This window comes from Colossoma macropomum, unplaced genomic scaffold (genome assembly GCF_904425465.1).
Source record: "Colossoma macropomum unplaced genomic scaffold, Colossoma_macropomum, whole genome shotgun sequence".
NCBI lineage: Eukaryota > Metazoa > Chordata > Actinopteri > Characiformes > Serrasalmidae > Colossoma > Colossoma macropomum.
In genome coordinates this window covers 27,083,505-27,144,452 of record NW_023494785.1, presented here as the reverse complement: position 1 = coordinate 27,144,452, position 60,948 = coordinate 27,083,505, and the positions used below count along the sequence as shown (strand labels likewise).

Genomic DNA, 60,948 nt, shown 5'->3' with positions numbered 1-60,948 from the left:
AAATGCACAAAAAACCATATAACAAAACCTCCTTTCTGCAAAATGGAAAGTTTACAGGAGAAACAAATGGTAATTTTGGGCCATTTCTGTTGGTCCATCCATCATGAAATTTCAATACAAAAACGGTACGTTACGAGTTCAAATTATGCAAAACAAGTTCACAAAAACGAGTCATTTGGGCGAAATAATATGTAAAAAAAAACGGTTATGTGACTTTTGTCAGCCTTGAATGACGTTGTTGTCGAGGGGCGTGGTCCTGTTGTTGCCAGGGGCGTGGTCACGTCTAGGCGATCGTAGCAACAGCCCTCGCTGAAACAGACAAGCTACAGCGCCAATTCAGTGAACCGTCATTACGTTTAAAAAACCTGCACGTTTGAGCGCAAAAATGTGGCCGTTTCCGTTGTAGAGAGCGATAAACAGAGTTAACGGAGAGACTGTGGCTGGTCCGCGGTGTTTGCCGCTCTCCTTCGCTCCTCACCCGCAGGGGTTAAACAGGGAGCGGGCCAAGCTCGGGGTGTGACGTAGCTGCTGCTCGGCGCTGGCTGCAGTGCGTGTGTGTATGGGAGTGTGTGTGTGTGTGTGACGGTGTGTGTACGGAGGCCGAACAGACAGAAACGCACAGAGAGAGATATCAGCTCACAGTCCGGCTCGGAGACACAGCGGAGACACCGCCGACTCTCTGAACGGAGATCATTTCGGAGGATTACTGGCTGTATTTCCGCTTTTTCAGTCAGCCCGCCTCAGGAGTGAGCTGTAGAGAGATACGGAGCTGTGAACGAGCGCGCGAGCAGCCCGTGTCATTCGCCTCAGAGAGAGAGAGAGGGAGAGAGAGATGCTGCTGCGGTTCCCTGTCCATCGTCTTTCGACCACGAGAGTCTGAAGCGGCCAGAGAAATGGCTCTGTAGGCCGGACAGCGCTGTTCGTGTTGGTGAAAATGCGAGGCAGCGGCTCGCTCTCTGCAGGTGGATGGCCGACCTGACCTGACGGGCGAGAGAGGGAGAGAGAGAGGAAGATAAAGGGGAAAGGAGAGAGAGAGGGAGAGGTGTGAGGCCATGCTGCCCGGGGTAGGCGTGTTCGGCACCAGCCTGACGGCCAGGGTCATCATCCCGCTGCTGAAGAACGAGGGCTTCTCCGTCAAGGCTCTGTGGGGACGGACCCAGGAGGAGGCCGAGGAACTCGCCAAGGAGATGAACGTCCCCTTCTACACGAACCGGATCGACGACGTGCTCCTCCATCAGGATGTGGACCTGGTCTGCATCAACCTGCCCCCGCCCCTCACCAGACAGATCGCCGTCAAGACGTTAGGTGAGTGATCCGCCTCCGTCAGCCTCCACCTGCGGGCCTGCTGCTCAGCTCTGGATGTTTTAGCCATGAGAAGACAGGGTGCACTTTATGGTGTGTTTGAGATTTATGTATTTATATTTAGTTTATATTTTACCCATTCTTGATGTTTTTAGTTAGGACAGGATATAGTGCAGTTTTTGTTATGTTTATAATTTCTTTCTTATTTATTTTTGTAGTTATGAAAAGATAACAGTGCTATTTTGGTGCGTTTATTTATAGCTGTGAGAAGACACTGTACCAGTTTTATGTTTCTGTAAGTTATTTATTTGCTTATTTATTTATAGATGTCAGAAGAAATGTTTGGTATTTTTGTAAGAATTTATTTAGTCGTACGTTTTCACTGTGGCTATGGTTCTGTTTAGTTTTGAGAAGACAGAGTGCTGCTTTTTTAGCGTTTATGAATTGATCTTCATTATATTTACTTCTTTATGTATTTTAGGTATGACAAAGTACAGTTTTTTGCTGTGTTTGTCACATTTTTCAAAGTTATGCGATGACAGTGAACCACTTTTGTTGAGAGAAGGTTTTAGATAGCTAGATAACTAGAGACAATAGAATGTGAGATGACCATAGACCCATTTAAGACTCATCTCAGGTTGTCTAGTAACTCAATAGCATTTAGTTGTTCACTTATATCCTGCCTGACAGAGGAATGCATGTTTGATCTTGTACTATTTGCCAGGTATTAGTCAATGTGGATTGGTTGCAGCTTAGGTGTGGCTCCAGGTCCTCTCTCACAACAGCAGTACAAAGGCCAAACCTTGTATAGCCATAAGAAACTGTAGAGGGTCTTCTCTTGTTGGAAAATCTGTTTTAAGTGTCTGAAAAGGAGAAGACTGATACAGTTCAGAGGCCTCCTCCCTCAGTTCCACCATGGACAGTTCAAGTGTGAATCAGTATCAGAGAGCTGTTTTGAAGACACTGCTGTCACGTGGCATATACAGCATTTCTAAAGACCCATGCTGGTTAAAGACACATGCTAATCTCACGGCCTCTTATGATTGGCGTGTGCGATTCTACATCCTGTGTGGTGAAACTCACCTACTCCTTCCGGTTTGTCGCTGTGGCTGATATGTTTGTAGTGCTGCAAGTCATGGCTCTTTGTCTAATGAATTACAGTTATGCGCCAGATTAATATACTGATCAGTTGTTATGGCAAAACCTCAGGTGTCCATTGCAGGCCAAACTTTATTCAGAAGTGAATTAATGCTTCTTCTCCATTTCTGAGCATCAGTTTTGGTGGGTTGAGGAGATACAATCTCCAGCAGCGAAGGGCTAACCAAGATAGATTAAATCGGTTTATCATTTATTTCAAAAAACGATTTAACCTTGGATAAGTGCTGGGCAGTATATTGCTTATACCATAATACTGATGTGCCATGATGTTACTTTAGGGATGTATTTGATAGATAATGAGTGTTATATTCATGATATTTTACCCACAATATAGTGGCGTCTCTGTTATGAAGCAGTTTGTTTTTAGTTTTTAATTCTGTTTTGTGCACTGTACTCTTGATATCCAGGATAAAACAGTTAACTGCAATAAATGTAGAGCTGGGCCTACATTCACTGTCACTGTATGCTTTTCTGAGCATGTTGTGGATATTGTCATGTTTGATTACAATGAGAGTGTAGTTAGTCCTGTTTTATTGGACTCATTGCAGCACGGCATGTGAAATGTTAAACTTTGTCTTTTTCAATTTATCAGGTATCAGAAAAATATATATTGTGATGTATCGTGTATCAGCAAAACAGTGCAAGGATATTACATTTTTGCCATTTCACCCAGCTGTAAATGAATGTGGCTTGTTGGGTGCTTCAGATTGTTTTAGGCTATTTTCACATGTGATTCATTTGCTAGTTCGTTTGCAAGTCTGGCCCAGAGTTTGGGTTTTTGTGACATTGTATCTTTTTCAGTTGGTTCAGTTGCACACCAAATTATGTACCCGGGTGTTGTTTGGCCAGAAATTTGGTGGAGATACAAGCACTTTGCTACTTTCATGTTTGCCTCCATTAGTGCCAAAAGGTATCAGTCTTGTTTTTAACTTTCACTAGACTATGATGCTATAAAATCCAAATCCATTCCTCAGATATACTCTTGATAAAATTTATAATTATATCAGTTGTGTTGCACGAAAATAGAGATGCTTAATTCAATATACATCTCAATAAGAGTAATGAAAATAAACTTCACTCAATCTCTACTTTATGATTGATTGGTTTCATTTTGCACCAGTTTGAATTTAACCAGTCAGGATAAAATCATGCTCTGTTGTCAGATTCCCTTATTAATGGACCATCATAATGCATTCCCACCAGCAGCAAACTGAACCAGGGTTTACTTGGAAGCAGACTGAGACCGTCAATTTTTGCTGGACCTTGGTTTATTTGTATAGTGCACACACAAGTATGGGTGGAGTATTCACACCCTGTCAAAACAAATTGATCTAAAAAGAAATTTTGATTGGTCTGCACCAAATAAGGTAGGTGTGAAAAAGCACCCTTAGAAAACAGTTTGGTGTTATTTTAAGAGAAGAAAACAAAACAAAACAGTTCAGTCAAAACAAGCTGTGTCAGTTTTGTAAGACATGCTTTTAGCACGGGTTAGCAGCACTTAGGAAGCAGGGGTTGCTGACTTTCTTAATGCTAGTTTAAAGAACGTTTGATATTGTGATATACTTGGAAAATGCTGTGATATTGAATTTTATTAGTTTTACCCACAATACATAGGATTATATATGCTAGATTGCTCATGGCAAAAATGCCCTTGCAGGCCGAGCTTTAACAGAATCTTTGCATTAGTTCAGGCTCCCTCTTTATGCCATGCACCTTTATGTTTTGTCTCACTAGTGTCCCTTCAGCAGTGTGTATGGACAGACAGACTGACACAGGTGTTCAGTAATGATTGAAAATAACTGTAGGATTCTGAGAATGGTTCATGTTTGAGGCTGAGATCATGCCTATCACCCAAAAATAACCCTTCTGGTACGAAGCCAATGAGTGGAAATGCATCAACATTCAAACTGATCACGACCCCCTCTCCCCTTGTGTTGACTATACAGGAGGCCTCTGCTTACAAATCTGGTGACTGCATATAACAGCATAGCATTTTGTTATAAATGGGATTATGTCATTTTACAATCTACATCATGGGGCATGTGATGAATTTGAACTTGAGGTTAATAAGGTATAAAACCGTTGTAATACTGGTCACAGTGCAAGGACTTTCAGTGTTTATCTGCGTAGGTAATCAAAGTTTGCTCTAGTCACGTTGTAAAATACTGTTGTCGATAAATGTGTCAGTTACAGGTCTGTGTCTACAAGTCTGAGCAAACATGGCCTTCACTGTGAAGCTAAGCTTCAGTCACGCTGAGGTGTAAGAGCAAATGGATTTAAAAATCTCTCAAAGAAAAAATGGATTTTTATTGTCCCAGTATTATGTTACTGCTTAGACTGAGGATTATGACTGTCTATTTATGGTGTGTTATTTTGCACATGCACACATATTCTCATACAAAACGGTTGTATCTAGAGAGCTGTTAGCTCATTTCACCATCATCATAGTTTGCTCAGGCTTTGGCAGTATAAAATCAAGGCTATAGAAGTCATTATATTGTTGTAACTGCAGTAACGCTGTAGAATGGCATCGTTGGTTTTTATTAACCTCCTCCAAAACACAAAACCATTGGTTTTTACACATTCTCAGGATGTGGGGTGATTTTTATATGTCCCATATAGCCTTGGGCTGGTAATTGATATTATTGAATAGCACAGAATTATCACTTGGCTTCGCCTTTATATAATCATTCCCTTTGTACAGTCATTCTAATGTAGGAATAGTATAAGAATGCATACAATAGAAAAGATTGCACCTAATTATAGGCTATAAAAACAGAACACCACCAACTAATTATCTACACACATATTATAATGCATTTAATGTTGATTTTCAGTTGGGTAAAGAATGGTGGGGAATATACAAATGTGAAAATAACAGACAAGCTTGTCCAGAAGAAGGGTGCCAGCATGCTGCTCTTGTTCTGTTTTGGTTTTCAACCAATGAAAAGCGGAGAGCCAGTGCATGTTAATAGTGTTACATGTCGTATCTGCAAAATGTAGTTATCATTATAAATTATAATATTCTAAAATTATAATATAATAAAATTATATTATATAAAAAAAATATAATATAAAGTAATATTAGAAGCAAGCCCAGTTGGTAATTATGTGATCATTATATTACCATCAGGGATATGCAAGCTATAGCACAAGGTTCTGTAATGCTAGCATGTGGCACACATCTGGTCAAAATACAAGTTTTATTGATTTTCTAAGTGAAAATAAGTTAACACATCCTCTACGGAGAACACACCTAAATATGACATTTTTCTGCAGATTTTAGTGCACAAATTCTGTTTATTTGCTGTGTTTAACAGATTGGAAAAAATAAACATACAGTTTAAAATAGGACATAACTTCTGCTCAGGTCACATTTTATGTATTATTTTTTCCGTTATGTTAAATTTGGTAAACAAGCAGTTGCTGTTCTTTAAAATGTGCAGAAGTGACCAGGGGTGCCCAAACGTTTGCATACCACTGTAACTGTTTTGGGAGCATAATTATACAAGTTGTTGCAATATATCTACAGGCAAGAATCTTTTGTCTAAATTTACATCATCATCCAAGCTTAGCCCAGTATGTATATTTGACCACCAATATGTAATAAAAATGTTCTAAGCTTTCCCTAAACCTAACCTTTCACTCAGTAAAGAAAAAAAAAATCAGTTTTAAAAAATTACACATGTAGATTTGTAGAAAGTACTTTAGAAATTCAGGACCATTTTGCTGGTCATGCCTTTGTAGTTCCCCACTGTTTTTCTGTTTTTCCTACAAAGTCAGGACTTTTTTGTTCTGAAAATGTTCAAAAAACAAACACCACCTCAGGCACATTAACACCAATTATTGCTGTAATATTTTTATGTGTTTATAGTTACCATTACCATCATCCTCGCTCGCATTACCTTATCTTGAAAGTCATTCTGTACTGACACTCAAAAGAGTGAATAGTAGCACCTCAATGGAAGGCATGACTTTGAAGTTCTGAAGCTCTGATGCAAATCAATTTCCCCTTTCCAGGGTGTGGGACAGTCATTATCTGCACACTGCTAGGCTGTTTGCTTTGTGCAGTGCGTCGATAAGCTGATCAGCTATCCCAAACCAGGAATGTGAGCATGGAAGGCATTGGCTGGTATGAACAGCACAGCAGGGCAGCCATGCTGCTGGACACTGTGTGAGGAAATTGGAAAAAAGTGGCCAATGAGTGCATTCAGCGTCCCTTAGTGGCAGCCATTATCATGTATTAATGGGGAGAGTTCACACAGTATGTGTTTTTTGGGGTTTTACACACTGTTTTTGCACAAACTTTTTGCTGGTTTTGCTCTGTTTTTGTGCTGCATCTGTTGAAGTGGTCTTGAAGCGGTCACAAGCATTTTCTGCACTGACCATGCAGATTAAGCCTAAGTAGTGGTTAGTGTTTGCTCTCCATCTTGAATCATGACCTAATGAGCAGCTTCCTTTTTAGTTTATCTTGTTTTGCCAGCAGCAGCACATATACTAGTTGATAGTAGTAGTACTTTTTGCCTATACACATGAAAACAATAGCTTACTACCATAGCTGATTGATGGTTATTACACTGTTGTTGCTTAGCAACAGGGAGGAAAAAAGCCTGTGCAGTGCTCTTCACATTTTTCTGCCACTTTATTACCCCACGTAAAAGAACCACGCGACACACGCTGCCATATTATGGCAGTGTAGTTGCTAACAGTTTGATGATTTCAATGCAGTACTGAAACAGAATCAAGAAAATGAACATTTGAAAGTGTATTATAATTTGTAAATCTGTATCACTAATGCGATTTCTGAGGCTCTTTTATTTGCCGTTTTATGTGGAAACCACTATCAGTGATCAAACCAGGCACCTGGGTGCTTTCTATCAGAGTGGGGGGGGGGTACTCTGTGCACACACCCACACTCAAATAACTGGGCTTTGGGTCTTGTTTTAGTTTGAAGGCTTGCGTGGCAAACTAATCTGAGCCAAACCAATGTGTGGAGTATATGAGCTCTGTACTGAGCTCAAGACTTTTTTTAAAATATCAAACATTTAATCAAATCTTGATCACAGAATCAAAAATTGTATCAAATCTGAGATATGCGTTTCAGTATCCTGGCCTACAGAAAGCACTGCTTTAAATGAAAGCAAGGAGTTCAATTACTCTTCATGTCATCCAATAGACTTAGATCACAGCTGATGTTCTGATGCAGCTGATGCTTCATCTACAGAATGAGGCAGCAGGTTTAGTGAAAAAAAATATTCCTTGTGGTGTGAGACTCCAGAACCTTCATAAGCACATTGCATTTCTTAAACAACTGCCTATCAAAGTGGTTCTAATGCAGTTCTTGCTTTAAAATCAGCTCTCTGGAGCACATGCCTTTTTACCAGAATACATTAACATGCACAAGGGCCCACAGGACCTGCCTCTGTGGTTGATTAGCCAGCTTATATAAGGACTCAGCATCTTTCTGAAGTTGTTCTCAAGTCATTATTAGTCATAACATCTTAGCATTTGTGCTGTTGGTAGGCCCCTCAGTGTAAGTTTCAGTCAGAGGGAATTTTTTTTTTTTTCTTCAAAATTAAGAGTAAAATTTCATCTCTCTCCTCTGTGTGGTGAATCTGGATCACCCAAATAAATCTTGTTATTTTCTAATTAATTTGCCCATCCCATCTCGGATCTAAATAGACTGTCTCCAGGCAGCCGTACAGGAGCACAGCAGGAGGGAGACTTCTATATTCGTATCAGCTGGTCTCTTTTTTTCCTTTGGCATGAGCGCAGATTCTCTTCACTGGATTCATAACAACTGTACAGCGAATAATAAACAGCTAAGCAATTATTTATTTATTTATTTATTTCAATTGGATTTATATATTATGTGAAGCTGCTTGTATATTGTTTTTTGAGTGTAGGTAAGGAGCAAATTTCCCAAAAGTATCATAATCTAAAATTCGTAATAATTAGAGAGAGCATTCAGTCAATGATCTTAGTGCTCCTGGGAAACGGTGTGTTTTGTTTCGTGCAAGAAAGAAATTTAAAGTGTATATTTTACAATTTTACACAAAAGTAAACAAACAAAACCAAGTATAAACAGTAGTATGAGTATAAAAATACCTATCAGGGACATGGAGACTTTGGGGAAAAAACATTGAGTTTATATACTTATTTATTAGTTCAGTTTTTAAGGGTGTAACTTTTTTTTAATACAGTTTAGAAAAAAATGACACTAACACTGATATGCCCCTCAGCCTCCTCCAGTGGGCTCTCATTTATTGTTATAGAAACGATGATATGTGAAACAGCAACTTATTCTTAGTTGTAGTTAATGCTTTGTGTCATACTCAACATAGGTCTTGCACATATTATAATTGTGCTTTTCTGCTTTTGTTCTGAAAATGTAGACATGCTACGTAAAGCAGTCCAGGTCTTTGTATTGTTTACAAATCAGCTGCACTGTTTTATGCAATCACTGTTTTGCATAAAGACAGGCAAAGTTTCTGATAGTGGGTCTGCAGTTATGTTTTGATTTCTGCAGTCTGATATGACTGGCTTTCTGTCTCCTAGCCTGGGCAGGTTGAGCTTTCATGCTGGCCAGTGGCCAATGCTGAAGGAACAGACACCAGCTCATACGGACTGGAGGGGGGATCTAAGAATAGATTGAGTCCCTGGTGGGCTGATCTGTGTGCTGCACCAAGAACTGTAATGTTTTCAAGTCAGGTTTTACCAACAACATGCGAAGACGCTGCTGCTGTAGTATTGATAAGCACTGTAGGACCATAATGGTGCTCTTCATGAGAAATGGACAATAGTCTAGTTAAATGCTTGGGGCTACTGACAGGCAATGAGATTTTTTTGGGTTTTGTTCCCAACTAACATACACAAGTGGACCATATACTGCAGGACTGCAGGCTGCTCCAGGAGGTTAATGCTGTCACCCTGCACTGCTTTCTCAATGGTGTGCTTGTTAATTAGAATATACACTCAGTTTAGTAGTAAAAATGTCAAAGTTATTTTTAGTCATGTGGGTTTGCCTCAAGATTGCTTTGACTTATACTGAAACCTTACACTCAGAGACACAAAGAGGGAAAGAGGCAGAGCTTAACCCTTTCTTATTTGACCTGTCATCTGTAATGCAGTGTTAGATTTTGGTGAAATCCCCTTTAGCTTGTTAAAATATGCTGCCAGAGTAATTAAAACATGTGAGTGTCCATGTTTGGCATAGTGAAATGGACCAGCATGTAGAGCTGGAGTACTGTGCGTATCATCGCTGCATAAAAGAAGCTACATCTGTTGTTGGATGCACTGTGATAGTTTCAGGTCACTAAGCACTTATTAATATTATTATTATTGTTATTATTATTATTTGCTTAACTAGAGTAAAAATAAAAGGTGACATGAGAAGTGTATTCCTATTCATAGTCATAAGCAAGTCAGATTATATGTTTTGTTGATTTTCTAAATGAAGACCAAACCTGGATATGGCATGTTATGCCAATTTTATTGTACAATTTTTATTTAACATATTGGGGAAAACACCATAAAACATGAAATGTGAATGAACTTTTGCACCTTTTATGTCTTAATTTTTTCCCAATATGTTGAATTCAGCAAATGTGCATAAGTGTGTTCTCTGTGGAGGATGAGTTGACTTATTTTCTCTTTGAAAATCAACAAAATATAATTTGACCTGGATGCCAAAACATTTCCGTATGACTGTATGTTTTCTTGCCCTGCAATGGACTAGCGACCTGTCCAGGGTGTATCCTGCCTTCCCCCCAGTGACAGCTGGGATAGGCTCCGGCACCCCCCGTGAACCAGAAGGATAAGCGGTTTAGATGATGTGTGTGTGTGTATGTTTTCTTGGTAGTTTTGACAAACATGAAAGAACATGTTCTTTACCCATCAAAGTAAATGTGACAACAGCATTGAAAAACTGTGTATTTGAATGAGAAGAGTAAATCCAGGAATGGACACTGTAGAAGGGTTAACAACTGTGGACCAGACAGGGAATACAGGCTAACCATTCAGACTAAAACTGTAACTGATCCTCAAACCCAAATCCTCAGTTTCTCTGTAACTCTGCCCAAAATCTTCATTCACCTCCTCTTGCCTAACAGTAGAGTGACCCACTCATCTAACTGGACATATTGAATCAGCGTATATGACACCATCAAGAGACCACCAGAGAGACAGAGAATGATGCTGCCATTCCCATGCTTTTAGTAAATGCTGCCATTTGTTTTAGAGTTCCCTCTGTCTTAAGCCTTCTGGACTGCTATTTATATGCTAATAGCTGAGAGAGTGAGTGAGAGAGAGAGAAAGTGCTGTAGTTTAAGTTTGTGTGAAAATGCCTTTGTTCGCTAAATGAATTGGCCGTAGTTCTTTCAGCCTACCTTCTCTAAAGCACTGACAAGTGAGCATTCCTGGGTTGGGTAGTGAAGCCTACGTGCTGGTGGGCCTAAGGAAAGGAGGGCTCTCACTAGGCAGTGGAAGCTAGTCTTCCTCCTTCGCTGTGCTGTTCTTTATACATTTTTCATTAGCTGCTCAAAAGGTTGAATGCCCTCATTTGACTTGGCATCAGAAAGGTGCAGTGCCTATTTGCATCTCATTTTAACGTAGCTTGCTAAATGCATAGCATTGTGTGATTATGCAAAGCTGTTTCCAGTAGAAACAGGAATGTTTCCTCTGCTTCATTTACAGAAAGTAGTAGGTCGTACTCCTGGAGTCACTGTGACTGGAGAAAATCTGAAGCAACAAGACTTTACTCGTTTCTCATTAGCTCTCCTTGGTGACCTGAGCTTAGCTTGCAAGAAGCTAAGATCACCATGCGCAATGCTAAGCATCAGCTAGAGGGGTATAAAGCCACCCCAGCACTGGGCTGAGGAGCAGTGGAACTGCACTTTTTGGAGTGATGGAGCTCCATTCAATACCTATAGAATGAGTTGGAATGGGGTTTGTGGTCTAATCATCCAACATCAGTACCACCTGACCTCACTAATGCTCTTGTGGCTGAATGCAGTCAAATCTTCACAGCAATGTTCCAACATCTAGTGTAAAAGCCTTCCCAGAAGAGTAGAGGCTGATACTGCAGCAAAGGGGCAGAAGGCTCCCTATTAATACCCTTGACTGCAGAAGGAACATTTGACGAGAAGGTGTCTGCTAACTTTTTGACATTGAGTGTTATTGACATTGAGGATTATCAGTTATTTTGTATTTATATTTTATTTTGAACAACATTTCACAAAAAAAATCCAAACTATGCTTTATGTCTGTTTTAGTGACCTCTTTATTGTAAATACAGGTCATCAAACAATACCCTGTCTGATTTTTACAAAAAAATGTCACACATACAGTTTTTTTTTGGTCCAAGGGTTCATTTAGATGAATTTATAACTACACTGAAAAACACATAAGCTCACACTTGGGAAAGAGGCCAAACAACCACTCCTCATACAAAAATTAGCCCATAATGGTATTATAAATCCAGCTGCTGCACAGGTATTAAGCGAGTGAGACCTGTCTTGTGAAAATGCTAAAACTGCAGTAATTAGTAAGAGACAATCCATATGGCATGCCATTCATACATCTCCTAATTGGCCTGCTGGGGATTTACCAGTGAAGCTGGCTGTCCAGTCAAAACTCATGAGAGCATAGGCAGGATGCCCAGCAGTCATGTACATTACATTATTTATCAGTTTGGTAAAGAGTTTCTTTGTTCTAGTAGTGAAATTGGTAGTCATTGTATTTATATAGAATGTATCAGTATCTATTGATCCCTAAGTTTTCAGTATGCAGTGTGTGCTTTCTCTTGAGGGAAAGCAGTAGCCAAAAGCTGGAGTCACAGAGGCCGAGCCATAACATTTTCACAAAGAGATGTTGATTGGACGCTTGAGTCATCTGCCTCTTGTTTAGCCTTAGCTGTCATCACAGGAAGTAAACAACTCATAATAATCAGATTATTTCCTATCCGCATAAGCTGGTCCACATATTAGAGATAAAAATAGTCTGCCATATTTTGAGCTGCTTTGTCTTATTGAATTTAATATTAATTGAGTTATGATTGGGAAACGCAGGGAAAAGCATGTAGCATGAGCAAGCAGATTTACATTTCCTGTGGCTCGTGTCAGTTTGCACTCTGAGATGTGAGTGATATTCTAAAGAATGCTGTCTGAAGTCTCTTGCATCGCTGCCTATGATGTCACATGGTGCAGGAAGTTGTCTGTGGTGGCAGCTCTAATGGTGAAGACGGGCACAATTCATAGCTGTACAGTCACTCTCTTTATAAGGCATGTTAGTCTAATCTTCCCCACCACACACGTCTCCATAACATCCTTCCGCTTCACTTCAGTTCTCCCTTATATAGAAGTTCAGTTAGAACTGAGCTAGAACTTCATGGTTTGTGAATTTCTGGCTTAACGTTGGTCAGCCCACTGACTCACTCAGTCATATATTTTAAAGGTTGTTCATGAGGAATATGACTAAATTAAGGGGAAGTAGGAATGAAGCATGAGCTAATCATCGTGCTCATAATGTCAAGTCAGCAGTCACACTATAGTATTTAATGAATTCAGTAATGTAGGTGATTGTAATTAGTATCACCTGTTTACCATTTGTTTATTTGTTTATTTATTGATAATTTAAGTGATTTTTTTTTAGTTTATGGTGTGAAGGAATTTATTGTTGTGAAATGTGCTGTGTTATGTGTGAATGTGCTGAAGTTGTATTTTAGGCTGCCTATTTTGTGTTTACCCTACATGTCACACCTGTTACTTGTCCTGTGTAAGCTGGGTCTAATCTTGGCATCAGTCCAGCTATAAAACTGTATCAGTCCAATGTCTTACGGGCTGGTTGGGTGTCTGGTACCTTCGCGTGCAACGAAATAAACTTCACTTCTCCAGACAACAGGCTGGGTCCCCTGGTTTCAAGAGGGTTTGGATTCATCAGGTGTGATATAGAGGTGTGCAACATGATGATATTTTAGTTTTATTGGATAACATTTCTGTCTTTTTGTTTTTTCATCACTGACCTGTTAAGGACAGTTAATATAAATTCCAAAATATCATCAGTTTTTTCCTGACTTTTTTGTTTTTATTCATTGTACCAAACAGGCACCAGCCTTGATTCCAGCTTTCATGGGTTCCACAATAGCAACCAAGCTTATCCTTCATATAAGTACCGAACCTAAAGGAGCAAAACAAACTAGAAGTGCTCAGTCATTCAAACGTGGCTGTGTCAGGCTTCTCACAGTGGCCTTTGACCAGCTCTCACACAGCTGCTAGAATGAAGATAAAGGAGACTGTAGGCTGGCCTAGGCAAACAATGTACTTTGCATACCCTGAAAACAGTCATGGAAATGAAACACACAGCTCTGTGAAACACCAGTGAGTGAGGGAGATAAAGACTATCTAATATGACAGTCTTTGAAGCATACATATCTAGAATTGACCTCTTAGGAGAGCAGTGCTGGGTAACTTGCTAGTGCTACAGAATAAGTACTATATATTTTTACTTTTTTTTATCTTGTTACACTGTCACACTGGTCATATTAAGCATAATTCATCATATCATATTATTTCAAAGATCAACTTGTTTCCATCATCTTGCATTCAAAATGTCATGACTTTTGCCCACCTCTAAAGCATCTTCTGATTTTTGATTGCATCATCATGCACCACAGGGAGGAGAAGAAAATATTAAACATCTCACCTTACATCCCATACGCCAGGGTACACAAGGTACACAAGTATAATGCATAATGATTTTCAATTTGTGCTGACTTTAAATAAAGTTCAATCAAGCTAGGCCTACTCAGTTCAAACGAAGAATCTGTCTGATTTGATGTGTACTGGGAAATTGAGGTAGTTTGATGTTTTTTTTCAAGGTGTTGTTGTATAGTGTCCTTTTTTATGCTGTGCTTTGTTGGGGGTGGAATAATCTCAGTGAATGCCAGGACAAATAAATCGATTGGAAAAGCTGGTGTTGCTATTGGCTTAACTTTAAACTGTTTAGAGGGCATATTGGAGAAGAGAACAAAGGCAAAACTGCATACATGCCTGGGGTTAGAACCTCATCCACTACACAGTGAGTTCACTGAGTGAGAAAATGTTGATGATATATTGTTCAAAAGAAAGAGGAGGTATTTGTTCCTTCAGTGGTCAACAGCTTTTTAGATGTTTGTGATTTTTTTTATTGGGGTGCTTTTCTACTGATAATTGGTGTCATGAATGGTCATATTATGATCTGCCTGTTTTGTATAGTCTGTATTGTTTTATATTTTAGTAATTCTGGATCTGATGGTCAGTGGCTTATGATTTTCCCTTAAAGCGATTAATAGATTTCTGTCTATCTGTCTAATTTTCTATGTAACATTTCACCCAACACATTTTTTCAGTGGTTACAGATACTTTTTAGAAATAAGGTCTTGCTGAGATTTCACTGTGTTTAGTGAATAACCCAACAAATATAATATCGGATATTGGGCTGTTATCACTCTCATTTACTCGTACTCATGAAAATTCACTGATACCAGCATTCCGATACCTGCTGTGTTGTAAGCCGAGTGTACACTGCTGCGCTAATGAAAAAAGTGAGTGAGACTGTGCTCACGCAGAGAAGAGTTACTGACTCCGCCACAGTCGGACACAAAGTTACTGGTCACTTTAAACATTCCGCCTTGGCAGATATCCACCAGGAATACACTGTGTGCCCATTTTTAAACGCACACACAGGCAGAATCACAGCTGCTTCCCCAATACGGTTGGAGATACGCAGGTCAACTAAATGGAGGAGAACAAAGTTGTCAATTTCTACCAGATTCCCACTATGCAGACTGTACTCTGTTTGACTGAATACAATTGTGAGGTATGAAATTGAAATTATATTGACTTGTATTGACTCCACACACCCCGTCTCGTCTACAGGCTTTTTATTTTATTGCTCTGTTTTAAACATTAGGTTATGAAAAGGTACAAACGCATATTTTCACCTGGAAAAACTTATTTAAGGTACACAACTGGACCTTAAAACTGTTGTACCTTTGAGGGAACATTTACATTGTTTGTACCTTGATGAACAAAAAATGTACCTGCATAGCACCTTTATTTCTAACAGAGTACTGTCCTACCATGGTCGCTGCCTGCTTTAGCTTCAGTGTTAGCTGCTCAGTTTCTCTTTGCTCTGTCCTCAGCGCAGCAGGTTATTTTGAATGAAACAGCTTTGCTTGAGTTGTCTGCAGTGGCTGCGTTTCACGTATAAATATTAGGCTTTTTCTGTACACGATGGTCTATTCAAATGTACAACACGAGTCACCAAAGAACAAGATTTCTAAAATCACACAGTGAATATCTGTCTTTAGAGGACATTCAACTACAGCTCAGTCAGCCAAACAAAATAAATCCCAACAAGACACAAAACTCAAAATGTGAGCTTTTTAGATGCTTTAGCATCTGATGTGATTCCTGCTGTCACTGTGTTACAGAGACTGTTGTTGAAAGAGAGAGGCGAGGAGCAAAACTATGACTTGTACTTTACTTACAGCTTACAGAAGCGCTTTTCTGCCCACTCTTCTCCACTGCAGCACTACCCCATCAAACGTAACTAATGCAGCATAGTTAACTAATGCACTTCATTTAAAGTCAGCTAGATTTTAATGATCTAACTGTTAAGGCACATTGCACTCATTTACACTAACACATACTTAATTCTAATTAGATTACTCAGTGTGGTATCGGACTCTGTGTCATCCAGTACTAAAAACTCACTGCTGTACTCGTACTCGGTCTGAAAAAAATGGTATCAGTGTATCCCTCGTAATAAGGTTGATGATTTTGTTACATTAATACTTTTTAAAGTGTAGTTTCAGATTTATTAACTAGGATTTAGACTTGTCATTCTAGTGTAACATATTGCTTTTTTCTCTATTGTAGTTAGGTAACTTAGTTAAAGAATGCAAGGCATTGCATAAGATATGCAAATTTACATGCATTTGTGTGTAACAGTCTCTCCTTAACCCTGTTGTATCCAACATATTGTCAGCAATACATCCAGAGGTTTTGACTTTGTCCATTTTAACACATTAAAATCTGCCTCCACAGTAGTTACGATGTGTGCATGCCCATGCTAGGCACAGTAACATGAATCAGCATGTGGTATTGAAGAGTTTTGTGTCATCATGTTTTATATCACTACATAAAAGAATCACAGTGCTTCCTTTATTGTTGGATGGGATAGTTTTGAGTGTGCACTTACATTCAGAACAGAATTCAGATTGCTAAGAGCCTATTATTGATTTGTTTTGTCTGACAAATCAATATCTGCCTTTGTTACTCCTTTACAAATCAAAACAAATGTGACAACAGCACTGCAGAGCCCTATTACCAAACAAGAAGAGTAGATTAAAGGCAGATTTTTTTGACCGTACCATTAAAGAATTAACAGCTGTTCTATTTCATAATACAATTATATGTATATAAAAAAAAATTATATATATATGAGACTTGTGGATGACTGTGGCTGTCTTAGGTTCCATGGTACAACATGTCTCATGGTTCTCATGGTTATTGGTCATTTTGGAAAGTCCCCATAAAGCAGTGTCACTGTCATATCATCATGTCTGTCAATGCCACAAGTTCAGATCACCCTCTGAATGAGTGTCACATCTTATTCTAAAAGGAGATGAGTGGGGCCTGTGGCCAAGATATCATCTCCCCCATACTTCCTCTTGCTTTCTTTCTCTCACTCACTCTGTTCAGTGACCCTGAATTCTATGATAGCCCCTTCCAGTCTGCCAGCTCCGTCTCTCTGCGTTCTTAGCCAAGCATGTTTTTGTTTTGGCTTGTTCTTTGTACATGCTCTGGGTAGAGGTAGTTTATCTCATCATGAATAAGCAAGAAGAGCGTTAGCCCTCGGCTGTTTTTGACTTTACACATCGTCGCTGTGAGTCAATGAAGGTGTCTGTCTTCATTACATCGGCTACTCTTCATTCACTCGTGCATGTACTGACAACACTCCGGATTACTGGCTCTGGCTCTCCTGCCATCACAGAGAGATTCTGCATTTCACAAGTGAGGCAAGTTTGGCCTAGCCAGAGTCAGATGATTTTACTGATGGTCTTTCTTTTCTGCGTGTAAGTCAAAACATAACTAAATATGTTTTCTGATCTGGGAGAGGAATCTGCCAGAAGTTTGACACTGTGTTGATCTTGAGGAAGAAAACACAAGTGTTGATTCATTCTGTGTCCCTAGAAAACGTAGAAAAAATGATTCAGTTGGCAGGTATTGAACTAATACACTAGAGTCGAGTGAGGGGTATAACACTAGGTTGGATAGACTGTTGTAGTGTGGAAATGTATGCTTGTTTATAATTATTGATGAGTGAACTCTTCATAATATTGCTAGATTTTCTTGCTTTTTTGCAGTATTAGGAGTAACCTTGTGCTGAATATTTATATTATTGAATGTCACGATCATTAAAAGTGAGTATGTAATTTATTGTTCCTTCTTTTACTCTTTCACGTGCCACATAATTTTATATTGCTTTACTTTTATTGAACCATTCCATTTGTTCAGTTATTCTTTTCAATGGCTGGTAAAATGTATACAATAGAGGCTGTACACACAGAACACTGGCAACTCAATAATTTCACACATACATACATTGAACGCTACTTGGAAAGAACATAGCACAGTTTCAGTCTGGCAAATAATGCTAGGATACATGCAAATGACACCTCTCCCTTTTTAGCTCATTGAGCTGGATGATGTATAGTATTTCCACTATTTGTTTTGTTGTTTTTTTTTCCACAGACAGCATATAACAAACACTGTTTATGTTTAGTGTTTCTCCATGTTCATTTGGTTGGAAACCAAAGTATTGCCAAACTACTACATTATAAATTGTTAAGTAATATTATAAAATACTAGAAGGCAAATGCAGGCTATAGCATAAGGCTCTGTAACACTCACATGTGGTACTTTGTCACTGAATGTGAGTCATGATTGTTTATTGTGAGAATTCTGAAGACAATAATCCTTTGTCTAAATTACATTATTGCCCAAGCTTATTAGGAACTATATATTATTATTTCATCCATTATAGCAATGAATGACAGTTGTTCACTGTGAAAGAAAAGCACATTACACTTTATTAGAATAATCATAACTTCATTCATGATATGACTTATAGTGTCATGCCATAGCCAAAACAATGTGAGAAAATTCACCATAGATATTCCTTATATTCCTTCTCCTGGAATCCACCCTACAGAACATATCTATGGCTGTCACTGTGTTCTGCTTTCTGCCGCATCATCACATCAGGAAAAAATGAGATTAGGATTGGAACGTGACTCACATGCTCGAGGCACGCAGTGAACTGAATTTGCCAGGGAGCGCGGAGGACAGCTGCGTTTGGGAACACTGTGTCTATATCATATTTAATCAGCACGAGATTTGTTGTGTTGCTACAGTTGACAGTGTTGTTGCAAGAACCGACCCTGAATCTGATATTCAGGATGTAAGTTTAGTAACTCTTAATAAGTATGTAAACCATCCTATTGTGTTTGGATCAGTATGGTGACATTTATCTGCTTCTGTCGGGAAGATTTCGGTTTGTCTTATTATGAGTGTAAAAATGGAATCATTTGAATCACTTTTTTGGAATGTAAACATGGCATAACGTAATAAAGTTTGTGCTTATTGTTGACCAACATAAAATTCTTAGACTGTTTTCAAAAGTAATAATCTGGGGAAAAAGCATGAAGTATTGTTTGATATTGTTTATATTCCACTACTGCGTAATTTCTTTAGTTCAGTGCATTTAGTTGAAAACAATTGTGAATCACACCAAAATAATCAAATTGCGGATAAATGCATTGAATCTTTTCCTAAGGAATCCAAATCGAATCGAATTGAGGTAAGAGATTTCCTCCCCTGCCTACATTTTCCAGTAGTTTCCATGTCTGTGTTATTATGTAATGTCATGTTGAGTAGGCCCGTGAAGCCAGTGGGCAGTCTGCAAACCTCAGAGTGCTGACGGAGCACTGCAAGTACTGCTCTGCGCCCGGTATCCTGGGACTGACCCTGTTCAGGTTTGTAGCTCAAAGGTACTTGGCTAGGATAGGACACAGTAATGAGGCATGTGCCACTAAACACTGTGCTTTTCTTTGTAAAGCAGAGAATGGAGACAAATCAGGTGCCCACTGGGACAACTTACTGGTGTCATATATACAGCTAGAGACTGACACTGGCATAACTGTTAATACATCAGCCGCAAATTACCATTAACTATAATTGTCTTGACATTCATGTATGGCATTAATTAGAGGGACCCGCTCGTGGCCCATGCTCATCATTGATTTATATAGTGCCTGTTCACTGCCCTCTCATTTGCATGAAAAAAGGTTGTGGTTCCTGGATAATGATGTATTCAGTTGTGATCATTTATACATTTTCGTTCTTTTACTGGTCTGTCTGATGTATTATTGCTTTGTACTCGTCGTGTTAATACACACCAGCCGTCGCTTTATGGTGTGTCCTACCATGGCGAGTGTAGGAGAGTGGGTAATTGGTCCCGAGAGGCAGGGTGGCTGCATAGTACATGTGCTACCTTGAGATGAAATCACTGCCTTTTGTTGTGCTTCAAAGAGGAGCGTGTAGGAGAATGACAGGCCATGGCAGTTTATTACAGAATGCAGGAGCAACAAAGAGAAGGACTGGTGACTGCTCTTCAATGACTGAGGTGAAAACTTGTAATGAAATTACCACATGTACATTAGCAGTGCGCAATAAGATATCATTATTAAGATCATTTTTGTAATTGTGACAATATGCTGTAGTGGGTGTTTTGTGGATATTGTACATACTTAAAGAACGCTGACCAACTGCATGTTTAATTAAAAGGAGAGCATGATTGTTTAATTGCATTTAGTGCAGCGCAATATGTAAAATGCTGAATAAAAATCATTGTACCCAGTACCAGTACCAGTTTTTGATGGCAGTTCTTAAATTTGCCTCTACTAGTGCATTGTGTCTGTATGTTCGAATATTGTGATATCTATCATGTATTGTGAAAATCTCTCGAAGTATTGTGAGATGATGCTTTTGCCATATCGCCCACCCTTAACATACATGTGCTGGAGAAATACAGTGTTGCAGTAGAACCACCAATCATTGTGTTACTGAATATACTGCATACTCTGGAAAATACACTGTAAATGTTGCTTCACTGTATGCCATAGGATTTTTAGAGGCTCTGTTGGGGGCATTAGTGAGCTAACAGACCCCACTAAGTGATGCTAATGGACATCGCCCTGACTAAGGGCTTCTCATTAAAACTAATGGAGTTTGAGGCATCCAGGCCTTTCATGAAGGCCAAATGCAAATGGATGCTCTCTCAGTCATCTGCCATTCAAATATGTCACGGAGCCTTCCAGAAGGTTAGAAACGTGGCTCCCAGGAGGAGCTCAGTGTTAGATATGTGAGTACCTGAGCTCTGGATAGAATGGTTGCTTTCTGGAATTGTTGTGTTTGTCAGAAAGAGGTGAAATGTTTTGTCCTCGTTGATCCTCTTTTCTATTGTAGCCCTTTGGCCCAGATTCACTCCAAAACCTTTGTAGAGTAAGCTTTGCCACTGTCGCTATTGGCTTGCTCATGGGGGCTTTGACTGCTTTGTGGCAACGCCTGTTGTAAAAGTGCTGTATAAATCAACTTTGACTTTAAAATATTACAAATTATACCAAATATTGAGTGTCACGTTAAACATTCATCAAAGTTTAAATAATAAAAAATAGAAATGAAATACGTTGAACAGGCCTGTCTGAGAGCTGTCTGGGCGTGGCTTAATATTCCCAACACATCCCACAGTCTAACAGTCCCAGCCTGCTATATGACTGAAGCATAACTAAACACAACAGCACAAGTGGGAGAAATGAAAGGAAGGTATATACAGGTGGTATTGTAGACCCCACTGTGTTCACAGCTCAATAAAAACATCTTTTACCTTTTATATGATGACATCTTAAAGAAGGTAAGTTTCCTAGTCACTTTACCTCTAGAAGTGCTTACAAAGAATGCATGCATATAGAATACTGGCATGGCTGATTGGATGGACAGGCGGGTGAATGAATGAACAAATAAATGAATGAACAGACAAAATACCGTCATGACCAGTTGCTCGAATGACTGAACCACCAATAGGCAGACAGACAGATGAGCTAGCTTGATAGCTCAGTTATGCTTGGTTGTTAGCTTTCACTTGCTCAGTTTTTCTGGCTGAATAGAGAGATACTGGGAGAACACAGTTTTTTAAAGAGACAGGCCACGTCAGCCTTGTGATGGATGAGGGTACTGCTTACTTAAGCGCTGCCCAAGATTAGGACTGCCCAGTTTACATCAAAAGAAGAGAATGTTGGTGAAATGCAGTGGTCATTTATTTGGGCATCAGAAAGTAATTCACAGGACAAACTTTGTACATGCATACTGTGTTCCCATAAGAGCATAACTGACCTACTTACTTGGATTTAGATTATTTTTTATGAAGCTGTTGCTAGCACTGCAATACACAACTCTTAGGTTGTCCCAGATGAGCCAGAGAGAAACCAACTTTTAACAAATGTTTTGCTTTTTTTTTCCTTTCCACACCACAGCAGACATGGCCTTTTGGTTTGGGTCCATCTGGGTCCTTCTTTTGGATCAGTTAAACAAACATTGCTGGAGCCTTAGTGATGAACTCATACATCACCATTGAGAGTGGCTACATTGGGATGCTAATTCTAATGACTTTTAGCTGGAGATGTCAGCAGCCAATAGCTAGTGTTTTCTTCATTGTCCTGTATTTGGACCTCTCCACAGGCTGCTTTGCCTGGGCCAGTGAGACAGAAAACAGGGTTGGCTGGATTGTCTTGTTTTCCTTATCTTGTTAACTTGGTCTGATCCGTAGGAGGATCTACTCTGGGTTTAAGGAGTGTCAAACATTACATTTTGATTTTTAATTCCCTGTGGAACGTTGTGCTTGAAGGAAGTGTGAGCCAAATGTTTTGTCACATCCAACAGTCAAGTCAGAGTAAATAACTCAACTCTGAGAATTTGAGGAGTGTCTATGATTTTATTGAGTCATTGCCTTTTTGACATCCCACACACACATGCCTTGCTGTGATGCAAGAGCTCTCAACTCCTCCTGACCTGAAATAGCATATCAGATCTGCACATATACAGTGTCTCTGCCCTGCACTACTTCAACCTTTGCGTCTTACACTGGCACAGGCTCTAGTCACGGACGATTGTCTGGCTGAATTATTGTATATTATACATCCTTTCTTTGTTTTTTTATTTATTTTTAATATATAAAATTTTATATTAATTACATTTTTATTTTTAATGTATTGTTTAGTAATGTTAAATAAATTAGTGAATTCACTCATTTTAATTCTTGTTTATTTTTTAAGAAAGAAAGTTGTGCTACTGTTTTGCTGGGGCTTTTTATTGTAATACATACTCGTGACCATGTCTTCAAGCATTGTAACTTCATAATTTTGCCATATCGTGTGTCCTTAGTGTAGAACTAGTGTATTGCATTGGTATTAATTACCACTGCACAGCTCTGAATGGCTACTGTGTAACCCAGGCACTTGTCTGTGCCTTTTACCTTCAAAAAGTAAATACTTGAGACAGAATCTGAGGTAGGCATCATTAACATGATGTCTGACCGGTTTCCAGCATGGCTTTCTGCCCATTTATTCTTGGAATATGGAAGTGGTGGCCATTGTGTTAAGCTGATGAAAAGATACACCTAGATCTGATTTTTGGCGTTTCCCTTCCAAACCGGTCCTTTAATCAGATTGGCATCGTTAACATGAGTTATCAGGATTTGTTTAGATCGCAAGAACATAAGCAGAGGCTCCAGATGGGACTGTAATTCTCTTTTCAAACTAGATCATGCTTTTGCCTCATCCTAGCAAAATACATTTTATGACACACTCAGCAACCATACATTAGTAAGAATTCATGAAAACAACCTTCTGCACATTTTGTGTATTTTGGTGCTTAGGGTTTTTGAAAAGTAATTTGTTTACAGATGGGACTGCTGGTTTATCAGTTCTATTAATAACTAAGTAAGTCATGGATTACTTTGCTGATTAAAAAAGGCCACACAATAAAATGAAACTGCAGTACGTTAAATGTATATACCTCATTTAAAGGCATTCATAATAGTGAAAAGAGTGAAATTCTGTGCACGCATAAGATTGTGTTTAAACAATGATGGGAAAAATGTGCCAAAATGAAAAGTAAAAGATCCCTTACTTCATCAAAATACTGCATGGTGGAAAGCAGTATAGCTGTGCAGTGTTACAATTTTAAGGTGGATTGTATTCAGTTCTGATATGAATTCAGTATTTTGTTTTTAATGTATATCCTCATGCATTGTTTTCAGTAAAGAGGTCAAGCAATGTGAAAACAATGTAAGAGTGATTTTGCTTTTCAATTACATGCATGCATTCTGCACATCACTGTGGAAAAGTTATATCTCCGGTGCATAGCATTTAATCTTTTTTCCACCATAGTGACTGTATTTCAGTTTGGCACAAATACCTCTTCATAGTTTTTTCCACTGCACAAAGTACCGGCATGAAAAACTGGTACTGTACTTTTTAAATTCAGTCCAGTTCCGATGGTTCTAGTTTTAAGGTTTTTGGTGCCTCCTCATAATTGGTATTAACAGGACCTAATGGTACTCAAGGGTGTTCTCCTCTGTCTTTGATAACAAATTGCAGCTAAAGCCAACAACAATTTAGCGAATTATTTGCTCTCCCAGGTGAGGATAAAGTCACCAAGCACTGTTAAATGATCAATAAGACAAGAATATAAGATGGATGGCATGTTGAGGTGTTGATTTTTAGAGTTATTACTGTGGAAGGAGTTCACTAAGGTGCCATAAGCTAGTGTTTTTCTTTATTTTCACACTCAACAGAGAAAAATATAAGCTTTGTTGGTTCCCGTTTTTGACTCTGTAGTGGAAAAACATCCTATGTGACAAAAAATATATATACTTGAGTATGCATCATGTTTACTTTCTGTAATAGAATAGAATTTAATTAAATGACAGTAGTATTTAATACAGAATACAGTTCTATGCAGTTATGCAATGAGTTTGAATATCCCTGGTTAAATTACATGTTTTGTTGATTTACCACCACCTCTAGAGAAAACAAACTTATATAATATATACTTCAGTTTTTATTGAATGATTTCTGCTTATTTGCTGTGCCACATTAGTTTTTTTCACCATTATGTTCAATCAGTGATGTTTCTTTTGTTGAGTAATTGGGTTTCATTGAGCAACTGTGACAGCCCTAGTTACACATTTCATTAACAATATTTAAGTATCATTGTTAAAGCAGGACTGTAATGCACAGACTTGGGAACAGGCTGGGGATTATATGCAGTGAACAAGCTGTATGTTTGTGATTGAATGCTCACGTGAGTACATGCGTGTGTGTGAGATCGATAGTTCAGTATGGACTGGGCCAGTCGCCCGGGGAACTGGTAATTTAATCTCTGAGATGGCCTCCTGCTCTCAGTCTGCATACTCTCTCCCTCTCTCTCTGTCTCTCACTCCCTATTCTGATTCCCTTCCTCTGGCCATTGTGCTTGTGTTTCAGCTTTGGGTTGGACTGTATGGCCTTCTGTGTTCAGTGGTTCTCAAGTATCTGCCATCAGTGCTGGTAGAATGTAGGTCTGTGCTGGTGCGTATGTACTATTTTTGCTCACTGGCTGTTCCATGTGTGTCACATTATACTGTGTGTGTGCAACAGTGTGTACTAGAGAGATGTTCTGATGTGAACCTTATTGTATGTGTGAGTGAAATGATGTGAATATCTGTGTGCATAGCTAATGGGGGTGGGCTGCCTTTGTACTGTGCGTGCATTTAAATCTACATGTGTATCACACATGTATCTACACTGAAGAAAGACTGCTTGATTCAAATGTGTACATGATTTCCACAAGAGTAAAATATACCACATCAACACAGTGTGTCTTTTGGTTTCTTAGTTTTGGCAATGATATATTTTATTCATGGGGATATAGTGGCGAACTATGACTGTTAGAGCTAGGTCATCAGTTTAGGCCATAAATGTTAAAACTCGGTCAAGAACTCAGGGACAAAAAAACACCTCTACTAATGCTCCCTAATGCGAAGTTCCGCTAGCACCTCTGCAGGATTCTAGTAGTATGTTAAGCTACTAAGCTTGCTAACAACGATTCACATGAAGATTCTTGGCTGTTCTAGATTAACCCTTTCACAAGTATTGGCCTAGATTGGCCTCTAAGGTCATTTTTCTCACAAAATTGATCCACCCATTGGAAATCAAGACCTGATGGGTTGATTGCATCGTCAGTTCTTAACTATGTTAGTGGTTAATTTCACACGTTACACCTTCAGTTCAGCTCCTGAAGTCCTAACCAATGGGAGAGCTAGCTTGGTTGTATCAACCTCAGTATCACAGAGAAATTTAAATAATTCAAGAGTTTAACCCTTTTGTTTTTAACCAAAGCATAACAATGAAATTAAAGTATTGCTACAGCACTTGTAGAGAATACAAACATAGTTGTTATATTAAATGAAAATGATCTAAAAATTACAGGCACGTCATTTTTTTATTTCACAGAAATCGCCCAGAAGGGCTTGAGGGTTCTCCACAGTGTGGAAATTATGTACATGTTTGAATTACGTAAATTCACTGCATTAAGTTTTCAGTGTAATGCCTCTCTTTATGATTGTCTGTTTATTTATTTATGTAATATGTGTTTATTGCTATGTTCATTGATCGATGGAGGTGTTAATGGGCAGAATGACCCATGCAGTGAGAGAGTATTCTAAACACTTGCCCCTGCCCCCTGATGTGTATCTGCTCCTATGAACACACAGCTTTATTAGAATATTGTGTAGCCATGCGGCAAAGTAAGCCCCCCACCATGATTAATGTGGCAGAGCTCGGTGCAGACTACATCAACACAGCTCTGCTGGAGACCGCTCGCCTCTTTGTTGAAGAGATGCAGCTGCATCCTATCTCACCATACACACTGTCACAGAAGCGTAACAGTAGGATGGAGGTTGGAGGATTTTTTTTGCGAGCATGCGTCCCGTCGGCTGCTGCAATGAGTGTGATAGTGTGTTAGCAGGACCTGTTTTACTCGCTCTCTGCTTCAATGCAGCACTGTTTATTTCATTTCGAGGTAATGGGGTCAGGAGTGTGTGTATGTGTGTGCTGTGAATTTTCAGGGTGGAACTCCTGTTGTATCCCCAGGCAGACACACATGTGTGTCTGCTCTCATTGGTCAATTACAGGGAGTGTGTTTGGCTGTGCGTCTGTGTCATTGTTTCCTGGGTAACAGATTCCCTCTGACACTGACTAACTGGAGGGTGTGATGTAAGCTTGCTGTGTCTTGAGACCTTTAATGTTTTTTTCAGGAAAATCAAGTAAAGCAACTAAAAATCAGTTAAAACAAACAAACAAACAAAAAAAAGATTCTAAAACAATATTGGAGGCTCGAGTAGTTTTACTGTATAAATTCCCCAAATTAGCACAAAGAGCTCTGCACACAGTACAGCTGCATTAGAAGTCTCCACAATTCACATTGTTAGTTTTGCATTTGCATGATGTCACTATGCATTATTACACTAGTAGTACCTCTCAAGGTAAAACGAATCTAGTTTGAAAAGGTTCATCACAGTACTTTGTTTCAAGGATGTGCATAACAAATCTGTTTTTGTTTTGTTGTGGTGTTTTTTTTCTGCCGTGTTAGGGTCTACACTTTCAAATCAAGCAAAAATTTGGACAGAAAAATAACAGTCATTCAAAAAACAGTAAGTAAATCAAAAGGCTGTGAGGGTCTTCAGTTGCATAGAAAAAAGGTTTAGTTTATTTGTAATCATGATTACAATATATTATTTTGGTGCTCAACATAGGATAGAAATATCTGCTGTACAGTAAAGACATTTTCAGTGAATTTTCGCTGAATCTGAAGGGCAAAAGCGGCATGCACTCTTCAGGCTTGCTTTGGAAAAGGCTGTGACTCCGGCTATATTTGTACCACTTCTTTTCTCTTTTCTTCATTGTTTTGTACCACTTATATTACTTTTCCTAACTACAGCTGCCAAACTTTGCATCTACAAGCTACCTTCCCTACCTCGCTGCCTCTCTTCCTCTCTCTTAAGGCCGTTATACACTGAACATGAATTTTGCCAAATTGTTTGTGACATGAATAAAAGACGAGCAGAATGTCTATGAGAAGGTCTCACGAAGCTGGCACCTCATTTATAGGCACTAAAACTCTTTCACTTGCAGCTCCGTAACTCTGTTTGTGCTGATTTTGGAGATGCAGCTCTACATGAGACAAAGCACAAAAACAAACAGACCAAATGTCTTCAAGTGCAAATAAGACCTCCTTTGCTTCTCACAGAATGAGCAAACGGTGACACTGGACTACTCTCTGTTTTGTAAAAGTGCAAGCATCATTATATCATTATACACGTGCTCAAATTCATTTATTGTCATCCGAATAAATCGCACAAATAAATCGTGTTTAGTGTATAAACGTCTCTCTCGGGCTCCCGAGTGGCGCAACCGTCTAAGCGTTGGCCCTATCATCAGGAGATCGCGAGTTCGATCCCTGGTGATGCTACAGCCATCCGTAGCCGGGAGTCCAGGAGAGCACAACTGGCCTCGCTCTCTCTGGGTGGGTAGGATGGCCCCTCCCTCTCCCCCCATCACTTAACGCGATGCTAGTCAGCGCAGGCGTCTGTTAGCTGACGTAACAGATCTGGCGGTTGGCGCTTTCCTCCGAGCGCGTTCGGCTGTCCAGTGACGTTGCGTGAGCGGCAGGTCGAAAAGATGCGGTGGCTGCTTTCACAGGTCTCGGAGGAAGCCTGTGTTAGCCTTCACCCTCCTATATATTATATAAGTGTGATTAGGGGGAGTCCTAACTAGCGGGTAGAATTGGAAACGACTAAATTGGGGAGAAAATTGGGTAAAAATCCTAAGTAAATAAATAAATGCCTTTCTCTCTGAGTCAGTGTTGGGGTGGATGGATGTGTAATTACCTCCTTTGTGTCCTGCTCTCTTCCCTCTCTCAAAGCTCGGCCCATTATACTCTACACTGGGAAGAGAGCACTTAGGGAATCGCAGCAAGCCTGTGCTGTTTCCCGCTCTCAGTAGAGCAATTATCAGGCTGGCTTGCAAAGCATATCTCTTAACTTGAATTACCTTTAATAATGGATTCCTGTCCAAAATAGTCAGATCAGGATAGGTGATTACCCGTCTCGTATTTGTGCCTCAGATATGGTTTCATTGTTCAGATTTAGAAATAAAGCTTTGCTTAATTGGTTCTGAACATGGTGTGGGCTGCTGTTGAATACGAGAATAATTACTGAAATATTTAAAAAGTAATATTTGTGTTACTGGTAGTTCTATCATTGTAAAATGAGATATGCTTAGGAGCTGAAAATGCCACTTTTACAGTGAAAATGCTAACACAGTCATGTGCAAAAGTTTGGGTGCCCCAGTCAAACTATGTGTTTTGTTGATTTTCTATGTGAAATAAAAGTACACGTCCACTACAGGAAACACACTTTAATGCACATTTACTGTTTATTTGCTTAAAGTAAGATGTTCTAAAAAAGTAAAGCAAACAATGTGGCCTGAGCAATAGTTAAGGCACACGTTATATGCTAAACTCAGCAAATAAACAGAAATTGTGCTCTAAAATTTGCTTTTAATATTTTGGTTTGTTTCTTCTTCACTTAGAAAATCAACAAAATGTAATTTAACCAAGGTTGTTCAAACTTTTACGTACAACTGTATATTGTACAATAATGGACAACGCATTTTGGAAAGCACTGCATCTTTTTTTCCATAACAGTAAGGCAGGTGTGTGGAAAAGGCTGGTAGTGTGCTAAAGTCGGTTAAAGCAGAGCACCATGGGGATTGGTGAGTGCTTAATTAGAACTATATTGTCTGCAGGAACCACACAGCTGGGGTCTATGTGGGCTAATTTAAGCAGAACAGATCTGAGAGCAACACCTGACCCAGAGTCAACCTCTCACATCACTGGAGAGAATTCCCCTTTTGCAAGCTGAGCTTCATGCTTTATGACTCACTTCTCGTTATTGTCTACACTAGTTTTATCATAGCTGGCTGCAGTGAAGTTGAGGAAGTGTTGTTTATGCCATCTACTGGATGTTAATCTGCTCCATTACTTGTTCTTTTCATCTTCAGGCATTGCCTGCTTTGCTTTGCCGTGTTGTCTGTGGTGATGCATTTGAAGGCCTGCATACTTCATTATAAGTGAGAAAGCTCACAAGAAGTAAGACACACATTGATAGTCATATGACAGGAAACTGTCCAGAATGATGTCAGAATCTTATGACCTCAGATGTGATGGGGGATGATGTGCATGACCCTCAAAGAAGGTGTGGAAAAAGCCCAACTGTGTCTGGTTAGGCTTAGAGCTTGATAGCAATGTTATCAAGCAAGGACTTTGTTTTACCCTTCAGTAACAGGTCCCTCAGAGACGCGAGAGACTGAAGAAGTGCATAATGCATCAGACAGAAACAAGCTGAACGATGCAGATAGGAGTGTCACACATAGATTGGTCTTTGAAATGTCAGCGTGTTTCATAAGGGAGCAGTGCAAGGCCACTGCCCACACTGACAGTGTTTGAAGACAGTCTGCACCAGGTTTGTATTATTGATGAGGAGGGATAAGCTCTAATCCCAGAGGCAGTTTCCACTCCATTAGGGTTCAGAACGGAGTCTCCAGGAGGCCTCGGACCCACCTGAGGGGCACTCGTGCTGCTGCTTATCAAGCAGGCCTGACCTTAGACCTTGAGTTAATTGAGGCCAAACAGATTTCACACAAAGGCAACATCATCCAACCGAGCCTTGAATCCCACCGTTTAACTTGCAAATCGATTTGATGATGAATAGTCAGCATATTATGATCAAATTCAGTTGTCCTTTGTATAAATAACAGTTAAGCTCAGACCGTGCCTTCAACATGGAGGTACTGTGAGGGAAGAATAATTGAGGGAGGGGAGAGAACTTGGAGAACTTGGGCTGTTCTAGGTGGCTTCTGCCTGGAGCTAGAAGGCCACCCCCCTTCTTTTAACTGTGGTATGACTGATTTAGGAATAAGGAGCAGGGAGGAGATGGGATGGTGGTGAGGATTGCAAAAACTTTGTCACGGAAAATGGGGGTAGACAGTAGATGGAAAGACGGTATTTTATAGGGCACTAGATTGGAAGGAGGAGGGTTTTCAAGCATTGTCCTCTCCCAATATTTCAGTTGTTCCATAACTCTATTATGTCATACCGTTGCATACAATTAGCTACGTTAGACTCATAGCTCAAATTATAGCTTCAGACATGGACATCAGACAAGGCTTGGCTGATCGATATGATTTTATGTTAATATCGGACGATATCAGAATCATATCAGTATTAGCAGATATTTGATTTAAAACAAGATCTGCATTAGACTATTAGATTTGGCCGATATTTCCGACTGATATGTGATGGTATATTTATTGTACTCCGAAAGAGCAGAGCGTTTAGCCGATGCCGGGTTATGTTGTTAAAATATCTCTGTTTTATTATTTTACTGCTTTTGTAACCGTATAGAAATAAATGTTAGATAATGCTAATCAAGGTAGATGTAGTCCCAATTTCAACACTTTATAAATGGTTATGTATCTCGACATTGGCAGGTATAGGTGTATGCAAAAATGTGGACACCCCTGGTCAAATTACCTTATTATAACATGATTTGTTAATTTTCCAAGTGAAAATAAGCGTCCTTTACAGAGAACACACTTCTGCACATTTTAATGCACAACTACTGTTTATTTGCTAAATGTAATATATTGGGGGCTTTATATGTTGTTAACCTTTTTTCTCTTTTTTAACAAAACATGTAATTAGATGGAGGGTATTTAAACTTTTGCATGCAACTTTATGTACACGAAAAATATCAGATATCCCTGCTACATTTGGGGGGAGAATTGTGTAAGAATTCCTGGCTGAGCTATCACTTGTTTGTCTGTAGCTGCAGAGAATGCCAATTACAGGTAAACATCTATGTCCTAGATGACTGTCAGGCAAGAGCACATCACAGAGCTCCTGAGTGGCTCCAGGCCTGCAGTGTCATCACTATCTGCGACTCTGTGGATAGCTCCTAGCTCCGCAGAGCTGTCAGAGTGAGCGACATCTGGGTTTGCACTACAGATACTTACAGAGATCACGCTGCTCTAGGCCCAATCTCATTTCACCCCTTACCCCCACCATCACCCTTACCTCTCTGTTTTGCGTGTTCATGTCCAGGGGTACGGTGTCAACAATTTTTGTTGAGATAAAGGGGCTACGGCTACCACTAGCAGCCTTTTTATGAAGCAGTGTTCTTTTTTATTTGAGGGTTGTTCCATTTCGTAAGGGAAACTAACCCTTGTAACTCAGTTCCAAGGTGACACTCGAAAACAAGGGGTAGGTGTAAAAATAAGAAATAGGGTTGGGCCTTAGTCTCAGTGTAGTATTGGTACATTGTTGAAGACTAACATGTATAGTAGTAGGTCTGTGTTACCTAGTAGATCACAATGCGTGTGTGTGCGTGAGCATGAGTCTTCTAACCATTAGTGCTGGTTTGGTCCTCAGGGGAGAGAAAGTGCAGAGACGGTTATCTTCACAATAATGAGCACTCTCTCTTTCTTTCTCTCCCCCTCCCTCTCACTGCGGCTCATCTTTCATACTTTTTTTGCACATTTGCATTTTCATATCCACATTAGCAGATCCTGTTTCTCTCCTGTAAGTCTCAGTGAGCAGTGTTGACTCTGCCCTAGTTCAGTATGCTTAAAGCATGTCTCTCCACTGAAAAAAAACACTGCGTTTGTCAGAGTGTGATTGCCACTGACTCGTCAGACTCACAGATCACTCATGAACATTTGATGTTGGTCAGCATGCTCTCAGCACACTTATAGATTGCAGTGATTTGAATGCTCTTTCGCTGAGTAGCATTGTAGAACAAGAAAAGCTTCATTTTGACCAGACGTACTATGGCTTGTGTCTGTCAAGACTGCTTGATTAAACTCAGTTATGTTTTAATAAAGTCAGTGTGTAAAATTTACCTTCTTGATGAATTGACAGTTATTACTTAGCAATGTGTATAATAATGCAAACAAAAAGTGTAACCATCACTACTGTTGTGAACATGCCTTCTTACCTCTTACAGAGGTGCCACAGTAGTCTCTAAACTGAGATTTTCTGGTTTAAAGCGTTGTAGGCAGAAATAAATTTCTGGGTAGGGCTGTGAAAAAGTGGCCACTTTTTTGGGTACGACACAGGCACATTTGCTTTATGAACACAACATAGCTGTTAATACTGGATAGCTGAGATCTACAATAGCTGGGAGAAACAGGACAGCAAACTGCTGGACCCGAAGATGACATGACTGACAATGTTTTCTCGACGGGTAGAAAACGACATCTATGGGATGGAATCTCACTGTTAAATGCCCCCAGTTACATCTTTCACTGCTCAAGCTTCAAATTCAAACACTGGCGCACCAATAACAAACTAAAGGCTTGAGGCAATAGCAGATAACAATGGTTGCTGTACACTGATTGGAGGGCTGAGAAAATAAGGCGGAGTTTAGCAGAGAGAGTAATAATTAGACTGGCTATGATACAGTGACAGGACTCAAAGAAATCAAATTGCATTATCTCTTAAATATTAAAAATTTCGGCTTAATAAATATTAATTCCCCATTTGATTTCTTTAAAGGCCAAGAAAACCATCTTCTGGTGAAGTATCTTGAAGTATTGAAGTATCCTACTGGTCTCTCTTACCATCAAAAAACAGAGCCTGGTGGTCTCACCCATTTGTATGCATTTCTCTCATTTATAATAGTAACAGTATAATTAAAACTGAGAGCTCCGTGCATGTCCTTTTGTAATAATCACATTGTAGCAGTATTGTATCGAACATACAGTGTACTATACATCCTGTTCTATTCTGCTCTTATCCTCTTCTGTAATTTTCTCATTGCTTCCTCTCCCCTTTCCTCCTCTCAAGTTTCCCTCATATTTTTCCTCTCTCTGTGTGTTTGGAAGACAGCCAGTACAGGTGTTCATGTGTGGAGATGACTCAGTGTGCCATATCCCAGTGACCTTTTCATGACCACAGAGATAGAGCAGCGAGAAAAATATCACTGTCTATAAAAAGAAAGCACACTTGCTTTGACACTGTGTAATGTAGATTGTGCTCTGTATACATTTGTAAGGTCTGTTGATTGTAAATTTGAAGCTGTATTGAACAGAAGCATAGATAATTGGACTTGATATTAACATTAAACTCTAACAACATTTTAGGGAACTTAATCCCAACATGACAACACAGATATTTATAATGTGCACTTTAAAGCTCACTGGTGGAAATGTGTTGGAAGAACATTTTGTATCGTTGGTTGTGCTTCGGAATCTGATGATTGCAAGCATGTTGAAAGAGTATTCAACATTTAAACATAAAAATCTTACATAGTGCTGCTTTAACTGCAGAATATATGGTTCCCTGCAGTGTTCAGATGCTAAGATCAGGGCCTTGCAGTTAGCTTCACTAGTTTAGCCTCTCTTCAGTTACATCATATGAGACTTTTATTCCATCACATACTCCAGCAGAGTAAAAGTGGGTCAGCGGGATTAATTTTCTGGCTGGCTTTTGCCTATTGGGAGCTAATGGGAGATTAGCTGGGAAGTTTTTGTTCAGTAAGTCTCTGGAAAGCACAATGTCTGTTCGTCAAAAAGGCCCCTTCAAGAAAAGGTCACATGAGGCAGGAGGGGCTGTGAGAGCAGCAACACTCCAGCTCCCCGCTGTTCATCTAGCTGACCAGGCCAATCAGTCTGGCCTTTTGCAGCCCAAACAATGGCAGGTCTGGCAGGCGGCTTTTCCACTGATGGGTGACTTCACTGTAATGTTTTTCCCATATACTTAATGATAATGATTCTGTTAGATCAGAAGGTTTATTCATAATAAATCTGAGTGCTCCTTTTTATAGACGTGTTCTAAAGCTTTTGGGCTAAGACCAGTATGGGCAGGAATTCTCTTGCTCTGATGTGCTTTTTAAATATAGGCTGAAGTTTATTCATTTAAGAGAAACATGGCAGTTATTGGAGAAAGCAGCCTAGTGCCTCAGTGTTCCAAAAGTGCAAAATGGGCATTTCTATTTCAATAGTAACCTCCTAAGAGCATCTTTCCTGTTCCCATGGTCTCTCAGTGACTTTCCCCATATCTTTAAGGAATCACTGTGGGGGAGAGAGAATTATGAATGTGATAATTGCTGTGGTCAAAGTGCCCTTGAGTTTAAATGATGCAGTCAGATGTGAGAAGGTCTGTTAATTCTTTCAGTCTCTTCTCACATGGATCACTGGGTTATTTAAATGCATTGAAATGTGTGTGCAGTGTTCTTGTTCTTGCTTCGACGCTGAGCTTTGTGCCCTCCAACGGGACATCACGCATCCATATTCATATTTGGCAGGGCATGCCATCTGTGGGGATTTTGATGTGATGAAATGAAAGCAAAGGCTTAATTAGAGCCCTTTTGAAGTGCTGTGACCGCGTTCCACAGCTCTGCATCCTGCCTTTTGGTTCTGCAGCAACTCCAATTGCTCTGGGTGATCCAAGAGGCGGTTGATATGTCGGTCCATCACTGAAAGTGGTCATCCGTCCAAGCTAGTCTTGTGGTCTCATAAACAATTGACCCAGTCTCCTCTCTTATGTCGTTTTGTGTCTCAACCAGCTGATTTTGACCTTGTTTGTTTTATCAGAGAACATGATTGATTCTTGCTGCTGTTGCATATTGCTTTGTTTGGTCATTGTCAGTCTTTGTAGAGTAATGTGGATGTTAAGGACTAACTCTGTGTTCCATATCTGTTTCATCTTCAAGGCATTGGCAAGAACGTCATCTGTGACCGGACGGCTACTCCACTGGACGCCTTCCGCATGATGTCAGCAGCCCAGTACTACCCCAAGCTGTTGAGCATCATGGGTAACGTCCTTCGCTTCCTGCCAGCCTTCGTGCGCATGAAGGAGCTGTTGGAGGAGGGCTACGTGGGGGAGCTGCTAGTGTGCGAGGCACAGGTCCATGGTGGTAGCCTCCTGGGCAAGAAGTACAACTGGAGCTGCGACGACCTAATGGGTGGCGGAGGACTTCACTCGGTGGGCAGCTACATCATCGACCTGCTCACGTTCCTAACTGGCCGACGTGCCGTCAAGGTGCACGGCTTCCTCAAGACTTTTGTCAAACAGACTGACCACATCAGGGGCATCAGACAGATCACCAGCGACGACTTCTGCACCTTTCAGATGGTGCTGGAAGGCGGCGCCTGCTGCACCGTGACACTGAACTTTAACGTGCCTGGCGAGTTCCGGCAGGAGGTGGTCGTGGTGGGCACGGCTGGCCGCCTCACTGTGAGCGGCACAGACTTGTACGGTCAAAAGAACAGTGGTGAGGGAGGTCGAGAGCTCCTACTCAAGGACAGCACGCCATTGGGCAATGCCTCCCTGCCTGATAAGGCCTTCAGCGACATCCCCTCGCCCTACCTCACGGGCACCATCTGCATGGTCCAGGCTGTACGGCAGGCCTTTCAGGACCAGGATGACCGGCGGACCTGGGACGGGCGGCCGCTCACCATGGCCGCCACATTTGAGGACTGTCTGTATGCTTTGTGCGTTGTGGACACGATTAAGAAGTCCAACCAGTGTGGCGAATGGCAGAACATTGTAGTGATGACGGAGGAGCCTGAGGTCAGTCCAGCCTACCTGATTAGCGAGGCCATGCGACGCAGCAGGATGTCTTTGTACTGCTAGAGCTGCTTGAGAAATCACTGAATGGAGTTAAATGGATGTTCAGTGAAAATGAGAGAAAGAGATCGTTCCCTTGAGGATTGGAGGAATGTGGTAAAACAAAGCCTGCTACATTTTGAGTTGCGCTTACTGGTACGTCCAGTTTCTTGCTTTGCTGGGAAGTGAATGAAAGGAATGCACAGGATGGCAAGTAAACAGCAATATACTTTCTTGACTTTCTCTGAACGGCACTGCTTCTGGGAGAAATCACACTGGATTCATGGAGGATGAGTGAGTGGAAACTGTTTAGCTTATTTTTCCTCACTGGAGAATACCTCTCCAGGAACACATCTAGCCATAACAAACGTGGCTCTGTCCTTCCTGCATGGAGATGAATGTCCAAACCCAATGGGCTTGAGTACTACTGTCCTGTGTATATGTACTGTGAGTATGTGTATGTGTGTGTACTGTTTGTGTGCTGAACAGTACAAAAAGCCTAAAAATCAATAGTTTGGCTGGTAGGCCTTTTAAAGAGGAACTCCCCTCTAGTCAAATTCGCAATAAATCTGCCTAGACACCCTTGTATGCCTGAAATACAAGGTAATGGCTTTTTCCAGCTATGTGTTTGAAGAGGAGAGAATAATGCACACATATTAACGTGAGTCTGCTTTTCTTTGTAGCTTTAGGTTGGCGGCACTAACTAGGGCTGAATGATTAATTGTTTTTATATCGCAGTTTGAAAAAATGCAATTTTTAAATTGCAAGAGCTGCAATTTTAATTATATACTACATTATTTAACGTTGTCTTAACATTACATTCAGCATTTATCCCTCAAGCCCAAAAAATAGATGTGGTCATGTTCTTGAGGGCAAAAAAGCCTGCAGCTAAATTTATAGAACATAATCGCATTTAATAGCAGTCAAAAAATCTGGTCGGAAAAATTACAGTTAGTTTTTTTTCCTTAATCGTTCAGCCCTAGCCGTAACTGTGTTTTACAGGTTCTATATGAGTCTCAGTGTCGGCCAGCTTGATTCAGCGTGTGATGCAGAGCCTTCCTATGCTTGCATGATTGGGTAAGAATGTAGAATGCATCTGTGGACGCAAGTCAATCAATCAGCAGTGGCCTCTGTTTAGTCCTGCATAAATGTTCCAGCATGCACGCGACCTGCACTGTTACAGAAAAGACTGAAATAATTACTATCAATATGATCTAAGCAAACAAGTGGTACATGTGGTAGAGATAGAACCTAAAACAAAATAGTAAATATGCCTATTTGTTCTTAGTTATTGACTTAGACATTCATGAGTCTTACACCATCGCTTACTATGACCTGTTATATGGCAAAACAGTAGTAATACTATTTGTTTACAGGGTAAAATCGCTGGTGTTGAGTGGATGATATAAGTCTGAAGTTGATTCAAACACTGCCGATTTTACGCTCCGTGGTTTTTCATCTGCATGCTCTAAGCTCGGTTTATGTGTCTTAGCCAGGTCTGATAATGGGCAGGTTGGTTTATATGGACATTTCTAGCAACCTTTCATATAATCAGAGTTGCACATTCTTGAGGGCTAGATACAATTAGAACCAGCTATAAGCTTAAAATTCTGTATACCAAAACCTATTCAAAACATGCAAGAGGTGCTAGACGATGGTATGAACCAATGTACTGTATTGACCTGAAGATATTCCCAAATTACATTTTTATTAGTGCAGAATAATTTTCAGCATCATCTGTTATCACTTACTCTTAGCTCTCACACTGACCTACAAGCCAAAAGATTGATTTTTATTTTAATCTTTCTTTTTAAGTGTTGTCAAGGTATTACAAAGCTCAAAGTGTTCGGCATAACATTATCCACTGTCTGTGTTCAGTGTAGGTAACATATTATGGTAGCATTTTACTTGAACTCTGCTACATAACATTGACATGACCATGCCATACACGTCACAGCAGATCAGCTGTCATGACAGATTTTTCCAGGAATATAGCAGTGTCGTGTTTCCATTACTGTTAATTGTCATGACAGATGCTAGTGCACAATCAAAAATTAGCACATGACATTAGTTGTCATGATAGCTGACATTTGCCGTGATGTTTATGGCATGGTTGTCGATGTTAAGTAGCAGAGTTCAAGTTAAGTGTTATCCTTATTGTTGCAGTCATCACTCAGCTGATATAATGGAGTCATATGGCTGTCATAAGCAGTAGTAAAAATCATTTTAAATAATGTTTTTTTATAATAAGACTGACAACAATGATGCAAATGACTTTCAACAAGATTCCTAGCGAGAATTCATACTGATCACTGTGTCATGCTTGTGTACATTATAATGTGTCATAACCAGTTAAGATTTCCGTGAACTGTTACGACAGCTTATCACACTGTTATATTAGCTTCAACCTCACAGAAGTTTATTTTGAGAAACATACGTTGACATTTTGTTTGATTAAATATGACTGTATTTTTTTTTAAACTGCCTGTGAAAAACACCTGCTGTAAATAACTACATACCTTTTTTATACATGCTATGTGTAAAATAGACATATTTATTTTAGTTTTTTTTGGATGTTTCGCTTCAAATCAGGAACTGTGTGTATTGTTAGAGAGGAACAGAGAGGCCTTTGAGTGCACACTTCTCCAAGAGAAGTGCAGCACTTCCACTGTGATGCTACTGTTAAAGTGTGTGACCAAATCTGCCCCCCCCTTCTTCTCCCTTCAAGTAAGTGCACCTGTTTCAGTGCTGTTAGTTCACACTATTAGTGACTGTACAAATTCATAGAAAATCAACCATGACAATTTTCAGAGGTACAAACATAATGTTTAGCAAAGTATTGAAATCTTCATTTCTGCATGATGATATCTGAATCATATTGGTGCCAGCAAATAATTGCATTGAACCACTAATTAGATTTGACTGTGTGGGCTAGTGGTGGGCGATAAGGCAAAAATATAATATAACAATACTTGAAGACATATATGCAATATTGCGTATATTACGATGATATACTCATCATGATATTTCAGTTGTCAGTGCTTCAATAAGTTGGAACAGAAATAAAGCCCTGTAAGTACCACAATTTAAAATATAATGAAAAACTATCAGTGCGGTGATTTTTATTTAGCGTTTCACATCCAGTTAAACAGGACTCATTATACTGTCTTTGTAATGAAACATGCAGTTGGTCAGTGTTCTTTAAGTACTGTTTAGTGGGTTGGTGGATGGAATGCTATTAGCACACTGAGGAAGGTTGTGTGCTGAAATGCATCTGTGCTTATAATGAGTTTAATAAATATTTTGGCAATTATGCAAGTGCTGTCTGAACCTTTTCTTTTAGTACTGACCATATTCGCAATACGCTCAGAAAAGCAGACAGTGACATGGTTTGTCACTGTAATGGAAAAATATTGTCATATTGCCCAGCCCTAATTCAAACTGTATATTTAATTATGTATTTATTGTATTCTAGAAGAGCAGAACGTTAAGTCAGTGTGGATTTACTGAGCTAAAAGGTCTGCATTACCTTTATTTTATATCTCTTGTAACCCCCTACAAATAAATGGTACATTTATCCATAAAGCTAGTCCAAATGTGTCTGTATCAGCATCGACATCGACAGATATTGGATATTTGTACATGCCTATGAATTTATAAACACAAAAAGTCGTTTGCTCCTAGAAATGCTAGCTTGTTTATTCTTGGATATTTGTAAACTGTTCCCGTGTTCATTTATTCCTGTTTGCCCATGTGCTAGTCTCATACTCCAAAGCATACTAAACTAGACTGTATACTGACAGCCAAGCTCAGTGACCTTTCACCTTCTTTTCTTAATCCTTCACATTCGTTCTGCTTCGTGCACAAAATGAGCTGAAGCAGCCATGAGAATGTGAATCATGTCACTTTTGACATCTGGGCTGGACATTTTTGCAGTGATCTTAAGCTGCATTTTTAATGTTTCCACATAAATAATTCTGGTCATTTCTCATTATGGGCCTTTAAAATGAAGAGAAGGACAGACATAGATTCACTCTGCCCTGCAGCCTCCATTAACTTGGCTCTCTATTTAATTAAAAGTCCCTAAAGGTCACACATCATCCCCACTTCTCTTAATTGACGTGAGTGCTACAGATAACGTTTTCTAAAGACAAAAATGGGCTTCCCATGGCTGAAGTTTCACACTGGGAGAAAATAAAGTACTTGAAAGCTAATCCAGTTTGTGCCTATGGCTGATTCTGGACACTTCAGAGTTATCAGCATAATGCAAATACGAGCAACTATCATCAAAACAGCCTTCAACACACCCTTGTAGTTATTTGTCTGGAAATTCATTAAGTGCTAAAAATGTATTTTAAATGATACACAGCCTGAAACATGTGCCGCTGATCATTTAATAAGAGCTGAATTAACTTTATAGCAACTGATATCAGCTTAATTGAATCTGTATTGATGTGAGGTGTGTTCATCAGTGCGGTGCACACTTTCACGACAGGTTCCAGACATGAAGAGACGATTCAACTATGTGGGGCATTCATACTCTTCAAAAGTGGGCCAGATTTTGTCACTGAAAACAATGTCTTTGGATTTTACAAAGAGAAAAGAGAACACACTTTGCTCAAATCTGAATATTCAATATAAATCTGAATTATATGATAAGCTTGTCATGATTGTTTTTTAAACATTTTGAAGTCAGTTCCTATCATGACTATGAAAGTTCCATTGAGAAATCAATGTGTGTCCACCATCTGTCCTTCTACAGCTGCTGTATTAATGCAATTATGCAGATAGTGTGATGATGTCTGTGTAACTGGAATAAGTGTTTTTTTTTTTTTACTGTCTTACTTTTGGTAATGTGAGGTTTTACCCCAGACATACTGGACACATGATGACAAAGCTGCAGTCTTGTTGCTGATTGCTGTTATGCTCTTTCTGAACTTGCTTGTTTCTGAACAAAACAAAACTACAAAAAAATAAGATAAAAACTTGAAACCATGGGGAAAATGTTACAGCTGGAAATGTTCTAAGTGTATATGTACGCTAGTACCGCTGTTGTGTGTGAGTATCTCTTCCCTTCTCTTTAGGCAGCATTTGCAAACATGTTGGGTGAGGAGGTGGAGGTGGTGGGGCGCTTTGAAAGGCCTGGGGACTAAAGGGGTCTGGATTTGGCGAGGACACACTCAGCCTTCCAAAATTGTTTCCGGTTAAACAAAGCTTTGATGGAAGGGTGAGTCTAAGAAGAAGAGTGAATCCTTTTAGTCAACCTTGGGAAGATGTTAATGCGTAGCCTCTCAGCCTATAGACCAGGCGTGTACTGATACACAAAATTCACGAGGAGATGTGTACTGTTGTTTTTGCTCCGATACATTCAAACAGAAGTAAAAAATAAAGGGCAGCATTCTTTTGTTTTGTTTGTTTGTTTGTTTTTGTCAAAGACTCATTTCAGTTTGCAACAGTAAATACATTGCTAATACTTTACCGAAGGGCAGCATTTGTAAGGTTCCATTACACCTATATAAGCCCTTCAATGCATAAACCTACATAAACATTTATAAAAAACCTTATTTTCACTAGTGTCAGTTTTCATAAAGGCTCCCTTTGTCGATTTTATGTTAAAAAGCTTATGTTGGTGTTAACTCTGCCCTAATATTTTTATAGTACAAAATCTATTCTGTTTAATTCATAGTGTGGATTATCTCTTGCATCTCCCATATTGAAAAAAGAATATGAATATGTGTAACGTAGCCCCATGTGTACTGCAGCTGGCGCACTCAGAATGATAATATATGGCCACATTTATCCTCTGCGAGCTCCACACTAAAGCCTGAATGTCTGTCCAGTTTGCGTGTTTGTGCTGTTAACAGCTGCTTTGCCATTTTGTTGTGGCAGTGCAGATGTGGATGGACACACACACCCCACTTTTCCCCCACGCATTGCACAGCTCCTGCTGGGGTGAGGGGTGGTGTAGGGGTGCCCCAGTGAGAGGGGGGCGGCTGGGGTGTTCATGATGAAAAGACACAGAGCTCAAAGAGGTGCTTTTTGTGCACCCTCACTCAGTATCCTAGCAACCGGCTGCCACAGGGCCAAACCGGGCTCATCTTAAACGTTCTCTCCCACCCTGCTGCTTCTCTTTCTCCTCACCTCTCCTTTTCTCTTCTTCTCCTATCCTGTTCTGTCTCCTTTCCTTTTCTCTGTCTATCCTGTATCTCTCTCCCCTTCTCTCTATTCCTATCACGCTTGCTCTGTCCCTCCTCTTTTTCTCTTTCTTCGTGAAGTGCAGTAAATTTAATGGTCTTCCAGGTGATTCTAATATTTTTACCATCTCAGTTAATACTGCTGTTTTACATCATGGTTCAGAATTAATGATATTCACCATAACCCTGAATGCCCACAGGCTTTAGAAGTAATTGGCGATGGTCAAGCAGATTGATTGTTCTACAAATGTTCTAAAATACAAAGCTAGAAACTTTTGCAATATTTTTAGTTTAGGCATTTCAGTATTATTGCTTTTATTTTTACAACTCGTACAAAATGCACTTTGAGCTGCCACCGGCATGAGAAGTGCTATATAAATTAAAAAAATTATTAATTATTAAATTATTATTATCAGTCATTAAACTTGTTTTCAAACTTATTTTCCCACTGATTTTTTTTGTAAACATTTGTGTTTGTTCTCAGCTGTCACATGATGAGAATCCCAGTAAACATCTAACTGAAAAAGATAACTGAAACCTTTCAGAATTAAGGCAGCTTTGCCAGAAGTGGAGATGCCCAAAGTACAGAGACAATACCAGAAGGCTTCAGAAAGCTCAGGTTGAAGCACTGATCAAACAGAGCATTGAAATGAAATATAGTTCAGTATCATGGTGCACACAAAGATCACCTCACTTTTAATTAGGCCTTACATTCCACCAGAGTCCAACCCTGATTATCTCACCTTTCGCCTTTCCCCTCACCTGACTGGGTGACCATAATGATCAGAAAGATCAATTAAGCTTGTTCAGGAAGAAGCCTCTCTGCATCTACAGAGGTGAATAATGCACCACATGCATGCCTGCTGTCTTTTTAATTCTTTACTTCTGGGCTGGCATGGATTAGGCTGTGTAATGTATTTTCTTTATGGTGAGATTTCACCTGGAACAGTAGGAATGCCAGTGTTCCTGGGTCAGTGCCACCTGCTGTACCAGAGCAGCAGAGCTGAATACTGTTTTAAGCTTAAACTACAGATGCATGGGTGATTTTAGAGAAAACAAAGAATTTGAGGTTTAAACCGACTTATTTCACCAAGACAGTCCTGATGGGTCCAACCAATCCACCTTCAGAACACTAGCAAAGTTCGAGCGCTGCTTGTGCCTTTCATTTTCTATCTAATAGACGAGAAATTTCATAGTGTGAGCTGCAGGGAAGCTAGTCAGCCACATCTTAAGCCAAAAACATTGTTTTTGGAAACCTTTTGTTTTGGTAACAAAGCAATAAGAGCACTGAATGAGTATCAGTATGATCAGCCTTCCACTGACATCCAACATGCAAAGTCCACACAAAGACATTGCATAAACCAAATTTTATTTATATTACATGTTCTAAAAACAGTTACACCTGTGGACTACAGGTTATTAATGAAAGCTTCACTCTGCCACTTTCATTCTTAGACAGTACATCTGGCTAAGGCTTATTTGACTACTCAAATGTTTCCTAGGAAATATGGTGCAGCTCTGTAAGTTCACAGCTAGCCAAGTCTTAGTTGACCATTTCAAAGTGTCTTTTCTTAATTTTTTTCACTTCTACCGCTCTCCATCTCAACATATTGTTTGTGAATGCTGCCTTTTTCTGTTACTCTACTACTGAACGTGTTAATGTCACAAAAAACCCTATCAATTTTAATGCTTTATTGATGTTTGACTATTTATTGTACTATATGTATTTCGTGGACGCATGGATCTTTGTATATATTTTGGATTGGCAAACGTATATTTATCAGTCTTGAACTATAGAATGTATTGTATTAGGAGCATTAAAGTCTATATTTTCTATCTGCTGTATGGAGGGGTTGGCAGCCAGGAGGCAGGACTGTCCACCCATAATATGGACTGCAAGACTGTGTGAATGTGCAAGCCCTGTAAACATCCTTCAGTGTTCCACTGAGTCTGGTCTACACTGCTACTGTGTGTGTGTGTGTGTGTGTGTGTGTGTGTGTTACACACACACACACACACACACACACACTAGTTTATGCATTTGCGAGTGAGTGTGTGTTGTACGTCTGAGTCTCTGTGTGTTTATTCCTAGAATGTTGTTTGTCCTGACCTGACCACCCTGAAGTTCTAGAAAGCCTCGGACACGGTTTACAGCATCCGGATGCTGTCGGATGCTGCAGTTTCTATGGAATTAAAAATCATGTAGACAAATGCATGTGTCGTCTCATTTTAAGTACATCCTCTGAAATATTAGAGTGCTAGTGGCATCACTGGACCAGTGACCTATTTTTAGTTCTAACGAAACTTGTTTTGAAACCAACAAGCCACAGTCCATCCCCAGTTCAGTTTGGTCATGTTCAGTGTTTGCCATAGTGAGATGCGTGCACTAATACAATAATGTGGCACTAAATAACAAACAAATATGACAATAAATAAATAAAACAAAAAATTACACACCAACAGCAGAATGTCAACAATATCACTACTAATAAATTCATAATATAGAAATGCAAAACAGACTTATCTGTGCTCAACTGACTTATAGGTAAATCATGGAGAGTCACTTAGGTGCTCTTTGGTAAGAAAGTTTGAGATACACTTCATGGCCAAAAGTTTATGGACAGGTTCAGGTTTTTCAGGTACAACCCTTTGCTGACAGGTGTATAAAATTAAGCACATAACAATGCAATCTCCATAGACAAAGTACAGTGGGTTGTACTGAAGAGCTACGTGACTCTAAACATGGCACTGTCGGGGGATGCGACAAGTCAGTTTGTGGAATTTCTGTTCTGCTAGATCTGCCCCTGTCCACTGATAGTGCTATAATCATGAAATGGAAGTGTCAAAGAGCAAAACCACTCAGCCACAAAACGATCGACCACGCAAACTCACAGAGAGGAGCAACCAAGTGTTGAGGCTTTGTGACATCACTTACTACAGAGTTCCAAACTGCCTCTGGAAGCAACATCAGTTCGTAAAGTGTGTGTCGGGTGCTTCGTGAAATGGATTTCCATGGCTGAGCAGCTGCACGCCAGCCTACGATCACGTGTGTAATGCCAAGCGCTACCTGCTGGAATGCATGGAGCCAACAGTAAAAGCTTGGTGGAGAAGGAATAATGGTCTGGGGCTGTTTTTCAGGGTTTGGGCCGCTCAGTACCAGAGAATGGTAATGTTACATTACAGCATACAAAGACATTTTAGACAATTATATGCGTTCAACTTTATGGCAGCAGTTTGGACAAGACCCTTTCTGGCCCCTGTGCAGTGAGGTCCATAAAGACATGGCTTGGTGATTTTGGTGTGGAGGAACTCCAGTGGCCTGCACAGAGCCCTGACCTCAACCCCACTGAACACCTTTGGGATGAATTGGAACATTGTTTGCGAGCCAGGCCCTCTCATCCAACATCAGTGTCTGACCTCACAAATGCTATTTTGACTGAAATACAGATTCCACAGACACACTCCAAATCTTGTGGAAAGCCTTCCCAGAAGAGTGGGGCTGTTGTAGCTGCAAAAGAGGACCAGCTCAACATTAATGCCCCTGGTTTTGGATTGGGATGTCCAACAAGCTCATTGAGGTGTGATGATCGTGTCCACTTAATTTTGTCCCATACAGTGTATATAACCATAAATAAATGAAACAAAAAATTACACACCAACAGCAGAATGTCAACAATACCTCTACCAAAGAATTCTGAATATATAAATGTGACAGAGACACGTATCGGTGCTCAGATAACTTATGGCTGTCATCCACATTTGTATATGTCAAAAGTTGCAGTTTTGGAGACTGGTAAATAGCTTTTTTGTATTCGATCCTTTATGGTAGATGCTTCAGGACCAAATCACTATGAATAAGTGTTCAATTTGATTTAATCATTTGATTAATTTGCTTATTTTTTTAAGTGATTTACTAAATCAATTGTTGCTTTTGGAGAAAGCTGAACTTTTTGTTATGATCAATATTTTTCAATGAAAAAAAACAGCACTATTCTCTTCATTAGGGTCAGAGAAGCATCAACACACCTGTGAGTAAGACATGCCTATATCACCCTTTAAATGTCACAATTGACAGCAGCTTTTGATTATAAAGATATTTCAAGTTAAGTGTTCCTAAAGTCTTTGCATCCTTTGCTAGATTGTCATTTCTTAATTGAAAGAATGATCCAGACAAACTAGCTGAGCAGTTTAAATCTATGTGGTAGTGACAGTTGGACTTAAAAATTAGAAATGTATAAAAAACACATTCATAATTTCTGTGATGAAATATACCCCAAAAGTTAAAAGGAGAAGTCCACGCACTGCATTTCAAACGTCAAACAGATGATAAAATTCAACAAGAAAAATGTTTTTCAGGATAACAGGAACATGAAAAAGGACACAAAATTAAAACATTGAACAAAAATAGAGAAAAATAATCTCAACAGGTCAACACGCTCGTACAACCACTCATAACCTCACACGAGTCGAGAGAGAGAGAGAGAGAATGTGTGTGGTGGGGGTGAAAGGAGCCTCTCAAACACAGACTTGGTGAAAGCAGATATATGTTTATGCAAATTATATGTAAATTAGACAGTCACATACATATACAGTTGCTGATTCAACATTAGAAATCAAAACGTCTATAATGCAGACTTGGATTGATTCAGAAACCAACTGAACTCAGTGTCATTGCTGAGATACAGTCAACAAAGATAGTGTCCCTTACACACATCTTAATGATGTCAGCAGGGGTTGCTCTCTGTCAGACCTAAAGGCCTTGAAGGTCTCTAAATGGTCACCATTTCATCTAGTTATAGTGATGGAAATACCCAGTTCCAGATCCTGTAACATAGACTGCTGTCGTGTCTGGTAGGACAGACTGTAGATGGGCATCAACAAGTTCTTATCTCATGTCACAGCGCCCTTCTAACGGAACATGTCACAGACCTCACAGAGACATAAAGGCCAAAGGACTATTATTCCTAGGTGTAGGAGATACATTTTATATCCTATCTTAAAAAGATTTTAATCCTTTCACTGGGCTCACTAGCGGTCAGCTGTCTCTCCACTTTCCTGTTCATCTCTCACCAGAGGAGGCAAATCATTCAGATTTTACTTGGAGGACTGGGAGACACCAGGTCATTAAATGTACAAAATAGGCAGCGACTACATCCATTGCCACGCTGTAACGGTCCACGCTATTGAAGAACAGCCTTAAATGAACATCTGTAGAAATGTTCAGCTCAGCCCAGACCAATGTTTTGAGTGGGGCTGTGAACACCAGCCGAGCCCTGGTGCGCTAAAGAAGAGCAGACAGTCACATCTCTGACGCTATGTGGCCTTGCTGGGTACTACACTATATGTCCAAAAGTTTGTAGACACCTGCTCAACCAATGTTTATTCTGAAATCAAGGGTATTAATAGAGAGTTTGTCCCTAATTTGCTTCAGTTATAGCCTCTACTCTTCTGGAAAGGCTTTACACTAGACGTTAGAACACTTCTGTAAAGATTTGATTGCATTCAGCCACAAGAGCATTAGTGAGGTCAGGTACTGATGTTGAATGATTAGCTCCAGATCACAAACTGTTATGTATACTAATTTTCACTTGTTGTGTTACTCCAAAACTCAAACCAGAGAACATTTAAGACGGCAAACAGTCTCCATGAAAGAGAGATGCAAACTATGAGGTTTACAGTGAGAACTGGTTTCAAAGAGCTTCATTATAGATCAGTTTATTTGGTGTATCTTGATACCATATATACAGAGAATAGAAGCAAGAAAAAATAGTAATCCCTTTATGTTTCTGTCCCTCTTCCAGATACTCTTTGTCTGTTTTGATGTTTGCATGTTTTTCTGTCTTTCCTTCTAGAAAGATCATTTTCTGCATAATTAAATCCCATAGATCTCCCTGCATAATAAGAGTCTGAGATTAACCCAGTTTGATGCCACCATCAGAGTCATTATCATTACTGGGATGAATGAGAGAAGCTATTTCGGTCCTGTGAGCACACTAACATTAGATTCTTCAGACTATGCTGAACGTCAGATCACTATTATAGTGAATTCTGACAGACTTGCTGTATTTGGGCACTATATATATATATATATATATATATATATATATATATATAGGTGTAAATATCTTTTTGCAACCAGTGTTGCAGCAACTTCATAAGCATTAAAGACATTGTCTTTGATGTTGCTTTTCACTCTATTTTCTATTTTGGGCTTTAAGATGTGATTATGCATGTAATAATATATGTATGCTACAAAATGTAAGTAGAACATATACAACTCTCTAATTTTACAGCATCACACATGAGTGAAGGATTTACAAGCAACTTCCAGCTCCAGGTTTGGATATCCAATAGGATTCTTGCTCTAGAACTTCAGATAGAAATTGTTTGTTGGAATATTTGGAGGGCCAAAAAGATAACATGGCATATAAATAAAGAATGTCGGCTTCTTGAGTTTTTTAGAATACATTTTATAACATCACTCTACATTTTGTTACTAAAATACCTAAAAATACAAGAGACAATAAGAATATAACAAGTTAAATATAAATAAAATTACGTTTTTTTTAATGGGTGAGGGGGTGAGGTTAGGGCAACTTTCTGGCAGGCCAAATCAAATCCCATCACAGGCCAACTTTGCCCGGCGGACCACACTTTGGGCAGTGCTGTCCATAATGTGCACATATAGGGTTCAGGGCAAAGGTGTGTTCACACTACTGAGAGATACAGGTCACTTAAACACAAATGCGTAATCGATTCTCTTTTATAATAATAATAATAATAATAATAATAATAATGATCTTTATTTATAGAGCACTTTTAATACCAGTGGCAGCTCAAAGTGCTGACAGACAGGTGATGAAGTCTTCCTGGAGATTGAAGAATACAGATGATGCACAAAGATGGTGTGAGATTTTTAATAGCCATCATTGTAACATAATGTAATAACAGTAAACAGTCCAAGAACAGTTAGCATAATTTATACACTTAAACAGTTTATTCAGCTTCTTTGTTTATACACTTAAATGGTTTATTCAACTCTCTCCAAACTGCTGTTGCTTTAACTGACCCTAAGGTGGCACTATATGCCTGTTGGTCATACTGCTTAGCACTCAGTGCCCTGTTGGAGACAGAAACCATTACAATACTAAAATAAGCAGCTTACACTTACTCATATCATGAAACACCAACAGCAGCAGCTGTGTATCTTACCTGTGACTGGTGCTGAGGCTCTTTGTGGTGTGTGTGTTCTAGATGGTGGGAGCGTGTTTTTTCCAGAGGAGGGCTGGCTGCGTGTGAGAGCTTTTGATTTCACGCTGTGCACAGAGCTCAAATCTGGGAAAACACATTTATACAGAAAATGTGTAAATTTAGTGAAAAACTGCGTGAATTACTTTTTTAACTGCTCCACTCATAGACATCATTTTGTGAATTATTATAGCTGCCTTGTCAGTGTAACCCTAGCTGTACAACTACTCTTTCTGTCATTGCACACAGCATGCGGAAGAATATTTTGTAACGTTAGTTGTGCTTTGGACGGCATCCCTGTAAACCCAAAACCCAAAAAAAAAAAACAAGTATATAGGAAACCTTGCTTATAAAAGGAAAATTGAACTTCAAGAATAAAGCAATGACTAATTGTAGCTTTTCTGTTTTATTTGAGTGATTTTCTCTACTAATATTATACCTATTTAACATGTATTCACCTGTATTTAAGTGAATTATAACCACAGCAACTGCACTCTGTGTTACTTTGGGGTGGTGTGGTGGTGTTCAAAATTGCTAAACTTTAGAACCAGTCACTTAGAACAAGTATCATTTCTGCAGCTCAGCATTTGAAATGTGGTGAAAACCTTACCTTTGTACCTGCCTTTTAAGCTTTTGTGAAAATGTGTTTCCTTAAACTGACCTATAATGTACTACTTCTTATAATACACAAAAAGCACCAAGTGATCACTATAAACTTAAAATAAAGGGAGACTACGATTACTGACAGTTTCACATCTGGTTGCATACAGATAAACTGAACCACGAGATGAGAGCACTCTCCAATCAGCTGAAACTAAACTGAACGAATGAGTAAACAGAGTGTTTGTGTGTGTGTGTGTGTGTGTGTGTGTGTGTGTGTGCACGCAGTTATAATACCTGCTCCCTCCTCTTGCAGTGCCTGAGTGCGTATCAGGATCTCCTCTCTCTCTAGAGCAGCCAGGTATTTGGAGTAAGACCAAGACAACTGAAAGAAAAGCACTACAGTCTCACACACAAACTCTCTGTTCAGCACCCTCCTCACTACAGTGCTGTGCAAAAGTCAGAGACCACCTTTTAAATACAGGAGTTCTAAGATGAATACAAAGAAATTGGACTCCTAACAACTGTACCAAGACCTGGTAGACCACCAAAACTATCACCACAGAAAAACAGCACTTATAGCTTTCATTTATGAGAGAAAATCAAGCCCCACTCTTACTCTTAAAAAAATCAACAGGTGTTTCTATCCACCCTTCCATTGTGTGAAGACAACTCAACACTATGAGTCTGAAAGGATCTGTAGCTGTCAAGAAGCCGTTACTGAGAAAAGGACATAGGAAAAAAAAGAACATTTGCATATCAAAGACGGTGCTGGTGTTCTCAGAACAATGGACTGACAACCCCAGAGTCCAGACCTCAACATCACTTAATTTGGGATCACTTGTATTGTGAGAAGCAGAAAATGCAACCAACTTCTAAGACTGAATTGGAAGTGTGGAAAAATGAAAGGACAGAACAGAAAGGAAGCAGTAGTAAAGTTAGACGCCTTAAATACTGACAAATTAGTTGTTGAAGCTTCTGTGTAATTCTCTGTGAAATATATACTTTCTGTTTCTCTTATGAAGAACTTGTACTTAAAGGCTGTTCTGACTGGAAATTAAATAAATGGTCTCTGACTTTTAAACAGTACTGTACATCTCATTCTCACTCACAGCTCAATGGAACATGCAAGTGTGTTTTATAGATGTTCAATCAAGATCATACTTGTTTTTGTAAGTAGAAGAGGAGGTATTTTATTATAATTCGAATTTGATGAAGTCATTATTGTGTCTACAGTCTTGTTTTGCTGATGAAAAAATCCAATCTTTACTTTTTTGGCATATTTGTCATTTGTGAACATGGAAACAAATATGCAATTTATTATGTAATTACATTTAAATGTAAAAAAATTAATAGACATATCTACACTTTCAACGGTTGACATTCATCTGCATGCATAGACACCTGCCCCTGTCCCTGCCCCTAATTCTGCATGTCTGCAGTCCACTGCACTGCTGGATGGAGCTCTGACCTGCTGTCCTGCAGTGTTCACTCTCTCACACTCTTCTGTTTCTTCATCCTCCTCTCCTCCTCCATACATACTGGCTTCTTCTATCAGTCCTTCTATCACGCTGCCCCGCTCCCCCTGCAGCACCTGCATGTATGCACACACACACACACACACACACACACACACACACACACACACACACACACACAGAACATGTCATTTGAGCAGGGGTGTTCAAACTTTTGTATAAGACTGTTTATACAGTTCAGTGTCTCTCACACACACAGACACTCTTGTTTGTCTTACATTACTTGTGAGGACTTCCACTGACACACACTTCATACTATTGCAAGAGTGTCTCCTGATTCAAGTGCTTGATTGAAAGTTATTATTAAAAGTTATATTTTCAAAAAATGTAAAACATTTGGGAATTGGTTTGCCTCGCCTTTAACTGACATTTTTTGCCAAATATGAGCTCTGCATCATTCACAGTTTCCTAAATGTAACACAAAACAATAATTACAATTGCAGATGCACTTCAACGAATTATAGCTTTAATGCCAATATGGTGTAATGACTGGACAAACTTGCAAGTCTTTGCAAATATTGCGAGAAAATTCCTGGAGGGACTGTTCACACAAACACACACCTACATAGACACACTTCAGCGCAACACACTTCATAATTGCAAAACTCCACCCTGAGTATCACATGATCTGTCTTTAGAGATCACAGAAGCAAAAACAGTGCGTGCAGTGTGGTGTTACCGCTGGTGTCCCGTCATCCTGCTGATCCCTCTCTCTTTTCATCCGTCTCTCCCTCTCTGTGCTCCTCCTCTTCTCCAGCTCAGACACAACCTGCTCCTCAGACATGTTGCTCCTGAACTCCACAAACGCCTGCCAGTGTTTCAGGAGCTCACTGAACACACACATCTGTACACACACACATTTCCATGTTTACTGCAGTCTTATAAAACACAGCTGATGAAACCTCTTCCATAGACGTATATTGTATCGGTAATATGGACATTCTATAGAATTCAATATTGAGAATAATCAATGTTTTCTAATATGTTTTTCAAAATGCTCAAACTTAAGTCTGTATAGTATTTTGAACCCTGAAGAAAAGAAAAGGTTCTGGTGCAACATATAAAATCACTGTCAAGATAGAACATAAAATAAGTATAAATAACAATTACAAAAAATGTACACAGGTATTTTTTGAAGACTTTTCTCTATAATTTGAGTACTGAAAATGTCTAAATATCTAACCCTAAAATACATTTAAATAACTAAGCATCCCAATGCTCTGTGCTGTAGTGAGTGAATGGCTAGAACACTTCTCCTTCCTCATCCTCCTCATGTAGCAACTGTTTAAAGTTCAAGCCTTTGCTGCTAATGCTGGACTAAGGAAGAGCATGATCAAAACACATTATCAATATCCAAGAAAAAGATCATTTTGATTATCACTGTCCAGATGTACCTGAGCCTCTCTGAATATGTAGGGGCCAAGTGTGCTCCTGTTCTGCAGGATGAGCTCAGCCTGCTCAGGGGAGAGATGGATCTGCACTCTGGGGGGAATGTAGGAGTCGATAAAGCAGCTGATGATGGTGGAGACTTTCTGCTGTACGGTTGCCTCATCACAGTGAGAGTGACACAAATCCTATACACAATATGTAGTAGAATAATAGATTAAAATAGATTGTTTGAATGCAACTAAGTATGTATATATGATATAACTTGAGGTAGCCGTTAATGAGATTAACAACAATAAAAACATGGGACACTGCATCAGCATAAGTGACACTTTTCCCATAACTCTCTTAGATTTCTGTATGGCTCCAGCTGTGCCGTGATCAAGTGCAAGTGATGTTACTGCAAAATGTAAGCATCCAGGAGCAGCTCAGCCCTGAAGTGGCAGATACTGCATAAGGCTGAAGAAATGTCGACCTCAGGTGAAACAATCACTAACTTGCCTCTGGAAGCAAAACTCAATTACTAAGCAGCTGCATGCAAGTCAAATATCAACAGGCATAATGCCAAGCATCAACTAAAGTGCTGTAAAAGATTTTTGACTTTACAAAACAATAATGGTGGAGCGGTAACTGCAGGGCATCACATGTCAAAATGGTACAGAAAGAAAACTTTTCGTTTTTTGGATTTACCACTATTTTAACAATCAACAAGTAATTTTTACACTCATTTTTGTTTAGGTTAGATAAATAAAATAGTTATATTTGCATTGTAGACATCACAACCTCTGGTTCTTATCAGCACAACTGTAAAGAAATTTGAGTCAGTAAGCTTCTTTACAATGCATTATTTTACAGAAAACCACTCTGAATAATTTTCTTTACATCACAGCAACTAAATTATGCAGAAATTTTGAAAACTTGTTGGTTCAGATTAGAGTTTCAGTTTGGGTTTAGAATAAAGGCAGCTGTCACCTTGTATCTCTGCACCTCCAACCAGAAAAGGAGGTCGTTTTCCAGCAACTCGCCTCTCATTGAGAGAAAGAGGCGGAAGTGTAGGCAGGTGATGGGATTGAGCAGTGCCCTGCGCAGGGCCAAGACCTCCTGAGACGAGTTCATCAGCCCCCCGTTCACCTGCTGCACAAAGAGAGAGAAGTTACAAGAGAAAACAGCTTCGCGCTGGTTTCTGAGAAGAGAGGTGTGGAGAGAAGAGCAGCTTAACCCACCTTCCACACCTGCCTCTTCTTTTTGTAGCGGAGAAACAGCTGGTCTTCCACCACATCCCCGAGCTCAGCCTGCAGGAACACGGGAACTGGATTAAGAACTGGATGAGTGTGGTACACGTTAATGCATTTCTACTCATGTTACAAGAGAGGTACCACCTTTTTTTGTTCTTCCTCTTGTTCTCCCCATCCACTCCCTCAGTAATAGTGTCATGCAGAAGTAAAAAGGTGGCTCATTAAGTAATGAGGAAGGTGTTGTGTTGCTACATGAGCAGTGGAGAGGGTCATTAGTAGGTGTAATGTTTAAAACAGGTGTACTATTTAAAGCAGATGTAATGCCCTTCACAAATGCACCATACACAACACTCCATGATGTAGAAGTAACATAATCCAGGTAGATAATCTGAGAGAGGTTATTTTAGGGTTTCACGCCACACAACTGATCACAAGGCAAGAGGCACTTACAAGCACTCTAGGGCTTGTAGCACTCTAGGCACTCTATTCTTTTATAACTAACAAATTGTTACAAAACAAATTAGTGCATAGAATTTTCTATTTTTATCATAATTATAGTATAGAGTACATATTTAGAAGTAGAATAAAGAGAATTACAGAATCTGATGCAAGAAAAATCAAAAACCTAGGTAAATGTGATGCTTCCAGCAGTGTAGAAGGAATAAAATTTGGGGAATTCAGGGAATTTTTAAATGAGGGCTGAAATATTGGGTTTTGTCATATTGTATAACACGTGCCATGCATACAGGCTGTAATGAGCACCCCCAATTCATTTTATAAGTTGGTACTTATCAGATTGAACTGTCGACAGAGCACTGATTTCATCAGACTAACTTGCAGGCGGAGCTCTAATTAGATCAGACTCACCTGGCAGGTGCAGCTCTGACTCCATCAGACTCACTTTTCAGTGGAGCTCTGACTGGATCAGACTCACCTGCAGGTGCAGCTCTGACTCCATCAGACTTACTTTTCAACGGAAATACAGGCATAACTCTGATTGGATCCGACTCCCCTGTAGGCGGAGCACTGATCAGTTCAGATTCACCTGCTGGCAGAGCCCTGATTGGATCAGACTGACCTGTAATTTCTGCCTTGTGAAGAACTCTTCGCTGGAGAGGAACAGCGGCAACCATTTTCTTTCAATACGGCTCCTGACCAGGGACTGAACTTCGGACAGCACGGACATAGAGAGAGGCTCACGCTGTAAACGCGCCCAACTACCAGCCAGACGCAGCAGCTACACACACACACACACACACACACACACACACACACACACACACACAGTTTTATTCAGTTATTCATTTAGTTATTCACATATACATTCACACATTTTTGTTTGTGTGGTACCTCAGTCTGTTGCTGCTTATTTGCAGGGCTGCTGGGGCCAAACAGATATTTGCGGCTGAGGTACTGAGTCCTGATGTTCCTGCACTTCTCCTCCCACACTGCCGCATCATTAGGGGTTCTTTTCAACTGCTCAATATCCAACCAGCACAGCAGGTCCATACTACACACAAGCACACACAAACAAAAAACTAAATGAAAATCTACCGTCATATCCACACTGCAGTGGCTACATATACAGAGTTTCAGAGAGCACCTAGCAAAGTTTTCCTCCAGAAATGCCAGGAAGTGCTGGAGTTCCATTCGATTCCGGAGCAAAGTGCCCAAACGGTAGCGCTGGAACTGATGTGGAACCTGGGCCCAGGGGTCAGGATCTTTAGCCCTCTTGGCTGGTGGTGGTGGGGGCCTATGCTGTTGTGCACACTAAACAAACGGAGAGTGAACATACTAAGCATCCAGCACAGCTGAAAATACAAACAGCGACAGATTACTGAACTACAGGGTCAGTCTGTCAGTCCTCTTAACAGCTGAGCCACAACACTTCTCTGCTCATTTACAGTGTGAAAGAAAGTGTGACCTGCTGCTGTCGGTACTGTGTTTGTGTGTATAGGCTCTGCAGTGTCTTATAGAGGTCAGGTTCCACAAAGCGCTCCTCCTCCCACACAGCTACCTGCAAACGCACACACACACACACACACACACACACACACACACACATAAACAAGACAAAGCCAAGCAAACGCTCATACAAATAAAAAAATGGATAAAATATATATTAGCACTAAGGATATTATATAGATTATCATAAGCAATGACTAATTGTGCTGAATAGCCAATTGCCTTTTACTTTCAATGTAGCATTATTATTTGCTCCTGGACCAAACTGGTATTTTAATTTCACAAATGAAACATTTATGTTGAGTTGCCTATTTTAATAACATGAATTGAATATCATTATTTTTGCTGCAATATCTATTATCTATATCTATAATATTTATCTAATAGAAAGTACTGGAAATATGCTAATGTGTTTGATGTGTTCACTTAGCCCCCATATTAAAAAAGGCTCATAAAAATGGCTTTTGGCCAATTTGCTGATCAGAAGAATCAGCCTTTAAAATTCATGATCAGTACATCATGATACATGAACACATTTTTATGATACACATGGATACATATGGAGTTTGCTAAGTTGGAAGAGACATAATGCACCAGTAGTGCTACAAAAATGCAAATTTATCAAAACTCTGAGTGCACTGAGTAAAGCTTTCCACATACTGTGCATCACTGCATCCATTAAACAGCACCAGTTATACTGTCATGGACTGGAGAACCCCAGCTAACTCTATTTTTAATTAAACAATGACATATTATTGCCATGGTTTCACCTCTACTTTGGAAAAAAAATTACTGTGGTAAACCTGGAGAAGCATATTTAATCCCAATTTCATTTTCCATGTTAAACATGTCACTGAAGCTTATTGTGTTTTTATAATCAATTATCCGGATGAAAAACAATACCAATATATTAAAACTGCATTGATTCATTTGTGGTGTCCTACTTTGTGGAATGTGCTCATGTCCTGGTGGGTGAGTAATGTCCATGGCTCAAGAAGCAAGGAGAGTATGTGCTCCTCTGCTTCATCAAACAGGTCCTCAAATGGAGGGATCAGATGGGTGAAGAGGTGCTGCCTGCACTGTTCCCCCAGACCCACACTCCTCCCAGCGACACTGCACACGTATGTAGCATACAGCAGCTACAAAAGAGTGAAATAAAATTCTACAGTTACATACTAACTGACGTGATAGAGTGATACTGGAACAGATAGATAAAATGATGCCTTATTAATCCTAAAAGAGACTAATGCAGAGTTAAAGCAGCAACAACAGAACTGTGCAAACACAGAGATCGTGACAGTTAAAGTGTTTAGTTAGATCGGTTAGAAGGTTGTAGAAGTGATGGTAAATGGAGGAGAAAAGGTGATACAGGAGAGTTAGTGTTGGAGTGATAAAGGGAGTTATGTGTGATGTGTGATAAGCGTTATATTAGTGTTTAGTTAGGGTAGGGTAAGGTTAGGCTTAGATTAGACTATATTTAGGGTCAGATTAGGGTTAGATTTGTGTAATGTTAAGGTGATATTAAGGTAAATTTAGGGTTACATTAGGATTAGATTAGTGTCATGTTAGGGTAAATTTTATAATTTGATTATTTTTAGGTTAAATAAAATTACGGTAAATTTTGAGTTACTTTAAGATTAGTGTAACATCAGTGTGAGATCATGATAAATTTTGGGTTAGATTAGTATTAGATCAGTGTCAAAAATTAGGGTAACATTTGCAGCAGCTACACAAAAGGGTTAGATGATTTATGGAAGGGATGCTGATTTAGCTGACATTGAAAGATCAAATCAATGGAGCTCACTTCGATCATCTGGCTATAATTATCCTCTTATGAAAAACTCCACTCTATTTATTCTGTTTGAGTTCTACTTCAGTACCTGGGCCTTGTGCTGTACTCTGTAGGGATCCAGAGTGGGTTGATAAAACAGCTGATGGTACTCCTGCAGCTCTCTGTAGAACTGAGCTGCATTCATCCATAGCTGTAAAGAGGGATAAATGAAGTACAGCCTTACTGCTAAGCACTACCAAGGACTTCAACTTCATCTAAATATTCTAAAACATCTGAACATGAGTGTGGTCTCTTAGCACACCTGGTTCCCAGAGTTTTGACAGAATTGTGTAAAGAAGAACCCAGCCTTAGACTCTACATACAATGCCTGCACCATCCTCTCCATCTCACTGCAGTGACTGCCACACTGTAAACACATGCAGAGATCATAAACAATAAACTACGTACCACTCAAGTACCATACCAGTCAAGCATCTCTCTGTGTCACAGAAACTGTAGGACCACGCACACTATGTGGAAACACACAGATATCATTCATACTCATGGGCCTCGTACCACAGAAGAGGCCTGTGATGGAAAATAGCAGGCAGAGTGCAAAAGTAGAGAGCTGGGGTGGCGGGGGCAGGAGTCTAGCCCCAGCAGAGAAAGGTGGCAATCCCAGCATAGCCACAGAAACGTTGTGCTCTTCCTTTTAGTATGCAAGTGGGACATAATGAATCGCTGACCCCTAGAACATAACATAGGACATATTAGGCTATGTTCACATTCATACAGCGGAGTGAACATAAAAATCAGAAATTTTCAAAACAGATTTGGGCCATGTACAGTAAATCAGATATACACAGCCAAGGTTCAGACTGGAATTCATATAGGTTTGATTTTCTTCAAAGTAACACTTCACTACACATGTGCATATCAAAGCTGTCATCATCCAGTGTCAGGATCCAGATCTGAGCCAAAAAAATAAGGTTTGTAATGTAATCTCAAGGCTAGTATACATACTGTTTAGGGGTGTCCTAACTTAACCGCAAAGGACTGGTATGTTTGCAAGTTCATTCCAACAAAGGAATGAAAAGGAACAGTATAATTTCCATTCAGGTGCTTATGTATACAGTTGTGACGCTGAGGCTCACCAGTAGAGCAGCAGGACCTCAGTGACACGTGGCTGAACAAGGCGCAGTCTGTCCTCTGTCCAGCAGGGGGGGCTGGTAAGATCCAGTCTGGAGAGGAACTCCATACTCAACGCTGTGGGGCTACTGCTCAGCAGGTACTGATTTTTCATCCAAACTAAATGCCTTAACACAGATCTACATTCAGTCTGAATCGGAGAAGTAGGCACCCATATTTGCTAGGTAAAAGCAGACTACATTATGAGACTTAATAGGGTTCCATGAGGATTAAATGAATGTATAAACAGAGAAAAAAGAGCTTTTTGGCATGTGTAGTACCTGTTCCTGGTTTCTAGGTTGTGAAGAGTTTTCAGGCGCTCTATGTCCATCCACAGATTTAGTATTTTCTCTCCAGGTCGGCCAAGCAGAAAACTCTTAAAATCCAGAAAGACTTGTCTGCTGCCACGGACACTTGTATTAGCTCTTGTCTCTGCGGTGTGCTCCATGTCTGCTTGAATCAGGCCAGACAGGGCAGTGGAGGCAGAGGCCTGGGGCTTCGGCTTTGTGAGAGGATCAAGTGAGAGTGTGCAGTTTCCACCTGTGACATAGTGAGGACAGGCTGTAGTATGTAGGTTTGTTTGAGCATTCTTATCTGAGACTGGGAAGATTTTACAGTGTTTCCTTGCAGCACATTTCCATTTACTTAAAGGCAGTTCCAAGCTCATTTCCCTCTCTTTCTCCATCTCTTTCTGCATCTCTGCAATATTCGTCTGAACTGGAGTGGGATCCAATATTTGATCACTGAGCTCAGGAGGAGGTGAAGGACTTTGTTCTCCGCAAAGCTGGGTCAAGTGGAGTCCTGGTAGGCTCACTTCAACCTCCACAACATCAAGGTCTAAAGAAAGAGAGACCATGTTGGACAGACAGATAAGAGATGGGGTTCTAAAAGGAACCTTTGCAGGCAAAAGCTCTCTGTCCTTACTCATTTGAAAGCACTAAAACCTATGAAACATAGAAAGCATTTTGTAGACCTGTTCTTGTAAAGACTGGCATCAGCATTGAATTGTTAAGACATGAAGTTAAATCATGAGATGTTTGAGTCTGGGTTATTTTTGTCTTTCCTTTAGTTGCCTCCACAGGTCTAGAACTGATGGTTAGATGCTCTATGTGGGGAGAACTGCAGTCACTGCTGGTGTCTGAGTGTCCCGTGTTGAGAGAAGTGGCACACTGGCAAGGGAACCCCAAAAAAAAGTCAAATAATCAACAACATGATTTAATGCACCAATAGCACTGCTAATCTGTTTTTACTGCACCAATCAAAGCTGCCATATTCCTGTACTTACTCTTAAATTTAAAAGACAGAGAAGAAAGTAAATTGTCAAAGATTACGTGGGTGTGCTCTTTGTACCTCATGCTTGGGTGATGTGCCTGAGGGGCTGCATGAAGATTCCTCTCTGAACAGCTTCTGTTTTGTACTGGCCAGCTGACACAGACATGAGGCCAATCTGAGGAAACACAGAATGAAATAAGATTACAGGAGATTAAGATT

At 39.8% G+C, this 60,948-nt stretch overlaps 2 protein-coding genes across 3 annotated transcripts in view; one reads left to right on the top strand and one right to left on the bottom strand.

Moving 5' to 3' along the window:
- Positions 1-519: 519 nt before the first annotated feature.
- Positions 520-44,737, top strand: si:ch211-276f18.2 (glucose-fructose oxidoreductase domain-containing protein 1). Of its 2 annotated transcripts, none has more exons than XM_036589268.1 (2): positions 520-1,305; positions 35,437-44,737. In XM_036589268.1, exons 1-2 carry the CDS (start codon positions 1,053-1,055, stop codon positions 36,357-36,359), a joined length of 1,176 nt encoding a protein of 391 aa, XP_036445161.1. In that variant the 5' UTR covers positions 520-1,052; the 3' UTR covers positions 36,360-44,737. The 2 variants fall into 2 exon arrangements, with proteins under 2 accessions (XP_036445161.1, XP_036445170.1); XM_036589277.1 differs by lacking the exon at positions 520-1,305 and adding an exon at positions 21,106-21,477.
- A 4,691-nt stretch (positions 44,738-49,428) lies between these two features.
- The window catches only part of LOC118820915 (regulator of G-protein signaling 22), a 15,799-nt gene continuing 4,279 nt past the window's right edge, over positions 49,429-60,948 (bottom strand). The window contains exons 6-25 of the mRNA XM_036589257.1: positions 60,808-60,904; positions 60,431-60,626; positions 59,739-60,294; positions 59,424-59,585; positions 58,846-59,017; positions 58,592-58,696; positions 58,379-58,480; positions 57,443-57,637; positions 56,458-56,550; positions 56,137-56,303; positions 55,884-56,043; positions 55,612-55,770; positions 54,522-54,590; positions 54,271-54,432; positions 53,307-53,486; positions 52,592-52,756; positions 51,846-51,968; positions 50,672-50,759; positions 49,739-49,861; positions 49,429-49,646 (exon numbers count right to left, since the gene is read on the bottom strand). Of these exons, the coding sequence (XP_036445150.1) occupies positions 49,639-49,646; positions 49,739-49,861; positions 50,672-50,759; positions 51,846-51,968; positions 52,592-52,756; positions 53,307-53,486; positions 54,271-54,432; positions 54,522-54,590; positions 55,612-55,770; positions 55,884-56,043; positions 56,137-56,303; positions 56,458-56,550; positions 57,443-57,637; positions 58,379-58,480; positions 58,592-58,696; positions 58,846-59,017; positions 59,424-59,585; positions 59,739-60,294; positions 60,431-60,626; positions 60,808-60,904 (3,082 nt within the window). The 3' untranslated portion in view covers positions 49,429-49,638. The remainder of the gene's footprint in view (positions 49,647-49,738; positions 49,862-50,671; positions 50,760-51,845; positions 51,969-52,591; positions 52,757-53,306; positions 53,487-54,270; positions 54,433-54,521; positions 54,591-55,611; positions 55,771-55,883; positions 56,044-56,136; positions 56,304-56,457; positions 56,551-57,442; positions 57,638-58,378; positions 58,481-58,591; positions 58,697-58,845; positions 59,018-59,423; positions 59,586-59,738; positions 60,295-60,430; positions 60,627-60,807; positions 60,905-60,948) is intronic.

Coding starts and splice junctions, on each gene's coding strand:
- si:ch211-276f18.2 (XM_036589268.1), top strand. CDS start 1,053: ATGCTGCCCGGGGTAGGCGTGTTCGGCACCAGCCTGACGGCCAGGGTC. Junction 1,306..35,436: donor GATCGCCGTCAAGACGTTAG/GTGAGTGATCCG, acceptor TTCATCTTCAAG/GCATTGGCAAGAACGTCATC.